We start from the raw sequence: 72,089 nt of genomic DNA, 5'->3' as shown, positions 1-72,089 counted from the left end.
TGACCATGAAAGGACATTAAAGACCTTGAAACTCGCAGTCTTGGGTTTAAACACATCTTGCTTTGCACCTCTCTCTGCCGGCAAACTATAGAGGGGCAGGAGCGATGATCCAGGACTACGACCAGGACTTTAGGACCCAGCACGGAAAGGCAGAAGCACGGAAAGAAAGGTGAGTTAAAAAGGGAACTGGTATTGTGCTAGCACTAGGGAAGGAGATCTCTGAGGGAGGTGGAAAGGTTGGGGGCAGAGAAGCCCACGAAAGGGGAAAGCTTAAGCCTTTCCCCTGCAAACTGTGGAAAGGAGGGGATGCCCTCCATAGAATCCACAAGAGCCCAGAGGCTGCACTCCTCGCAGCTGCAGCAGTAGCTCAGAGGCTTGAGAGGTTGGGTGGTTGGTAGGGACGTCAGGAGGCTGTGGGTTTGAATTCTGCTGAGACCAGATTTTCTCGCACATGCATTTACTGTTTGCTAAAACTAGTTGCTTTTTAGTATTTTAAAGTGCTGTACTTTGTGTAGTAAACTAGATAAACTGCCTGGGAAGTCAGAATTCTGAGGACGGATTGCAGGCTGAATTTCGGAGTTAAAAGCTTTCCTCTGGCAGAGTTTTCCTGTCTGTGAGTAAACATGGGTGGTGTTTTCTCAGATGAAAACGAGACAATTCCTCCCAACAGCCCGTTAGAGTTGATAATAAAACACTGGAAATGAGCTTCAGGGTGAAAAACTACTCTAGACACACAAGAGTTGATCAGACTGTCCACACAAGTTTGTCTGACTTTAAAATTAAGTCAAGGAAGCTGGCCTCGCTTTGGTAGCTTGGAAAATTATATCATTCCTGACCTGATGGTAGAACTGAGATCATTACGTAGGTTTGATGAACTAAGATATGCAGAACTTTTCACTATGTATTTGAAAAGGGAAGAAGCATATGTAGTAGAGAGAAGTGTAGCAGGTTGGGTTTGTAACCGGGCGGAAACACCTATTTCGTGTAGTGGTTTGGTCTAAAATACTCATTACTGTTTATCTGCTGTGAGATAAGAATTAGGAGAAATGCAAAGCAGGCACCAAACTTGAAAGAATATAAAGAAGTTTATTAACAGACCTAAAAGAGGGGGAAAAAAAATTATACCATACCTTCAGAACTCTCCTCCGCCCCCCACCTTCCTCCCTTCTCCCACTGACAATGTAAAAAGACAACCCATAAGATGTTCAGTCTGTTTACCACTTCCATAATAACCTTGTTCAGTCCATTTAGAAAGAGAAGTCTCTTCTTGCTCGTGCTATGAAAACAGTATCACAACGAGACAGCCGCCCACTTCCAAATATTGTTCAGTCCATTTAGGAAGAGGAGTCTCTCTGCTCGCATGTGAGTCCCTTCCCATGACTTGCAGCTTTTCCCGCAACTGCTTTTGAGGGTCCACTCTTGAAGTTTTTGGGGTACAATTTTAAGGTTGAGCCTTTCAGAAACAAAAACAGAGGCCCTTCTCCTTCCCTGGGAGCAAAGGGTCCTCCTCATCTTCATCTTTAGGACTATCTCTGGGAGCATCTCTAGGAACTGAGGTTTTCTCCTTTCCCATTTGGAGCCAAAGTCCTCATCGCTTCCATCTCTCCCTGTCCAAACTTCTCATGAAATTACAGCTGCGTCAGCATCTGCCTATCTCAGCGCAGGTGCTTTTGCTTACGAGTTGAACACTCCACCCCCCATATCTTCATGAAATTACAATGGGATACTCTGATATATCATAGCTTAACAACAGACTTTCAGCTTTAAGCATCTCCTCTTTCTCTTCCCTCAGGTTTTCAGCTCTTCACAGCAATAAAAGGGTTAATCTCACCTCAGCCTTGCAGCTGTGTGGCTTATCGGTGTTGGTCACCTGACCTCTGCCAGACAGCGGTGCCGTGCCGTGTTGTCACGATCCGCTAATGCAAGCAGGGGTCGTGATGGTTCGTTTATCGATCTCAGAGTGTAAAAGGACACAAGAGATTTCAGTTTTAATCAAAACAGTGCACCTTTATTAAGTGCCCACAACACAGTAATGCAATAGAAGAGAGTAAGAGAGAGAGAGAGAGAGAAAAACAAAGTAGAGAGGGGGAAAAAGAGGGGCAATAGCTACCAACGGATGAGACGAAGTCCTCGTGGTCTTCCGCCAATAGATTCGTCTTCTTTCCGTGGGGAGATCTCGGACTCGGTTATTTCAGAAGGTCCCTTTATAGTCCTTTTCAGAAGCGAGGGGCAACTGGCCAAGAGGTTGGGAAATCTACAGCTATTGTTATGGGGTCCATTGCTTTGGGAAACAGGTACAGGACAGACGTACAAGACAGGTGTACCGGAGAGGTGTACAGGACAGGTCGTTCCTTTCCGCTTCAGCGCAGTCCTTCCCGCCTGGGCAGCAAGAACGGCACAGTCCATTGTGACCTGCACTAATTTTCCTCAGGAATGCGTACCAGTTCCCAGTGGGCACACCTGCAGGCAACACTTGGCAGACATCCCACCTCAGCAGGGCTAGGACTCCTGTGTTCAGTCTCTGTCCTCGGCGATGATTGTGAGGCAGATGAGGGATCTTCGGACTGTCTCTTATACCACCCCGTGACTCACGATTGTCATCAAGCGAACTCCATTAGCACGATTTCGTAGTGTCGTTGCGAAGTCTTCAGGACTCGTCAATGTTGGTAGCATATCCCGGAAAAGGGTAGAGAACATAAGAAAGGAAGGAAAAGAAAAGAAAAGAAGGAAACAAAAGAAAGAAATAAATATTTTTTTAATCAGAATACACATGTAATTTTTAAATCAAAATACCTCTAATTTCTTATCACATCTTATTTTAATACTCGTGTAGTTCGTCTCATTTCAATAACCTTGGGGATGTCCACAGTCGATGGGACGTGGACATCTATTATAGATGTCAACTGTGTTAACCGTTTCATCATTCTCCAATTCATGATGTATAAGACTGCTGATAAAGCAAAACCAATCAAAACCAAAATCAAGAGAACAATGATGGGATGACACAATTTGTTCAGGACACCTGTAGCAGTAGGTGGCCACCCAAAAAGAGTATCCCACCACCTGTGTTCAGCATCTTTCTTTACCCTTTCTAGAACACGATGTATTTCTTTCACATTGTGATAAACAGTTACCAAGGTTTTCTGTCCGTTTTTCTTGATCTTTTCCAAAATTTCAATTAAATCTTGGTGAAGCAACAGTTGCTTTACCAAAGTAAGGTTCATCCCAATGGGGATAGGCAATAATCGGTGGATCAGTGTGTAATTGGACTGTAAAAGGTGATAAGAAGTAACTGAGGCTAAATATGAAAAATCACATCCTATGATTTTAGTAAAGTTACAAACACAAAAATTTGAATGATTTTTAGTATCTACTACTAAATTTTCTACAAATACTTTATCACAAGCAGTTCTTAAGCATGCACATCCATTACCTATATAGACAAGCACTGTTCCAGGAATCTCGTTAGGATGAATTTCAAAATGACAGATATTTTGTTCTGTATCTAAACAAATGTCTTGAGCTCTAATTGCATTACTTTCACAGATGAACCCTTGTTGTTCTCGGACAATACAAGTTTCTAAATTAACAGTTTGCCACTTCTCACTAATTTGACAGGCCCATTCTCTATGCTCGAAAGGCTAGAGAACAGCTCCATCATGGTTCAGCCCTAATGCAATGACAGGGAATATCAAATGCACTGAAGCATTACGTATGGTTAGTACAAAGGCCGTGGCTGTGTTTGTGATGGGATCGTAGGTAAAATTTACTAAGTTCCACCAGGATTGGAATTCTCTTTCAAAATCAGTGGCACTGTCCTAGATTATTTTCCGAATTTCAGTAGGAAAAGTACCTTCTTCACCTTCTCTTATAATTGAGGCAGCAACTGACTGCATCCATAATTGAGCCTGGATGCAGCTGAGAGCCAAAGAAATGTTGTTTTGTGTAGCATCGAGTGCGTCAATTATCAATTTGTGGTCATTACCTTTTCCCAGTTTGGTAATATGTTTGATAACAACCACTGATGGCCTCCCAAGGCTAATAGGGATGACTGCAGTGGTTGTTGTATTTTAGTCAAATCTGTAGTTGTGGCAGACAATTTATTCATTAGTACTTCTGAATCAATACTATTTAAGATTCCCAGTCCTGTTCCCATAACACCGGTTATGTCTCTTTGCGTTCGTTTCTTAGAAGGGTTCCGCTTTCGCAACCAGGTTGTCCACCCCTCGAAGGAAGTTTTCAGAAAAGGTGAACAAGATGGCTGAACTTCTGAGACATTGTTTTGCATCAGCAATTTGACTTGTTTAAGGGACCATGCCGGATTGAACAATATTTGTTGTTGGCCTGTTTTCCTGATTATATATGGTCCAATTTCAAAAATTCTTGGGCTTAGCATAACCAGTGGTTGGGTGGTAGGTATTACAACATCGACATCGAGTTCTCCCAAGTGTTTTGTATTGTTTTTACCACACATGACTTTATGGGAAAATTGTACAGCGGTTAAGTTTAGCCAACAATCTTGGTTTTGAATTTTGCAAAACAAAACACGGCCGTGAGGTCCAATGCTATAACTGTGTATAGGTTTAGTAAAAGATCCATCAATTAATCTACATCGTATTGAAACATCATCACCTTGGGTTACCATAAAGGGAGGAAAAACGTTATTCTTGTCATTAGCACAAGGGAGGTACTTATACCATGGTACATAATTACTGCGCTCAGTATGGGCTTTGCTACGGCATTTATTTTAAATTTATAAGTTAAACCTTTCAAACTTGGCTGATCTGCCTGGTTATTTCGCCAATTGCATGTTACATAGGCTGATTTAGTTGGAGTAAAGTTATACCAGCAGTCGGTTCATTTTTGCAAAGCTTCGTGATTTGCACATTGTTGGTACTGGGGTCTAAGGTGTAGTTACCGACATTCTTCTTACGGCAACACAGGATGAAGAGGGTTTGTTTGTCACATGCCCACTCCATTGTAGGGCAGAGTTCGGCGGTAACGTTGGGGTGCAAATCACTTTTCCCATCTGGTTTTAGAAGATTCCCGGCAATTGCAATGGTGGAAGCTTTCTCAGAGAAAGATCCTTCTACTTTTCTGCATCTTACCTCAATTATTTCACCACTTGTTCCATTTAGGGTTGTAGTCCAATCCTTCAAGTCCCATCCCCATTCATTTGAACGGTATACCTCAGAGTCGTGCAGTACTACAGTCGCTAGGTTTGGGCGACGATCTCTGGGATAGGATCCTAGGGTGCTAGTGTATCTAATGGTAGCTTCAGACCATGGCCACTCAGCTGGTTTTTGGCCCTGGTGTTGTGGTAGGATGCAGAAAAGTATCACCAGTTTTATCATGGTTTATGTGGTCTTTATGTCCCTCGGAGTTCTTCTGTGAAAAGTAAACACAACAGAGTCTGCCAGCAAAGGCAGAAAATTAGAATGATGGAATTATCCAGCATGTATGTATCCGATGCTCTCTCCCTAGGGCATCAGAGGCTACCCATGCATATTTATTCAGAGGACTTTTTAGCACTAGTGGTACTTCTCCCACAGTAGGAAGGTCTACCAAAACAGGTTGTCCAGGGTAGTGTGCAGGATTCTTAGGATCATTTGGTCCCTGTAGTGAAGGAATTGTGCTTGGAGCTGTTGGGCAAAAGGCAGTGATTTTAGGACACCCGTTTACCCCCCATCTATCATTTACACCTTTCACAGCTTCCCATAGCCGAACATCCCAATTTCCCTCCTGTGGTTTCAGAAGTCGTTTCAGGAGACCATTGGTCCTTTCTACAATGCCGTTAGCTTGAGGGTAGTAAGGGGTGTGAAAAGTCCATTTAATCCCTTCACCTTTTGCCCAATCCTGTACAACTTTGGCAGTAAAGTGAGACCCATTATCAGATTGAATTTCTTGTGGTTTTGGGAAAGTTCCAAACCAACCCTGCAATGCTTTAACAGTATTATCTCCTGTAGCTCTTTTAAAGGCATCGGCCTGGACTAACCCAGATATAATCTCCACTCCTACCAGCACAAAGTGTTTGCCTCCTGACTTTTTAAAGGGGCCAATATAATCTACCTGCCACGCATCCCATAAGCCTTTACCTTTTCTTAAATGCAGAGGGTCATCTTCCAAAGGGTGTCTTTCCAGCCGTCTGCGGCATTGTTCACAGGCTGATATGCATGTTTTACACATTTCTCTGGTAACAGACCAACCGTGAGCAAGGGCTTCTTTGTACAAATCTTTTGCACCTGTGTGTTGTCTTTTTACATGCAACCATTCTAATAAGTGCTCCCAGTCCTCTGTAATCTGATCTTTTTTCACAGGACTTAGTCTTGCTAATTCATCAGCTTTATTGTTCCACTCTCCTGCTGGATTTCCATCTGTCTGGTGAGAGGCTACCCACCCCACGGCAAAATTCCCTTGACTTGCAATATTTAGAATTTCTTGCCACTTTTCCTTTTGCCATACTGGGATTCTGTTAACTTCCCAGTTATTTTGCTGCCAAAAAGGAAGCCACTCAGTACATCCCTTAAACACAGCATAGGAATCAGTGTAGATACAGACAAGAGAAGTATTCTGTGCCTCACATTGGAAAGCACTCCAAACAGCGATCAGCTCGTCAACTTGGGTGCTGCCTTCCCCCTCTGTGATAATTCGTTCACCTGAGAAAGTGTGGAGGGCTACAGCCTTGTACTTCCACACCTTTCCTTCTCGCTTGGCAGAAGCATCTGTAAACCAAGAATTTGCTGACTGTTCGGGGGAAAAAGGAGGGGCTACTTTAATGACTGAGGCAGGTTTGTCTTGGCTGCTACCCAAGTTTTCAGTTTCTTGGATTGCCAGATTTTTTACAGCTCCTTCAGTTATGGAGAAGATGCTACAATAATGTTCAATCTGAGCATATCACTTCCTTACTGAGGCCCTCTGGGCCACCCCATCAGGTGGGGGGGTCCCAGTAGAGACTGTCTTAATAACTTTGAAAGGGCCTCTCAAAACAATTGGTTGTTGTCGTGCAATCTTCTCCACTTCTATGAGAGCTAAGCTAACCACAAACAATCCTTTCTCCCAGGTAGTGTATCTTTTTTCAGCATCTTTGAAGCCACGGGAGTAAAAACCAACAGGCCTCGTCGGACCCTCAGGGCCCCGCTGCCATATGTGTACTGACAACCCTGAGGAGGCAAATCCCCATTCCACCTGGAAAGGATCTGTAGGGTGAATAGGGCCCAGGGCTTGGTGAGCTGTTGCTACAAAAATCAACGATTGCAATGCTTCTTCTTGAGAAGCAGCCCATTCCCATTTTATCCCTTTTCTTAACAAGTTGTAAAGAGGTCTGGCAATTATGGAAAAATCTGGGATGTGTTTTCCCCAGAATACTAATAATCCTAAAGCATGTTGGAGATCTTTTTTGGATTCAGGCATTTTAATCTGATCTAAAGAGGTTAGAGGATCAGGTGGGATACATGTCATACCTCCTTTCCACCAAATTCCCAAAAATTTCACTTCATGTGAAGGATTTTGGATTTTTTCTGGGGGAATTTGCAAATCAAGGCTTTCTAAGTGGGAGATTATTTTCTGTTGGGTATCTCTCACTCCTTCTATTTCATCTCCTCTCACAAGGATATCATCAATGTATTGATAAACAGCCACATTGTCAGCTTTGGGTATTTTTTCTAACTCTTGGGCTAAAGCGTGATGAGCCAGGGTGGGAGAATGTTTGTACCCTTGGAGAAGCCTAGTGAATTGCTGTCCTTCCCATGTGAAAGCAGAACGGTCCATATCTTCAGGCTGTAAAGGTATCATAAAAAACATGTCTTTGACATCTATAGTTGCCATGATTGAATGAGCCTTTTCTTGAATCAATATTATTAATTCTGCTAGATTTGGGACTGCTGCTGTAAGAGTGTCTGTGTTGGCATTTAGACTACGAAAATCTATTGTCAGCCTCCACTTCCCATTAGGCTTTCGTACTGGCCACACCGGAGAATTGAAAGGAGAATGAGTATTAACTATTACTCCTTGTTCTCGCAGCTCCTGTGTCACTGGCTTCATGCCCTCTTTGGCACCCAGGGGGAGGGGGTATTGTTTCACATTAGTTACTTTGCTGAATGGTAGGGAGGGTGCGGCTTGGAGCAGTCTGACGTTAAAACGTGGTGTGCCAAAAGACCACAGAAGACCCTCTGAGTCCTCCCACTGCCTCCCAATGAGGGCATTCATCCCTAATAAATTGATTGGGATATCTCAAATCACCATATTAATAGAGAGTTGGTTTTCCTCTCCAGGCAAAGTGATCTTGACTAAGGCCACATTCATAGTTTCTGTCATTCCCAAGGCATTTAAAACACAATATCGGTTCTTTGTTGGAACAATTCCACACCTCCGGGCATCTTTCTTTGTCAGCTGAGAAATTTGTGCCCCAGTGACAATCAGAAAAGTTACAGGTGCCCGTTTAGGGCCTGTAATAGCTGTGATCATTATATCTCCTGTTTTATTTTTAGTGAGCATTCTCGGGTATACCCATGCTCCGTCTCTTCGCCCACTGACAAGAGATGGAGGGTCTAGTTTCCCTGGTTTTGAGGGAGAGGTTGTTTTGGCTCACTGCACAGACCTTGAGGGAGAGGTTGCTTTGACTCACTGACCAGATTCTGAGGGAGGGGGGGTGCACTCGGTTGAAGTGACGGATTCGGTAGAATGGGTTTTCGGCAGTGCCAGTTAGACACTACCTTACTCAATTTATCAAGGGATAAGCCATCCATCACATCTCTGGGGACCCCCTTTTTGATACCTAATAACCACCAATGCTGATGGTTAGAGATCTGTTTTACATTCTCTGGTTTTTCACTATGAGGAGCCCTAATGTACCTGACACCTTTTGTTTTGTCTGATTTTTCCTCTGGGATTTTTATAGGTCCATTTTTTCTACTGTAATTAATCAGATCTTCTGCAACCTCACTCCATGTCCAAACTTTGCGATCACCGGCAGGTGAATTTGATTGTGAGCCTGGCGGCTGAGAGGGGCTTGGATATGGAGTAAACCCAGGATCAGTAGATCCAGTTTGGTCGCTCGGGTTTCCAAGGAATCTATCCAGCCTTTCTACGGGACCTACAGCTGCTATGGTTTTTTCAAGGACAGTTGCTGTAGGTTTGAGTGATTCTGGAAGGCCTAGAATTAAAGGGGTCATCAGTTCAGGTTTCACAGGTAATTGCATGGGGGATTCATATCCAGGAGTTAATTTCCTTTCATGGATCATTTGCAAACAGGCGGCTTTGTGGATGCTTTCTAGAAGTTGATCGGGGGTACCAACTATAGCTAAAGGGCCTCCCCTTTCTAAAGGATTGAGTCCCCCGGCCCAGAAAGCTGCGCGCTGAGTCAGGGACCATGTGCCACGTTTGTCTCCTGTTGTCAAGAAAACTCCATGTCCCCAGTATCCACTGGCCTCCTGTTCAGTTAATAGAATTTGGTCTCCTCCAGTGAGGGACACTCGGAAAACATATTCCGTCTCAGATTCGTGGGGGAGCTGCCCATACTCCTTTTTTAACCTAGCCAATTCAACAGCAGTGTATGGTATTTGTTTAGTGGTGATATGCGGTTCAAAATCTTCATCATTGATATAATTATATTCTGTTTTAATCAGAGGTCTCATACGAGGGCAGCAGTTTTCCCCACAATTTTTCACTAGTATTAGTTCTTTCTGGGGGTATATTTGGTTAATGTGAGGAGTTTCCCTTTCCTCTGTCTCTTTTGGTGAGTCAGTATTCTTTGAATTCCTAAAATATTCCTCTTTTAAAGCAGCCTCTAGCAAATGATTTTTATTCTTCTCTTCATCTAATTGTTTCTGTAAAATCTCCACTAGGTTTTGAAGGGAATCTATGATTGCTTTCTCCTCAGTACATCGCTTTAAGCTATGATCTATAGCTGCCGCAAGGCATGCTCCTAAAATAGAGGAGATTATGGCTTTATTTTGGCCAAATTTAAATCTAGTCTCATGTTGTAAAGAACATACTCTCTCAGTCACACTCTCCAAATTAAACCAGTTATTTTGAGCCCATTCTTCCCCTCCTGGAGAGGGCTGGGCATTGTGTTTTGCTAGCAGAGCATAAAACGCAGCTTTAACTTTTGCACTAGGGTTTTCAGTCATTTTATGAAGGGATCAAAACCACCACAGGGAGGTAAAAGCTAATTACACACTGCGACACACACAGCTTCGCTGTGTCTCCCTTCGCTTCCCTGGGTGGGTGAAGAGACCAAATCTGCTTGGGAGGTACTCCTTCAGTTACTTATGGTTGTCTCTTCACTACACCAAGCAGTCCAAATTCACACACACACCAAAAAAACCACACAGTTCCCCCTTTTACACTAAGAGATCTTTTGCGAAAAATCTGAAGACAGAGCCCTCAACTGAGTATGGGGTGCTTTTCACCCCGGTGTGTGCAGTTTGCAGGAAATTCGAGTCACCCCCCTTGCTTTCTAGACACCGCTCACCCTTTTCGGGGTGTCGGGCTAGGTGCAGCTGGAGTGAAACGTCCTTCCCCTATTACAGACTACACACAACCTTGCAACCCCTTCTGTCTGTCAGATCCTGTCCGTGACGCCAGTTTACTGTCACGATCCGCTAATGCAAGCAGGGGTTGTGATGGTTCGTTTATCGATCTCAGAGTGTAAAAGGACACAAGAGATTTCAGTTTTAATCAAAACAGTGCACCTTTATTAAGTGCCCACAACACAGTAATGCAATAGAAGAGAGTAAGAGAGAGAGAGAGAGAGAAAAACAAAGTAGAGAGGGGGAAAAAGAGGGGCAATAGCTACCAACGGATGAGACGAAGTCCTCGTGGTCTTCCGCCAATAGATTCGTCTTCTTTCCGTGGGGAGATCTCGGACTCGGTTATTTCAGAAGGTCCCTTTATAGTCCTTTTCAGAAGCGAGGGGCAACTGGCCAAGAGGTTGGGAAATCTACAGCCGTTGTTATGGGGTCCATTGCTTTGGGAAACAGGTACAGGACAGACGTACAAGACAGGTGTACCGGAGAGGTGTACAGGACAGGTCATTCCTTTCCGCTTCAGCGCAGTCCTTCCCGCCTGGGCAGCAAGAACGGCACAGTCCATTGTGACCTGCACTAATTTTCCTCAGGAATGCGTACCAGTTCCCAGTGGGCACACCCGTAGGCAACACTTGGCAGACATCCCACCTCAGCAGGGCCAGGACTCCTGTGTTTAGCCTCTGTCCTCGGCAATGATTGTGAGGCAGATGAGGGATCTTCAGACCGTCTCTTACACGTGTTTTCTGAAATCTTGGCCGCAGTGGAGGGGGGGGAGGGTTTCGAGCCGCTCCAGCTGCCCACAGCCCTGCTGGGGGGGTCATCCTGGAGCCGTGGCCCAGCCCGGCCTGGCCCGAGCAGGGGCCGGGCCCACTGGCCCCCGCTTGGGCCCCGCAGCCACCTGTCCCAGCACCGGAAACGATAGAGAGCTTGGGGGGGGAGTTTGTCTATTCTTAAGTGTGGATCACAGAGGTGGTCACAACTTTAAGTGGCTCAAAGAATTGTCCATATTCAAACTGGCCATCCGATAGGTTCTATCAGGTCCCAGAGGAAGCTGTAAGCACCCCTTAGCAAGGACATCCCTTCCTGGACTATGCTTGCTAACCTATATGGAAATTACTTTAAGAAAGAGGAGGGAAAGAAAAAAGCTGCAGCAAGCTATCTCCCATATGAATACGAACAGAGAGATCGATATGACAGATGTAGATATGGTGGCACCAGCTTTGCGTGATGGGGGGGGGGGGATCTCCTCCCCTGTTCAGCCACCGGGGAAGCCTGCACAGGTGTGGGTGGGTATTACAGCTGGTGATGGGGTCCGTGGCTGCGACCCAGGAAGATATGACCGGTCCGGGGAGATGGTCCCGAAAGGAATCGCCTGCCCGAAGTCTGGTATCTTCCTCTCAGCTGCTGGCAGAGGAGCCCTTGCAGAAGCTATCAGCTCTTTAGTGATTATCAGCTCGTGATTTCAGCTCAGCTCTGCAGGGCTGCCTCTAAGGCCAAACCAGACCGGAGAGAGAGACGAGAAGACCCGTATGGCTGGTTCCGCACGAAGGTAGCTTTATTGGTGGTTCCCTCCGGCGAAGGGAAGGCCAGTGACGAGCTCTCTTCCACAGAGGCGAACTGGTCTTCTTTTATAGGGATACAGGGGATCAGCAAGGGGACCAATGGGTTACAGAGGGTCTGGGATAGACCAATGGGTTACAGAAAGATCTGCATAGGGTCTCCCAAAGGATTGTGGGTCTACTTTTCCTCACCATGACTCAAAAGTCCTTTCCTTTCCAGGGAGTCCTGCTGGGCGATTGCGAAATCTCTTATCTCAGCAGACATCCCTCCAGGGCAGTGGCTGGGCATATCCCACAACTCCCCCTTCTGTATTTATTAAAAGGGCATTCCCAGCAGCCTTTCTGCAGCAACGTAGGAGGCAAGAGAACATAAGTAACACAATAATAATTACAATGAATACCCACAAAGCTCCCTTAATCAAAGATGCAATCCATCCCGTTATTCCCCATCGTCCAAAAAGTCATTGTCTACTTTTAGGTCATCAAGGCTGTGGTGAGGACAGCATCAATGTAGATACATTTCATCTTTGGGCAGGGATGGGGCTTCTGAGAGGGAATACAAGCAAGATTTTGTTAGCTTTGTGGTGAGAGGGGAGGTTTTGGGGTTTAGGGAAGTTTGACAAGGGTTGAGGGAAGGGGATATTTTGGGGTAGCAAGGGGTGATAACATATAAACTAGGGATCAGTTTTTCCAGGCTGTGTCTGGCCTACGGCTTGACTGTTTGCTGTAGCTTCTTGTTCAGCTTTCTGTTTCGTCTGCTGCCGTGTGGTGGGACGATCTTTTTCCTGGTTGGTGGGCATCTGGCGACGTTTTCGTCTCCATGCCGAGCTGGTCTGGTTTTGTGGAGGTCCTGTATTTGTCTCAGGAGAGTTCTTGGTGTTTGTAGGAGCAGTGTTTGTAGGGCCTAAGTATGGTTTAATGCTTTTTCCTGGGAACCACTTCGGGCCAGATGGTAGCTGGACACAGGCATAGCCTCTCCCCCAGGTAATCAATTGGAAAGGCCCAGATACCTGGTGTGTTTCAGGGTCCTTCACCAGCACTGGTGGCTTCTCCGTGAGCTTAGCTTGGGTTGAATTTGAGAAGTGGCGGAGTACTGGTGGGTCAGGCTCTGACGAGGTACCATTTAGGAAGTTAATGACATAGAGAGCCTTACAGAGTCTTTCAACAGGAGACAAGATTTCCGTTTCTCTCCGTTGCTGGTTGAGGACTCTTTTGAGGGTTTGGTGGGTCCTTTCTACAATGGATTGTCCTGTGGGATTGCTAGGTATGCCTGTCTTGCGTTTTATTCCCCATTGGTTGAAGAAATCTTTTAACTTGTGAGAGGTGTAGGCAGGCCCATTATCTGTTTTGATTTCTTCAGGAACTCCCAGGGTGGCGAAGGCAAGGAGAAAATGCTTGATGACGTGGATGGCACTTTCTCCTGCATGGGCTGATGCAAACACTGCCCCAGAAAATGTGTCAACTGACACGTGCACGTATTTGGATCTCCCAAAGGATGGGAAGTGGGTTACATCAGTTTGCCACAATTGGCAGCTGTTCAGACCGCGGGGGTTGACTCCGGTACCCATAGATGGTATTTGGTAGTTCTGGCAGTTCGGGCACGTTGCAATGATAGCTTTTGCTTGATCTTTTGAAAGCTTGAACATTCTGACGAGTGCAGGAATGTTTTGGTGAAAAAATGCATGTGACAACTTTGCCTGGGCAAAGATGTCAGGGACATTTGCAGTCTCTGCTGGCATGGCCAGTGCATCTGCTCTCCTGTTCCCTTCAGCAATGGGGCCAGGGAGGTTAGTGTGTGACCTCATATGCATAATGTAGTAAGGCTGTTTTCTGTGCGAGATTAAATGGATTAATGTAGAAACCAATTGGTATAATTTTTGGTTGGAGACCTCCTTTAGAAAAGCATGTTCAGCCCTCATAGCTATACCAGTGACATAAGCCGAATCTGTGACCAGATTAAAAGGTTCATCTTTAAACTTCTCAAAGGCTCTGACAACAGCTGCTAATTCAGCAATCTGTGGAGATCCCTCTACTGTTTGGATATCAGATTCCCATTTCTGGGTATTGGGTTGTCTCCATGTCATGACAGACCGATGTGATGAACCATCAGTAAAGACGGTCAGAGCTTTAAGAGGTTTTCTACTTTGGATTAATTTTGGAATCAATTTAAAAGCTGCTTCACGATAGAAAAGTCTATGTTTTGGCATTTCAACGGAAATTTGGCCTGTGTAGCTATCTAGGGCTAACTGGAGGCTCTCATTGGTCCGAAGCAACAGCTTCAGATCTTCGGTGGTCAATGGCAAGTATATGCATGTGAACTCACACCCTGCAAGAGAGCGGAGACGAGTTCTGGCCTTTTTTATTAAATGTGCCATTACTTCTTGGAAGGTGGTTAATCTCTTTGTAGGTTGATGGCTTGTGAAGACCCATTCAAGTATCAGCAAAGGGTCTCTGAGTTTAGGGTCCCATTGGAAGATCAGTCCATGGAAACAGGGAGCTTTACCCAAAACTGCAAACTGAAGAGGCAGGCTGGGTTCAATACGATGGGCTTGGCGTGAAGACAGGGCTTCTTGAACTTTAGTGATGGTATCTCGGGCTTCAGGTGTGAGGACGCATGGAGAGTCCAAGTCTTTGCTGCCGCGGAGGAGGTTGAACAGGGGATCAAGGTCTTCATTTGTAACTCCCAGTAGGGGGCGTATCCAATTTATGGATCCACACAGGCTGTGTAAGTCCCTTAGGGTTTTAGGGTCCTTTTTGATGGAGAGTTGCTGGGGTACGATGGTTCTCTCATGGATCTGGAGGCCGAGGTAAGTCCATGGGCTGGAGTGCTGCACTTTGTCTTCACGAATCTCGAACCCTGCTTCTTCTATGGCTTCAATTGTCTTTTTAAGAGTTCTGTCCAAGTAAGTTTTTTCTGATGCACAGATTAGTATGTCATCCATATAGTGGTAAATGATTGCTTCTGGAAACAGGCTTCTGATGGGGGATAGAATGTGGGCGATATACCACTGGCAGATGGTCGGGCTGTTCTTCATGCCTTGTGGGAGGACGAGCCAATGGTACCTTCTGAGTGGGGCTTTATTGTTAAGAGAAGGGATGGAGAAAGCGAACCGTGGTGCATCCTGGGGATGGAGCGGGATGTTAAAGAAACAGTCTTTAATGTCTATGATGGCCAGCTGCCAGTCTCGGGGCAGCATCGATGGTGATGGCAGGCCAGGTTGGAGGGGGCCCATGTCTTCAATGACCTCATTGATCTTTCGTAGGTCATGGAGTAGTCTCCATTTGTTTGTGCCAGGCTTTTTCAGTACAAAGACAGGAGAATTCCAAGGACTTGTAGTCTCAGTGATATGACCTTTGGCAAGTTGCTCTTCCACCAGGGCTTCCAGTGCGCTGAGTTTTTCTTTATCAAGGGGCCACTGCCTTGTCCACTTTGGGTTGTCAGTCTTCCAGGTGAGTGGGGGAGTAGATGGCAGCGCGCGTTTCTCAGTGGCCCCAGTCAGAAATCCTGGCTGGGAATGGTAAGAGTGGCACCCCACTGGGATAGAAGGTCTCTGCCCCATAAGGTGATGGGGGCTCTTACCACGAATGGTCGGGTGGTCGCTATCTTGCCCTCAGGTCCTTCAATGACAACATTTCGTTTGCTTCTCATGGATACTGCAACTCCACCAATCCCGGAGATCATACCTGCCACTGGCTCCAGTTCCCAATTCCCTGGCCACTCGGAGCGGGCGATGATGGTCACGTCTGCTCCGGTGTCTAGCATCCCTGGGCGGTAGACCCTCTCTCCTTTACAGAACAAGCTGCACTCGATGGTCGGTTTGTTTGAGCCCACGATCTCTATCCACATTGCTGTAGGATTGAGGGGAAGCTGTTCTGGGCGGTTCTGTGGAAGTAAAAAGCTTGAGCAATCGGTGTTCCCTGTGGGAGAAAGAAAGGTGTGTCCGTGCAGCAAAGCTGGACAAGAATCTCTTGTCCAGGGTGCACTGTTTGTATCTCAGGTAATACAAAGAGTTGTTCTGGACCATGGATGGTATCGCTTAGGATAAGAATGTCCCATGGGCCGTCATGCGGTCCATACTTTCCTGTGGGGATACGATAAAAACGCTTGTCAACAAAGTTAAATGGCTGTGATGTTACCAGTTGGCGTCTCGTTCCGATCGGTAGCGCTCTGTGTGTTGGATCTTTCTCATGTGTTCTGGGATCGCCTGGGATGATGGTGCCGGGCGAGGTCCAGCTGTCTGCTCTCGGTGGTCCGATGTGGAGTTCACCGCTGCGGCAGGGTAGTATGGCCTTTGATTTGTTGTCTGAGCGCGGGGCCTTGACACCGCGCTCCGATAGAAGTTTTTTGGACGCTGCTGGTGCTGTTGCTGTCTCTGGTGCCTTTGGTAGGCGGCGCGATGGTCCTGGGTGGGTGACCTTTGTGGGCAGTCCTTTATAAAGTGTCCAAGTTCGCCACAATAGAAACAGCGGGCATTCTCCTTAGAGACTGCTGCAGCAAATGCACTGGAAACTCCCTCTGTGATGCCCTTTACAACTGCTTGGGTCATTGTGTTCTCTGTGGATGTGTGTCTAGTACAGGTCTCTATCATTTGTTCTATTGTGGGTTCTGTGTCCATGGGTAGGGCCCTCAAGATGTTTTTACATTGTTCATTAGCATTTACCATGGCAAGTTTGCTCAAGAGTTCTTTTCGTCCATCTGGACTTTCTATCTGTTTTTCTAAGCTAGCTTTCAAACGATCAACAAACTGAATGAAGCTTTCATTTGCTGAATGTTTGATGTTAGAGAAATATTGTGTAGGAACAGAATCATCAGGGGTGAGAAACAGCGATGTCTTAGCTGCAATAGCTATGTCTTGTAATGCTACTTCAGGTAAGGTTGTAGCTTGATCTAAGGGTTTTTGGAGGTCACCTTCTCCAGCCAGTTGTTCTATTGTCCAATTTGTCTGATTTGCATCTTTAGCATAAGTGTCAGCCAGTGTTTTTAAGTGTCTTTTCCAATGCCTTTCCCATAACATATATTCGGCAGGGGAAAGGATGCAGTTAATAATGTTTTTAATATCATGTGGTACTAATGTATAGGCAGAGAAAGTGGCTTCCAATAAGTTTCTAAAGAAATGTGATCCTCTCCCATGGTCTTTTGCTGCCTTGCTAAGCTCTTTGATTTCTCTGTATGGGAAAGGCTCCCATGCTTTTGTAGATAGGCCGCCCCTCCTCCCTTTCCCTATAATGACTGGAAAAGCTGAAATTTTCTGAGCCAACTCCCAATCCCCCTCCCGGTTTGCTTCTCTGCGTGTCTGTGCCCACCGGTCTTCAGATTCAGAGTCAGAGCTGCTGCTACTGTCATCTGAACAGAAAGGATAGGCCGTGGAAGGGCGGGGCTGGGATACAGGCGTAGTGCGGCGTTTTTGAAATGCTGGCTCTGCTTTACCCAGGGTGGAAATGGCGGGGGGTCGGGGGTGCTTTGAGGGGTAGGAAGGGGTCTTGTTATGGCAGCAAGTGGGTGGAGAGGTTGTACAGCAGGAGGTCGTTTGGGGGGGCGGATTACAGGTAGTGCCGGTTTCGCAATTCCATGTGGAGTCGGGGTAGGAGATAGGAGGATGGGGGGGGGCAGTAGGCTCTAGGACAGCAGCGGGGGGAATGGGGATTGCGCAAGAACCCGTAGTAGGGGGAGGGGGGGGTGCAGGGAGAGGGGGAACATCAGCAGGGATTGCGCAAGATGCAGCTGGGAGGGGGGAGAGCGGGTGTGCCAGCGCCTGCCAGGGTGCCAGGGCTATGTGCGGTGGGGGAAGGGGGGAGGGAGATTCCATTCTATGGGCGATAGCCTGAGGCGGTGCCGCGGATAGCTGCGTTCCGCCAGCGGCGAGAGGGGCAGACGCGGCAGGAAACTGGGACGCGGTGGGGTGGGGGGGGTCGGAGGCACCGCGGGCCGGTGCGAGAGGGGGAAGGGTGGTGTCGTGCGGGGAGGGTTGCGGGATACCAGGGGCACAGGGAGACGGGGCTGGGGGGGGTTCAGAGTCATCCACGCCGGGGAGGGGGGATGAGTCTGGGGTGGGTACCGCGTGCGCTGCCTGGGGGGTGACAGCGGAACCGAGGGGGCGAGCGGGGGGGGCCGGACACGGGGGGACCGCCGGGAACAGGGGATCGGGGAAGGGAAGTGGGGGGGCCGGCGCCCCAGCCGGGCCAGGGCCGGGGCAGCTGGCTGGGTCCGCGCTCTGGCTGGCCAGTGCCAGAGGCGGAGAGGGGGGGTGGGAGGGGGGAAGGGCAGAGAAGGGGTTTGGCTGAGGGGGGTTTTCGCATGACACATTGTAACCAGTAAATGAAATAAAGGAATGAATTTGGAAACTGACAGGTTTCCCGAGGCTTGAGAGGAATACAGTTTGTTCCCCACACTGTCCCAGAACGAATCAGAAAGAACAGAATCGATGGTAGCTTCAGGGAAATTTAGAGATAGCCAATTACTGAAAGATTTGAGATTTTTCTTAGAAAGAACACCTTTACGGAATTTAAAGTCAGATTTTAAGAGAAGAGTCAGAAGAAAGGGGTATAGGTCTCTCTCAGATTGGGAAAGGCTGGGTTTAGTTTGCCTTTGTCCCATCTTAGTTCCTCCCTCAGCAGAAAAAGAGAAAAAACCAAAAAAAAACTTAAAATGCGCGCAAGACGAGAGCACAGCCCCAAGTTTAAACTTACAAATCCCATTTCTGGTGGGGCTGGCTCCTGGAAAGGTCTGCTGGGGGGATGGTCTGGCAGTTCGATCCTCAGGGACTTTTGTCTTCGGTGGGAGATGAGGGACTCGAACTGTCCCCGTCCGAAAGGCCGGCTAAAACGTAGGTCTATCTTCAGAGGAGCAGCACATGAACGGCTGGTTCTGTCTTGGTGATCAAGACGCAGCTCAGGCCAGGTCCGGGTTGTCCAGGATCCAAGGCTGTTCGGGCGCCAGTTATTACAGCTGGTGATGGGGTCCGTGGCTGCGACCCAGGAAGATATGACCGGTCCGGGGAGATGGTCCCGAAAGGAATCGCCTGCCCGAAGTCTGGTATCTTCCTCTCAGCTGCTGGCAGAGGAGCCCTTGCAGAAGCTATCAGCTCTTTAGTGATTATCAGCTCGTGATTTCAGCTCAGCTCTGCAGGGCTGCCTCTAAGGCCAAACCAGACCGGAGAGAGAGACGAGAAGACCCGTATGGCTGGTTCCGCACGAAGGTAGCTTTATTGGTGGTTCCCTCCGGCGAAGGGAAGGCCAGTGACGAGCTCTCTTCCACAGAGGCGAACTGGTCTTCTTTTATAGGGATACAGGGGATCAGCAAGGGGACCAATGGGTTACAGAGGGTCTGGGATAGACCAATGGGTTACAGAAAGATCTGCATAGGGTCTCCCAAAGGATTGTGGGTCTACTTTTCCTCACCATGACTCAAAAGTCCTTTCCTTTCCAGGGAGTCCTGCTGGGCGATTGCGAAATCTCTTATCTCAGCAGACATCCCTCCAGGGCAGTGGCTGGGCATATCCCACAGGTGGGGGCATGGGGTGGAGGAGCGGCGTCACTGCCGCAGCCTCCGCCGCCGTCCAAGCAGGGGCAGGGGAGGGAGTGAGAGGCCAGCTCCAAGCCAGAGGAGCGGCGTGGGGTCTCCCCCCCTCCAGTCTCGTCAGGGGCGGAGGGCCGGCTCAGGGGTGGAGCGGAGGCGGGCTGGCTGCTGCCCCCTGACCTTTCCAGAGGCGGGCTTGCCACTGTCCCCTGACGGCCCCAGAGGCGGAGAGGGGGAGGGCTGGCCAGCACCCTCTGACTTTTCCAGAGGCGGGCGTGGGGGAGGGGAAGGGGCAGGCTGGCCACCTCTCCCCGAGCTCCCCGAACATGGAAATGAAGGCAGAAATTAACACGGGCGGTTCCAGCTCCGTTCCCCAGTACGGAGAAGTGCAAGCTTCCAAACTAGGGACAGGCGGAGCCGCTCGCTCTCCCCACCCTGCGGCGCGGCCAGTGTTAAAGCTGGGGGCAGGCGGGATGGCCCCGAACCAGGTGGCTCTTGCGGAGCTAGGGATGGAAGAAGCTGCTTGCAGCCCTGCGGAGGACGAGGGAAGATGCAGACAATCAATATGATTGGTGAGCAAGCTTCGTTTATTAGTGATTCTGCGGTTACATTTATATCTGGCTTTATTAACTAGTCATACTTGTCTTTAGTTGATTGGATAATTCTTAAAGGTTACATTTTCTTAGCTCTGCCCAGCTGTGGTTAGGGCTGTAACTCACATCCTTGTTTTGCTGACCGCAAGATCCTGTTATTGTCTAGCAGGCAGGCTCACGGTCATGCTGACCTTGCTCATTCTTGTGGCTTGCTGCTGAGCTTGCAGCAGCTCTCAGGGTTTCATGTCCTCGTTCTTGCAGCCATTCTTCCACAATTCCCCCTTTTTCTTTTTGCACAAGCAGGACGTTGTTTGTGATCTTTGTTACCTGGTGCATAATGCAAGAATAAGCTATTCGGATAATAAGCAGCATGGCAAAAATTATACTGAGCCAGCGAAGAGCTTCTGTTAAAATGGTTCGCATCCAAGGGGAAAGATTACCAAAAAGGCTAGCAAGCCATTGATCAAATGGATTGCTTTCTACAGTAAGCTTCTGAGTATGCTCTCACAGCCATTGCAGTTGCTTATGGATGGAAGTGCTGTGATCGGATAGATTAAAGCAGCACATTCCTTCAAATTCTTGGCAGCCATGGCCCTGCGCTAGTAATAAAAAGTCAATGGCTGCTCGGTCCTGCAGTAGTGCATGGCGAAGGCTATCTACATCTGCAGTGAGCTCACCCAGCACGTCTGAGGTGGCATTCGCCTGCTTGCCTGCCCAACACGAGCTTTTTGAGCTGGGTGAGGGCGTGTGCTGAGGCGACCCCTGGTGCTAGGAGTGAGGCAAAAAAGACAGCGGGGGGTTCCCATAATTCCACATTGTCTCTGCAATCAGGGCCTAACTGACGAATGCTCCGTCGTGATCGTTTGTGCGTGATGTTTAGGATTTGCTGGATGCTAGGGGCAAACATTGTTAGCTTCCCAAAATAACACGGCCCTCCCATCGGCTTAGAAGGCACTCCTGGCCATGCTCTATTTCCGCAAATAAGGAAGGTTCCCGAGGGTAACGCCCTAGGTTCTTGTGGAGGGTCATTAACTGGCCACACTGAGCCATTGCAGTAGGCTGTGCTGTTGGAGTACCATGAGGTGGTGGGGCTCAGCCATGTGCTATCACTGATCGGCTGTTGGGGCTTTAAATTGCTGTTATAGCCATAGTATCCAAACATAAGGCAATAGGGACCAGGCTGGGAACCTAAGAGATCTAGCTCTTGCAGTTCGAGCGTATATGTATTAAGGCCTAGGGTGATCTTTTGCGCTTGGGCGGCTAAAGGGTTCTGCTTAATTTGAAGGGTCTCACAGATGTCGAGCGTTGTGCTACCGCTCGTCACAACACAAAAGGCCGAGAGCGTGGCTTCTGGCTCTTGATATTTAGAGGTGTAGCTTTTGAGGCTACTGGCCTTTGTCAATGGGACCCCGATAAGGCAGGTACGGAAGGGATCGGAAGGCGTGGCTAGTGATAAGCAGAAGGACTCTTGGCCTGTCTGGTTAGCCCAGGTGACCCACATGTTCTCTCGGTGGTCTATGCGGTGTACGATCGCCCTGGCGGTCCACCCTAGGGACCACAGCAAAGCGACAGCAAAGGCGGTCCCAATCCCCATCTTCAACCTCCCACAGCTGGGGAATTTTGAGCCCCACCTTACACCAGTGCCCCAGTATGTGTGTAGTTGTTTGGGCAGTCAAACGGATTACTGCCTGCCTGAGGTTCCACGCCAGGACCCACCGCGCTCTTGTGTCTAAGTCCTCAATGAGGCTGACCGCTACTCCAGTGGGGTATCCTGTCCAATCGGCCAAGTCTCTGGCCCAGGACCTCTGCGTCCACCTGGAATAGCAGTCGTGGCACCACCGGGAGCGTAATCGCTCTTGGAAAATCCACACCTTGCGATGACAACCCCCACAACAGATTTTTATCCAGGCGCGGCACCCTACCTGCCCGCAGTGCAGGCAGGTATTACATTGAATGCCGTGCCACCCTTGTGTTCTAATTGAGTCTATGAGTTCTGACAGCTCTCGTTGCGTGGTCCAGCGGAGAGGCCGACCTAATAATTCTTCGAGTTGTCGCAGCGGGCCTCTAGTTGCTAGGTGGAGCCGAAGCAGATGTCTTTGCCTGATCTCATGGCGACTCTCTGCTAGAGCAGGTCGGGTCCAACAGCTCGGTACCCACAACGGACCTGACTGTGCCGTAGCCCATATGAAATGGCTAAAGGTGTCTATGGCGACGTGCACATACTGTAGTTTACCAAAAGCAGGGACATGGGTTACATCCATCTGCCAGAGGCTATTGGGATCTGTTCCGCGGGGGTTGACTCCGATTCCTAGGCCTAGTCCATGATGACCGCATGTAGGGCAGGCTCGTACAATACCCCTCGCGTCTTCCATTGTAATGCGGAACTGCCGATGCAAACCTTTGGCATTCTGGTGGAATGTCTCATGGGCTTGTCGTGCGAGCTGAAATTGATCGAGGGGCACAGCGATGGCGGTCACTAGTCAATCTGCGAGGGCATTGCCTTCTCCCAGGCCTTCGTTCCACTTGTGACTGCGGATGTGGAGTACTGCGTAGGCTTCTTCTCACTGCTGTACTGCTTGTCTTAGCTGGCACAGTAGGTTAAACAACCTTTTATCGGACACTTCTTTAATGCGAGCAGTTTCGATTCGCTGTGCCATGCCCGCAACGTACAGGGAGTCTGTAATGATGTTGACGCGGTCTTTCAGCCAATTGCTGAGTGTCCAAACGACAGCGGCCAGTTCCAGTGTCTGCAAGGAATCGTCTGGGTCTGCTGGCAGAACATGTTGGCACCACTGTTTGCCGTCGTGCCACACAGCAGCGGCTCTCATCGATCTTCTTCCTGCGTCGGTAAACACTGTTGTGGCGTCTCGCAAGGGTTGTAGCCAGAGCTTTGGCTTAGGCATCCAAGTGTGTAACTGCATCCACTGTAGCATAGGCACTTTAACTGGCCGGGTATCAACTGGAGTCCCTTCTGTGAGCAGGCTGGCACGGAGGGCATTGGAATGCTGTAGATACCAATCTAGTACGTCTTTCTTTATGGGGACATAAATGGTGTTGGGTTCTTGGCCCGTTACTTGAAGTACTCGGTCTTGCCCTTTTTGGATTAGCTCGGCCAGATTTTCAATTTGCTCTTGCAGTGTTGTCTTTGGCTGCAAGGTCGAAAAGAGCCATTCTAGGACTTGTGGCTCCCCCATTTTCTTTTCTTGTGTGAGAGTGGCGGTGAGCTGCTTGGGACCCGTAAGGATTGTAAGGTCTATAGGTGCTGTGAGGTCTCGACGTGCTACTGCTCGCTGTGTGACTAGGTCACTTATTTGTTAAATTTGTGCTTCTTGTTGAGGCATCAGGTGCACTGGAGCTGCTGGGTCAACACCTTTGAGTAGGGGGCGCAGGCAGTTAAGGTCGTCGTTGGACAGACCAACAACTGGTCGCAGCCACTGCAGATCTCTGAGCAGGCGTTGCACATCATGGAGCGTGCACACTTTTGTCTGCAGTGCAAGTTTTTGAGGTTGAATGTGCGATTCTGTGATTTCCCCGCCAAGGTATTTCCAAGCAGTAGTGTGCTGAATTTTCTCTGGCGCGACTACTAGGCCGTGATGCTTCAGTTGCTTGATCAGTTTTTGCTCTTGCACTGGGGTGAAGGGCTCTGGCTGAGCTAGCAGGATATCATCCATGTAATGATAAATGATTGTTTGTGTCCACCTTTGCTGAAGGGGTTGCAAAGCAGCGTCTACAAAGAGCTGGCACAGGGTGGGAGAGTTACGCGTGCCTTGCGGCAGCACAACCCACTCAAAGCGTTGTGCGGGGCTTTGTTTATTAATTGATGGTAAGGTAAAGGCAAATCTCGGCATGTCTGCGGGGTGCAGGCAGATGGTGAAAAAGCAGTCCTTTAGGTCTATGATCAGCAGGGGCCAACCCTCGGGTAGCATTGCTGGGTTGGGCAGCCCTGGCTGTAGTGCTCCCATTGCTTGCATCTGGGCGTTCATGGCCCTCAGGTCATGTAGTAGTCGGTACTTGCCAGATTTCTTCTTGATTATGAATATGGGCGTATTCCAGGGACTGGTAGACAGCCAGACATGACCTTGGCTTAGCTGCTCTTGCACCAGGGAGTGTGCTTGGACAAGACTTTTCTCTTTTAGCGGCCACTGCTCAATCCATATGGAATCGTCACTGAGCCACGTGAGTGGAATGGGGAAAGTCCATGCAATGGCCGCTATTGAAAAGCCGTTTCTGTAGTGAGTACTGCTCCGATTTGGCTGAGTACATCACGTCCGATCAAGGCGGACACGCCCTTTGGCAATGGCATAACGGTGACTGCAAGGGTTAGCTGGCGGCCATCAAGCGCTATTTGGACGAGGGCACTCCATTGTACTGCTGATGCTCCCCCTACCCCTTCTACTGCTCCGGCTGCGTTTTGAAGGGGCCAATGTGGTGGCCATTCTTGATGGGAGATGATGGTGATGTCAGCTCCAGAGTCTAGGAGGGCTCACAGGTGAATTCTTTCTGGGCCATGGCTGAGCGTAATGCGGACTACTGGTAGAGAGTTCATAGGTACTGTCAAGACCGCCAGGCCTCCTGTTGATCCGAACCCTCGGTTGCCTCTGGGCTCTAGGGTGCGGCTATTCGCATCTTGGATGAGGTGCGGCAGGGGAACTAGTTGAGCTATTTTGCTGCCGGCAGGTATAATCAATGGGGGCAACTGCTCTTGAACCATGATTTTAATTTCCCCTGTGTAGTCGGCGTCAATGAGTCCGGGAATAACGAGGCCCTTCAGGGCTGCTGAGGAGCGGCCTATTAGTAGTGCTCCATGGGTTTGTCCATTGTGCTTTAGAGGGCCACACACCCCCGTGGGTGCACATATGACTTCTTTGTTTGCAAGGACAACGTCTACTGTGGTTGCCAAGTCCAAGCCAAGACTTCCTGAGGTGCTGGGACGGAGGCGACCGGCTGGCTGGAGTGGTTGGGGTGGGGTGCTGATGCTATTGCGGGAGCCGCTGTTGGTGTCATCGCGCCGCGGCTCCGAGCGCTCGGCCTCCCGTTTCCCTGTCTGCGTCGGCATGCTGAGGTGCTGTGGTTGTCCATCTGGCATCTCTGACACCAAACTCCCGAGGCGGTGCACTCTCGGTGAATGTGTCCCTGCTGTCCGCAGCGGAAGCATCGAGGACGTGTGGGGCCCCTCGGTGCTGCCACTGGCTTGGCCTGCAGGGGGGCTAGGGCGGCCAGTACTTGCCCCTGGTTTTCTTTGATACTGCGCCCTACCTCTCTTACTGCCTCTATGAGCGTGGCACGCTCTCCTACGGGGACCCTGCTCATTCTTTCTAGCATTTCTTCTACTGTGGCGTCCCCGGCAGAGTTACTAAAATCGCCCGGGTGCTGGAGTTTGCGTTTTCCATGGCACATTGCCTTAACAAGGCGCCTTTCATCCATTCTTGCACCTCAGACCTGTTAATGGCGTCTCTAACTTGATCAATGAATGATGCAAAGGTCTCATCTCTACCTTGCTTTATTCCCATGTACGAGGGGGTTGGCAGGGCAGTCCTGACCCGACTTAGGGCAGCTCTAGCTAGTCACATGGCTTCTCGCAGTAATTCTGGTCCTAGCCGAGCTTGTTCTTCTATGGAGGCATACATCCTTATTCCTGTGTACTGGTCTGCTGTGAATCCGGCTAGAGGATCGCCGGGGGGTCTGGGCAGATGGGCCGCAGCGTTGCATAGATCATTCCAATGAGACTGCAATAGCATTAATTGGGATTGGGTTAGAATCATTTTCATAATGGTCTTAATATCTTCTTGCAGTAAAATGCCAGTTCCCCAAATATAATTTAGCATCTGTTTTGCTGGGTCTCCGTGGATGCCAGACTCAGCGACAGTGCTGTGGAGCTGGGATAGTAATTTCCAATCCAGAGGGCTGTATGTGGCGGTGACATTTCCCTGATTATCTTGGCCACATACCACAGGGAATGCCCAGTCATCCTCAAGCTCCTTTAAAATGGTGCTGTCGCCGGCTTGTAATGCTTCCCTCTTTATATGGTCCCAGTCTACCCCCTTTACTGTGTGTTTTTGCGGCTCATTGGGGTGTGGTTGTCTCAGGGGATCTGTTTTTGAATATGCTCCTTCTGCCAGCAGGGCAGAGGGCTCTGCTGTTTGGGTTGATGACGTGCTCTCTGCTGCTGCATTGCTAGCTCGAGCAGCGACTGAGATTGATCGAGTGGCTGGGGGTATGGGGACATTATCACTCCCTAGGACTAACTGCCCTGGTTTTATTTCTGGCTCTCCTGTGCTCGAACGTGGGGCTGTTCCCCTGTCGTTCAAGTAGGAATTGGCTACCGCGGCTAGGTTTTGCTCAATATGATGCTGCTTTAGACCATTAATGACCGCTCGCCACAGCTTCATAAGCTTTTTTGCGGCTTTGTTGTCATCTATCACCTGCTCCCACAGCTGGTCTCCATACCGCCTCCACTCTGCCACATCAAACACAGTATTAGGGTCCTTGAAAAGCCCCTGCGTGTTTCCGTACGCGAGTAACCCTGGCAGGTCCTTTTTTAAATCGAGGTCCTGAACTCCACGCTTTTCTAAAAAGCAAGTGAATAAATCAAGAGCTACCTGTCTTTCCATCTTTCAGCCTGTTAGTACGGGTGCCCGTTGCAGCCTTTCCCCTGCAGGCAACTCACCAAGCGGCAGACACTCCGTTATCGGGTCGGTCCAGGCACGGGAACAGGAAGCGCCAGTGCTGCGACTCCATTTGCCCCCCGGTCGCTGCTTACTGGTGCTTTCTCGCTCGTCCTCTTGATGTGCCATCCTTGTATCATGTCGGGGTCACCATTTGCGGAGGACGAGGGAAGATGCAGACAACCAATATGATTGGTGAGCAAGCTTCGTTTATTAGTGATTCTGCGGTTACATTTATATCTGGCTTTATTAACTAGTCATACTTGTCTTTAGTTGATTGGATAATTCTTAAAGGTTACATTTTCTTAGCTCTGCCCAGCTGTGGTTAGGGCTGTAACTCACATCCTTGTTTCACTGACCGCAAGATCCTGTTATTGTCTAGCAGGCAGGCTCACAGTCATGCTGACCTTGCTCATTCTTGTGGCTTGCTGCTGAGCTTGCAGCAGCTCTCAGGGTGCTGCTGAGCTTGCGGCAGCTCTCAGGGTTTCATGCCCTCTTTCTTGCAGCCATTCTTCCACACAGCCCCTGCCTCCCTACCCCTCCACCACTGTACAAAGCAAGACAGTCCCTGATCAACATTCGCCTGGAACAATTTCTAATACCAATGAATTAGTTTCAATTAAAAGCAAATGGGATTGTAGGTACAAAAATGCTGTTAGTGAGGATCTTCTTGTTATTTTTCTAAGTCCGTGAGAGACTTTTCTCTCTCACAGAAGAGGTAGCAGAGTATGTAAACAACCAAGCCACCTGCAACCTTGGAAAGTCTTGTTTATGGTATAGTAGAAAATATTTTGATAATGGATGTTTTAGGATTTTGGCCAATCACCCCCAAGGGGTGGCTGGTCCTTTGTCCAATTAGACTATGAAGAAAAAAGTCTATAAAAGAGTTTGTAAAATAATTAAATCAATCAATCTTGCTGCACAATTCCTGCCTGCTGGATCTTCTCCTCCTCCTCCTCCCTATGGCTGCGGGACACGGTGATATACCGTAGGAACCAGGCCTGCGGTAATATGGGATGATTCTGATACAGATGGTTCCCAAAGGGTGGGTGGTAGAAAAAGGGGGAGGATAGCCCCAGAAGCCATGAAAGCAGTCAGTCCCGTCGCTAAACACACAAGGTCCAAAACAGATACAGGGAGGGAGGAAGAAACTGCATTAGAAGCACCTCTGAGACAGGCTGTGGGAAATCAGGGAGTGATTTATATAAAGACACTGTTTTCCCTTGGAGAATTACAGCAGTGGAAAAACTCAATTGGGAAGTACAGGGACAACCCAGAGAAAGTAGCTATGCGTGTAAAAATGGACATAAAATCCCAAAACCCAGATTGGGATGATCTAAATGTTATACTAGATGAGTTATTGGATAACACAGAGAAAGAAATGGTCAACAAAGCTGCTATATCTGCTATAGAAACTCAAATTGCAACTGGGAGTCTCCAAGGGTCAGTTAATGATATCTATCCCCTAGCAAAACCTGGCTGGGATCCCAATGTCCCAGAACAGATGGAAAAGCTGAAGCGATACCAGAAATGGGTGGTTGTTGGGTTAAAATGTGCTGTTCCTAAAGCAGTGAATTGGGCTAGGTTATATGAGATCAAACAGAATCCAACTGAGACCCCCACAGAGTTTCTAAATAGGCTCAAGGAGGCTACACGAAAATACACTTCCTTAGACCCTGACTCACTGGAGCAGCAGTTCCACTTGGCCTACCTGTTTATAGGCCAATCTGCTAATGACATAAAGAAAAAGCTGCAAAAGATAGATGGGCCACTGGACCTAATTAAATTCTTGAATGTAGCCTGGAAGGTATACCAGAACAGAGATTCAGCAGACAAAGATAAACATCATAAACCCCACCACAAGAAGAAATATGATAAGGGAAAGTCATCTGACACATCTGTTCCGGTTTGGTCAAATTTAGAGATATATCCTCTGAGAGAAGGCACAACCACCCCTCCCCCCACTAGGTTCAGGAAAAAAAATATTTTCCTCGAAGGAAAAGTGAAAGAGATAAAAAGTATTTATTTAACAAACACACTGGAAAAGGATAATAATGCTAAATAATAAATTCTTTTGCTGTGAAGAAAAAACCCAGGAAAGTGTTAGAGTCCTCCCTTTGGTCTCCTCGGAGCTGAGGCTTGGCCCAGGGCCAGGCCCTCTGTGCTCGGTGGAAAGTCCTCCCAATGTGTTCTGATATTGAAGTGATCCACGGAAAAAGGGAAAAATCCAAAATTCCAGGGAAGGAAAAGAAGTTAAACTCTCAGTCTCTCTCCAGAGAAGAAGAAGAAGAAACTGAATAAAAACTGGCTGAAAGCTGGCTGGGAAAAAAAAAAAAAAAGTTGAAAAAAGTTGCTATCTCTGTGTGACCGTGAACAAGCTGCAAACTGCTTTGAAAAATTTTTGTTTAGGGTTTTTCCTTCCCCCTCTCAGGCTCAGTTTAAAGGGATAGAAAGGCACAAGAATTAATTTCTGGGCATAGAGCAGCGATATGGGATAGACATCATAAAGTCACCCCAAGACAACATCAGAAAGGGGTCCCCCTTTCCCCCTAGCTGAGAAGCAGTGCGCAATTTGCAAGAAGAGGGGGCACTGGAAAAATGAGTGTCCATCACGAGCAGAAAAGAAGCCCCCAGTTCCGGAACTAACTGTAAATACAGACTGACGGGGACCGAAGGCAACTACCCCAGCAGAGCCTTCGGTTGTAGCTAAGCTGGGGAATGATGATGTTAAATTTCTGGTTGATACAGGGGCAACATATTCTGTGTTAAATACTTTAAAAGGTAAACTGAGTCAAGACACTGTGGATGTGGTCGGAGCTACAGGGGTAAATGAAACAAGGCCTTTTTTCCAACCTTTAAAATTTAAATTGGGAAAACACTGGGTCACTCACCAGTTCCTGTATATGCCAAATTCCCCAATGCCATTATTGGGCAGAGATTTATTGGAAAAATTGGAAGCAGAAATTAAGTTTTCCAAAGAGGGAGGAGTGAAAGTTATAATCCCCGAATCTAAAATTATCGAAGCAGCTGCTATACTTGTACAGGAATGCCATGGAAAAATTCCCAAAGAAGTTGAAGAGGCTGTCATTCAAATAGTGTGGGCCAATGATTCTCCTGGGAGATCCAAAAGAGCTGAACCTGTGAGTATCACACTCAAAGCAGGGGCTACACCAGTAAGACAAAGACAGTATCCTCTGAAATTAGAAGCTCGCAAGGGATTAGTACCTGTGATTGAAAAGTTTCTCAAATTTGGGTAGTTAATAGAATGTGAATCCAGGTAACAACACACCAATCTTGCCAGTAAAGAAAGCTGATGATAAAAGCTACAGGTTGGTACGGGATTTGAGGGAGATTAACAAGATAACAGAGGACATACACCCAGTGGTAGCAAATCCCTACACACTCTTGACAGCACTAACAAATGAATTAGGTTGGTTCACTGGTTTAGATCTCAAGGATGTCTTTTTCTGCATTCCTGTGCATAAGAATAGCCAAGAACTCTTTGCTTTTGAGTGAGAGAATCCTGAAACAGGGAGAAAGACCCAGCTCACCTGGACAGTTTTACCACAAGGATTCAAAAACAGCCTGACCGTATTCGGAAACCAGCTGGCAAAGGAGCTTGAGGACTGGAGGAAACAAGAACCAGGAGGAGCCATTCTCCAATATGTTGATGACATCTTGATAGCAGCCAAGGCAAGAGATGACTGCATCGAGCTCACTGTAAGTCTGTTGAACTTTTTAGGCCAAAGTGGGTATCGGGTCTCAAAAGAGAAGGCACAGGTTGCCAGGGAAACAGTAGTATACCTGGGCCTGGAAATTTTCTGTGGACATCGACAACTCAGCAGAGAGCAGAAGGAAGCCATCTGTCGACTTCCAGAGCCCCATACCATAAGGGAGGTGCAGGCCTTCCTGGGAATGGTAGGTTGGCGTCGCCGATGGATATCAAACTACGGGCTATGGGTAAGACCTTTGAATGAGGTCCTTAAAGCAGCCGAGAAGGGGACAGTCATGTGGACAGAGAATGACAGGGCTGCATTTAAACAGCTGAAACATTCCTTGATGTCAGCACCAGCTCTGGGGCTGCTGGACTTGACTAAACCTTTTGAATTCTTTACACATGAGCGACTGAATGTTGCTCTGGGGGTACTGGCACAGCAGCTGGGACACCAGCAAAGAGCTGTGGCCTATTTTTCAAAACAACTAGACAATGTAGCCCAGGGTTGGCCAGGATGCTTGAAAGCTTTGGCAGCAATGGTCCTTCTAATACAGGAGGCCCATAAATTCACCCTTGGGCAACACATTGTCGTGTATGTACCCCATGCAGTGATAAATGTACTGGAGCAAAAGGGGGGACACTGGCTATCCCCTAGCAGAATGCTCAAATACCAATCTGTGTTATTAGAACAGGATGATGTTACTCTAAAAACAACTTCTGTGGTAAACCCTGCGATGTTTTTATCATCCACGTTACCTGACGGTGTGCCTGAGCATGATTGTTTGCAGACAATAGAGGAAACTTATTCCAGCAGACCAGACCTGAAAGATGTTCCTTTGAAGGATCCAGACTGGGAATTGTATACTGATGGGAGCAGCTTCATGAGAAATGGTAAGAGGATGACCAGTTACGCCTTAACCACCTCAGATAAAATCATTGAGGCAAAAGCCTTGCCTCCAGATGTATCATTACAGAAAGCTGAACTCATTGCACTAACAAGAGCTCTAGAACTGTGCGAGGGGAAGAAGGTGAACATATGGACTGATTCCAAATATGCCTTCAGTGTCGTTCATGCCCACAGAGCTATTTGGAAGGAACATGGCCCGCTGACTGCTCAAGGTAATGAGGTTAAGCATGCTAAACAGATTCTTCCACTCTTACAGAGTATTTGGAAGCCTACAGAAATGGCTATCATGCATTGCAAGGGTCATCAAAAAGGGAAAACAGCCCCTGAACTGGGAAATCTTTTTGCTGACTGTTCCGGTTTGGCCAAATTTAGAAATATACCTCTGAGAGAAGGTACAAACCCCTTCCCCCCCCCCAGGTTCGGGAAAAAATAAATTTTCCTCGAAGGAAAGTGAAGGAGATAAAACTATTTATTTACCAAACACACGGGAAAAGGAAAATAAGGCTAAATAATAAAATGTTTCGCTGCGGAGGAAAAACCTGGGAAAGTGTTAGAGTCCTCCCTTTGGTCTCCTCAGAGCTGGGGCGTGGGCCAGGGCCAGGCCCTCTGTGCCCGATGGAAAGTCCTCCCGATGTGCTCTGAGGTTGAAAGCAGTCCAGTAGAAAAGGCAGAAAATCCAGAATTCCAGAGAAGGAAAAGCAAAATCCAACTCTCAGTCTCTCTCCGGAGAACAACAAACTGAAAAACAACTGGCCAAAAGCTGACTGGAAAGCAGCAAGCTGGGTGCTTCCTTGCTCCCCTGCCGCAGCTGGGGGGGGAAAAGTCACTATCTCTACTTGACCTTGAACAAGCCGCAAACTGCTTTGAAAAAGTTTTGCTCAGTTTTTCCTTCCCCCTCTCAGGCTCAGTTTAGAGGCACAGAAAAGCACAAAAATTAATTTCTGGGCATAAGCAGCAATATGGGATACACATCATAAGGTCACCCCAAGACACTGACGAAACAGCAAGGGGAGATGCAGAAAAAGGCATTTTTGCAGTGGTACCACAGAAAGAGATAGATTTGTCATCATTTACCCCAAAATACAACCAGAGGGATCACAAATTAATTAAGTTCCTTAAGGCTGAGATCAAAGAAGGTGTGTGGGCTGTTACCCTGGTAGGACAAGTTGTAGTTCCACCCCTGATCCTCTGTGAAATAGCCCAACGAGAGCATGAAAGTACACACTGGGGAACAGAAAATCTTTTAAAACATTTGAGGAAAGTAGTGATAGGGAGAGGGATGACTGATATTGTACAATCTGTAACAAGCAAGTGTGAAACCTGCTGTAAAAACAACCCTGACACAAGCAAGAGAGTTGTGTTAGGAGTGACAAAAACAGGAGATCTCCCGGGAGATTATTGGCAAATAGATTTTGCTGAGATGCCACGCCAAGAGGGATGCAGGTATATACTGGTACTGGTTGACACCTTCAGTGGATGGCCTGAGGCTTTCCCCTGTCGCACCAACACAGCAAAAGAAGTTGTAAAAGCTTTGCTTAATCATATAATACCAAGATTTAGGGTTTCTTCGGGAATGTCATCAGATAGGGGGCCACATTTTGTTGCAACAGTGGTTGGGGAAGTTAGCAGGATTCTGGGACTTACCTGGGACCTGCACACACCATACAGGCCCCAGGCAAGTGGTAAAGTTGAACGCATGAATGGGACCCTCAAAACCCAGATTTGCAAGATTTGTCAAGAGACATCTATGACATGGGTTCAAGCCCTGCCTATAGCCTTGCTGAGAGTCCACATCCAGCCAAGGCAAAGGGACAACATCAGTCCCTATGAAATATATGGCAGGCCATACCAGGTTCCATATATCCTGGGAGAAATTCATACGAGAAGTAAAAATGATTTGCAGAAGTATTTAATGGCTTCGAGTTCCACTTTGCAGAAGCTCCAGAGATTTGTCGTGTTATCCAAACCAATAAGATTGGACACACCTGCTCATCCGTTCCAGCCTGGAGACTGGGTCTATATCAAGTGGTGGGACAGAGACCCCTTGCAAGCCAAGTGGAGGGGACCATTCCAAATTTTGCTGACCACTTTTACTGCGGTCAAGGTTACTGGCAAGGGACTGTGGATTCACTCCTCCAGGGTGAAGAAAGCTTGTGCTCCCAAAACCACCAAGAAGACAGAGACTGATACAAATCAGAAGGATGCAGTTTAAACTGTTTTTTACATCTTTGCTGTTTGCCCAACTGGTAACCATGGTTCAGGGTTCACCCCATGATTTGCATAAGACTGTGGTCCAAAATGTGTCCAAGGTTCTTATGTGGACCAAAGTGGAAGAATTAAGAAAGATTTGGATGAAATTTGGAAGGGAACTCAAATTCTCCATGAAGTAGCTTTGGTAGAGAATGCAGGCAACATAATAATTCCCTAGAGACAGCGACCGTGAAACAATCAAGATTTTGACGATCCCCAAAAATTCATGAGTAAAGAAACTCTCTAGATCTCTCTTCTTGCTTTTGTTTGGCTGTTCTCTCTGGACTATGGAGGAATCGTGGGAAATGGGGCTGTCTAAGCCACAGAAGGAAATGTATCTGGAAGTTAAAGAAATCCTGGCACAGCAAAACATGGAACTTGCTCCGGGATATCTAGAACATTTTTTTGACTGGCTTTTCAAAAATTTCTCTTATGTTTCTCGAGACTTACTTTTTGACATTAGTCCTCCTGAAACTGGTCTCTGCAATTTTTAGTCCGAGATCTTGGATGAGATAATGGCTCAATCAAAACATGTACTAGTGATAGAACCTCTCTGTGCATTTCCTGTAATTAATGAAGCTCTTGAGAAGCATATGCATGGTCCCATTACCTCTATGGCAGAAGATGACCATCATCACATGGCTGAGACTGCGCGGCGGCCATCCCAGGGGCGCGTGACTGCAACCAAAGGGTCTCCCCTGCCCGTGCCGGCAGAGGTGCCTGCGCTGGATGCTCCCAGACCCCTCGGGAGCCCGTGCCTTATCGCAGACCCCATCCCTGCCTCGGGGTCCCCTGCTGCGCGACTGCGAGTGGAGGAGCGACGCCGCAGGCGCCGTGGGTCACGTGCAGCAGAGAGGAGACCCCTGCGAGCAGCCAGGAACCAGGAACCAGCACGTGGGACTGCTCTTGCCCCTTCCCCGGCTGTTTGTGGAGATGGGGGTCCAGCGTGGAAATCTGCTCCGAGCATGCGGCTTGGAGAGCTTTGTAGAGCGAGAAGCAGCAGTTTCCATAGCAACACAAGAAACCGCGCAGTGCAGCACCGAGCTGAAACGGGGCCGCTCACAAAGCAGCGTGGAGTTGGCGGAGCGGAACTGCTCGCAGGGCGTGGGGCTGGCGGCAATGGCAACGCGAGGGCACGCAGAGCCCAGACACGCGCCAAAGCAGCGCCGCTCAGAGGGCATGGAGCAGCAGCAATGCAGGGGCCCGACCGAGACGTTGGAGTCAGCAAAGCAGCGGCCGCGCAGGACCAGCAGCCACGACACAGACACAAGCACGTAATAGGAGAAGTTCTAGCAATGAAAATCACAGGAATTGTGAAATGGTACAATGTCAAAAACAACTATGGCTTTATAACATGAGATGACACAGGGGAAGATGCATTCATCCATAGAACTGTCATTAAGAAGAATAACCCTGAAAATTCCTCCAGTGTGTAGGAGATGGAGAAGTTGTACAATTTGACATTGTACAAGGAAGAAAAGGCCCTCAGGCGGCCCACGTGACAGGGCCTGGGGATATTCCAGTCAAAGGCAGCCATTATGCACAAAATTGTAAACAATATCCATACCAGCAACCTCCCTACTCGCAGCCTACTTTCCCCTTTTACTCTATACCCAACATGAACCCTTTCCTAAGTTTACCCCATCCCCAATTTATTCCTAATCTGTTTTTCACTCCATGGCTTCCCTATACAATTCCCTTTCCCCACAATTCCTCTCTGATGCCAAGGGGGGGATGAAAAGGAGGAGGGAAGAAATTAACTGTCATTGTTTGGAGTCCCAACAGGTACAGATGAAGGAAACGCTCTCCTGCCTCAGTCTCCCCAGAAAGCATGCTCAGAGAGTCCTGTCTCCCTTCTGACAGCCCTAAGATGTTCCAGGAAAAAAAAAAATCTGTTTGGACATTTAGAGATTCAAGAGGGTAGCTTGTTTTCTTTTGAAATTCCAATGTTAAGTTTTAAATCTCTTTTAGTTAAAACAAAAGGGTGAGATGTTGGGGTTCCTCCCCCCTGCCATGGGGTCCTGAGAGGGGACCCTGGGGTAGAGGTATGACCTACGGGGTCTCCCTGCTCCCTGGTCACATGTACCCTAATCCAGTTCCCCATTGGTTGTTTTGTGTTCCCCGGCCCGGGAATGACCCTGGTGGTCCCGTGATTGCTGAGTTCTTCGGCAGTCCCCCGGCCATGTGGCTGGAGAATAAAGATCTCCGAAACATCTATAAGGAATCGGTCCCTATTTCTTTCCACGGGCCTCACTGTCTATACATGTTGCAGAAATCCCTGCTGCAACATAGCTTCTAGAAATAACACCTTAAATTTGATCATATTTTTGATACCCTCACCTCATGGTTACCAAACTGGGCCTGGGTAAAGGAAATATTCATAATATCTGTAATTGTAGTTATTATCTGTGAAATTGCCTGTGGAGCAGCCGGTTGTATAAACTGGTTCTGCAGGTAATGTAGAGTAGAGACTAGACAAGGTAGAGTTTTGTTAGTCTCTAAAAGGGGGAGAAATGATGCCATGATGATTTTTTGCCTTTTCTTTTAAACCCCTTTTATACCTTTTTTGCAACTTCTGTATTCTTAGTGCTTTTTGCCTACATTCTTGGACTTGTTTGTCAAGCTGAGAGACTAAACATTTTAGAAGCTTCGTAGCTAGGGATCAGTGTGCCCCAGACCCCAAGGTCCTCTCCAGAACACATTCTGTAAACTAAGATAGAACCAGCCAGGGGACGGTTCCTTGGGGAGGGGGGCTCACTCGAGCCTCTCATTGGGGAATTTTTGATAGATATGCTAATTAGTAAGACCTATAATGTTATACCAGTGTCTTGGGGTGACTTTATGATGTGTATCCCCTATCGCCGCTCTATGCCCAGAAATTATTTTTGTGCCTTTCTGTGCCTTTAAACTGAGCCTGAGAGGGGGAAGAAAAAAAATTGAGCAAAACTTTTCAAAGCAGTTTGTTCAAGGACACAAAGATGCACAGACTCCTCTCTGCGTTCTGTGGCAGAGCGAGAGTGGAGAAGCACCCTGCTTGGTTTTTTCAGCCAGCTTTTTTGGTTTTCTTCCCCTCCGGAGAGTTGAACTTTGTTCTCCTGGGAGTTCGATTTTTCCCTTCTTTTTTCTGGACTGTTTCACCATCAGAACACATCGGAAGGATTTTTTTCATCAAGGCCCCGAAGGTGGGCCCACCCCATCCCAGCTCTGAGGAGGAGGGGAGAGGCTACCTATGGAAGGACTCTGAAATTTTCCCAGGTTTTCTCTCCACAGCGAGAGGTTTTATTATTTAGCATTATTATCCTTTTCCTGTGTGTTTGTTAAATAAACAGTTTTTATCTCTTTCACTTTCCTTTGAGGAAAAATTCTTTTTTCCTGAATCTGGTGGTTGTAATCTGCTTTCTATCAGAGGATATTTTCCTCCAAATTTTTCCAAACCAGCACAACCAGATCTTTTGTGGGGCATGCATTGCAGTGTGCATTAAGGGGCATTCAACCTGGACATAGTGCACCTAAGGATCCTTAAAATATATACCAAGGTAAAATCCCTTTTTCCCTTCTAACCATGTTTGACTCTTGATTTTAAGACCAGGAAAAGGCATCAGAGGGGTCAAAGAACTCCGAAGCAGCAGAGGCGTGTTGGTTGGGTCGACTCCGAAGTTTAACAGCACCCCCTAACTTAGAGTGAAAAAGGAAAAGCCTCTCCCATCAGGCTTTGTGGTCCTATGCAGATTGGGTCTGTCTAGTTGGCTCATTGCCCACTCTGCCTTTCCCTTCTCCCCGCTGGCCCCCATTCCCTAGTCCCGCCTTTGTACTGCCCCCGTGCCATCAGATCATTGGTCCCTGGTGCTCTACCCCAGCCCCGTATAAAACCCTGGACACTGCATTGTTCCCTCGTCTTTTGTCCCTGGTCACCTTCATGGCACAGCAATAAACCTTCATCTGTGGAACGCTATACGAGGACCCCTCCTGATTCTTTTGTCTCTGGTAATGCGTGAGCTATCCAGCTTGAGTGTGTGTGTGTCTCTGTGCCTCCAGCTGCACAGGTGAGGAAGTTAGCCTGCTAGTTACTGCACTTTTTATACAGGACAAATTTGGCAAAATCCCCATTTGTAGTGGGTTGAACCTGAGTCGATGGACAGTCTTTTAGACTAATGATGCTTCTCAAAATTTACATATTTAAACCGCGCGGAAAGGCGGGAATTGCCTTTCATTCCAGCTTGCCTGCCGGAAGGCGGGGGGGGCCTCCAAGCCTCCAGGCCCCGCTGGGCTGGGGCCCCTGCCCCCCCCTTTCCCAACGCCACGGCATGGACCCTGCGTCGCTGCGGGGAGAACTGTCTCAGAGCTGCAGGCAGCTAAAACCAGCCATGGACTGCTGTTGGAACCCTGGATTCTGAGAGTTTCAGCCTTTCAGTGCTGAGAGGCAGTGATCCTCCGCACACTGTATTCGATCCAAAACCCTGGGAAAAGTTTCCTGAATTGTGTGATAACACTGAGGTTGTTGCTCTGTAATTAAAAGTTATGTCACTGGGTGAAATATGTAGAAATGTAGAAAATCAGGTTTAGAACATATAGGTAATAATAGGTTACAACATGGAGGATTTTGGGTGTGGATTTTTGTCATCTTCCTTCTCCTTCTTCACAAATCTGGATGTTCTGTCATTGGGTTAAAAGTTCCGCACTGCAGAACTTGAAAAGTTAATAATTGGGTTGTAAGTAAAAACATATCTTATAATTGGTTAGTTTAGACTTTAAAAAGCTTGGAAAAGTAAAACTCACGGCCATTTTCCACTCTTCCAACAGAGGCACTCTCTGTGCAGCTGTATTACTGATAAGATATAATAAACAACTAAGTCTGAACAAGAATTCTGGTGTCTCCTGCGTTGTAATCCAAATGCTGAGTAAAAAGAACTCGAGATGTAAGAAGAAAAATTAATATCTGGTGCCCGTGTGTGAGGACTCAGAGTTTGAACCTCCCTGAAGAAAACAAGAGAAAAGAAGAGAAAGCAGCTTCGAGGTGGAAAAGGAAAAAGAAGAAATATATTCCCCTGGGAAAGAAGAAACAGGTGCTCAGGACCCTTGGACTGGTGAAAGAAAACCAGAACTGCAGCTGCTGGCCAGCCACGGAACAGAGGGGGCCTGAGGAAAAGCTTCAGGTATGATTTTTGTTCTTCAGGGTCAATGCTAGTGAATCAGGGGGATGGGAAGCAGGAGAATTAGTTTGTCAGGAACAATACATCCAGCTTGGTCAGCATACCAGGGCAGGAAGAAAAGAGACCTCTGATAAAACCAGGGAGAGTCTCAGACAGATATCCTGCGAACTAGCTCAAACCAGTCTCAAAGGCCAGGGGTACAAAAGACCATGCGCAGGGGAGAAAGGTGAAAAGTTCAGGACGAGGAAGACTTCCTGACTTCATCAAAAAGACCCTCAGAAGACCCCTACCAAAAACACCAAACAACACTGCGCAAGCGCAACGCGGATGCAAATGACTTTTAGGTTCATTATAATACGAAGCGAGGCTGGGCGGGGCTAGGTGATGAATATGTATAGGCGTGTTGCGAAACTTAATGAATATGGAACTTGTAACCCGATAAATACCGAGCTGAATGCAGCTGTCGGCACGCATGATTTTGGAGGAGCGATCCCCCGTGCATCCCAGCGCTGGAATAAAACATATCTACTTTACTACTTACTTAGTAGTGGAGTTCTTTCCGCTCTTCAGATAGAATCCTAGATTTTAAAAATGGGAAGCGTTATGTCAAAATCGCAGAGAGAGACATCTAATAAGAGAGAATCAATGGTAAAGGAACACCCTATTGCAGTTCCAAAAGAACAATTTAAAGACCTTGTAATCTGGATTAACCAGGAATTTCCAAATTCTGATCCAAATTTGCTTTTTACACCGTTCCTCTGGGACTCTATACATCTCAGATTATATAATAAGGCCTCTAAGGGAAATGGTCCGGCTGCGAAACTCTTACCCACATGCAGGATTGTTTATGAAGTTATGGCAAATAAAAACGAGACAGCACAAAACAGTGAAATGCCGGCAGCCTCTCACAACGGCACGACCGGATCGGTCCCCGCGGAAAAGGGGGAGGGAGCCCCACCTGTTTCTCAGGTTATTCAGGCGGCAGGAGCTCAGATTCAAATGAAACAGCAGGAATCTATAATAAATTCTGAGGCAGCCAAGATGTGTGCCAGCGCGGCACCCGCGGTAAACCCGAAACAGCCAATCTCTAAGGGAGCACAGAGAGGTGGTCTCACCGCTTCTCCCCGAGAAGAAATAAACTCCGCAGACCCCAGGAGCTCAGGCGGGGGGGGGGGGATTCCGGGAGAGAGGGGAGTGCGGTCCCGTCCCTGCCCGGTCCGCAAACAGCGGAGCAAACCAACTCAGGGCAGCGGGAGGTGGCAGAACAGCGGTAGCCACCCCAGATGAGCGAAACAAAAGCGGGGCGCGATTTCGGAATGGCAGATTCAAACACAGACCCGGAAAAAGTAAATTGTAGCTCCTTAGTACCTATAAGTGTGGCGCGGGGTCCCCTTCAGCCCCCAGCTTTTGTGCAGGGTCCTGCGGGGTCCCCCACCACAGTAGCAAGCCCCGCAACAGCCTGGCTGAATTCCAGCATGGCTCAGACTAACCTGTTTCCTTTGGACTTGTTCCGAGACTTCCTATTGCACATTCGTGACTACGCACGAGACTTTGTGCTCTAACAAAATGGCGGCGCGCTGCTCCTGCCTGCTGTACAAGATGGCGGCACCCCGTGTAACATGCAGTACAACAAAATGGCGCCCGAGTCACTTCCGTCAACAATGCCTACATACTTCCACCACCACCATGTGATCAAAAAGCTGCTTATCCTCGAACGACAGCGCCGCCTGCGGCCGTTTCTGTTATTACACCCTGTGTCGAATTTTCACGCGTGTTCACTCGTCGGAGGAAATAACTTTCAGGGATGGGACTATGCAATTACAGGGATTTATTGTTTTAAAATAACAGGACGCATCAGTTGAGGCGTGAGATTTTACAATACCTCCGAATAATGGTGACTAGTCACAAGATTTAGAGTTACATCGTAATTTATAACTTTCTAATCCAATAGACACTTAAAACGATACTTTGTTTTGGATTTATGACCTATCACCTGTGGCACTTCTCACTGCAATGCAGCTGTGGTTTGACCAATAACTTCTCATGTCATGTACACACAGATGTCTCTATTATACCATCTACATTCTTAACTTAAACTATATAAAATCACACTATTATATTTAAAACCCTCCACCAGAACACCCAGTGTACATTTTTGCCTATAACTATAGGAACACAGGCTTGTAATCCTTTTACTTAAGATCTATAAACCTCTGTCAATTAAGCCAGACCTAGTCTCTTCCATGGTTGTAAATCAAAGCCTCCTTTAATTGCAGGAGTTTCTACTCTTCTGTCTCCCACAACCCTCAAATACATATAACAGACAAATATCAGAACAATCAAATCTCTGCACAAGGGAAGAAAATGTGAATGCAGCTTCGAAGCCAGAGGAAAAAGCATCTTTACAAAGCACAAATGTACAAAATGCAAGCAATATATAGAATGCAAATAGAGAATTAACCATAATTCCTCCTGAGTTAGCAATGTTTTCAAACAATAATCCAGGTGATCCTTCAGAAGATATGCCTAGCTTTACCAGCTGGGCAGAGATTAGAAGAAATGCCCTGAAGGAAGGAGATTTTAATATGGCAACAGGGAAAGTGATTGCAATTCCAATAAGATATGGTAGAAGAAATGCAAATCCTGTTGGGGAAGACGAAACAGGAAGGCCTTATAAATATGATTGCCTGACAAAAGATTTTGGGAATATGAAAACTATAAGCGACATCGAAATGAAAGCCACCTTTGAGATACCAAGTCTTAGTTACTGAACAACTGGAAAACAATGGTATGGCCGACTGAATGTAATCCCCTCTTGATTGAACAATACCCTCTGCTTGCAGGCAGGTCCAAGGGTCAGAGCAGACCCTACTAGCTCAGCAGAAGGGGTCCAAAGAGTAGTTTTTAGAAGTTAAGATGTAACACTCTATGGTAATATAAGAACTCTTATAGGCTGTATGTAAATGCTATAGGATTTGTATCTTGTATTAGATTGGTTAGTGACAATTAGAATATTCAGTACAGAAGATGATTTATTGTATTGTAACCAGGACTTCAGACACTTCTTTCACTACACTTCTTACTATACACTCTTACTGTAGACTCTTACTATTCTCTCTTTGCTTACCCGCGTACTCTCTTGCTCTCTTGGGCCTGCTCAGAGCTGCCAGCTGCAGCTCTAAGCAGTGCCTCTGTACCCACGCCCTTCGCAATAAACCGCATGTTCCAAGGCCTGACTACAGAGATCTCTCGTCTCCGTCTCCAACCGTCCCCGACCGTCCGAACCCGCACCGAGCGTCCCGAGTGACCCCCCTGCTCCTACAGTCTGGCGCCCATCGTGATTGCCGAACCCCCCAGAACCTACAGTCTGGCGCCCATCGTGATTGCCGAACCCCCCAAGAACCTTCAGCCTGGCGCACAACGTGATTGAAGGCTCGGTTCAGCTTTCTCCATCTGTGGGAGACTTCTCCATGGACGGTAACTAAAAGACCAGTTATAGCCACCTAGAACGTGTCGTGAGCACGGCATACCGTTGCTGAGCATCGTAAAAGCCGGAGCTCTATAATTCTGCCGAGGCAGCCCTCGAGCACGGGGATTACCTGGAGCTCTTGGAGGGAATTGCCTGGCAGTCCTCGAGCACAGGCGGCCACTGCTGCGCAGCGGCTACCTGGAGCTCTGTGAGGAAGTTTGCCGTGGCACCCCTCGAGCACGGACACGCTGCTAAGCAGTGCCGACCGGAGCTCTAAGGAGGGACCCTGCCGCGCGTCCCGAGCACAGGCGAGTAGTGCTCAGCACCGCCCGCACTGGAGCTCTTAGTGTGACCCACCCGTGAGGTCCTGAGCACGGAAAGCCGTTGCCACGCGACGCCTAAAACCGGAGCTCTGAGAGAGGACCCAAAAGCAGCGTCCTGAGCGCCGAGTGGAGTGCCTGGCCAGCCCCCCACGACGGACCCCTGAGCAAGGACACTGCTCCTACGACATCTAAGTGAGTATCATACTGGTCTGATAATGGGACAAATGCACTCTGCCCATGACAGAGATCTCTATAAGCAACTTAAGCATTTACTAAGCTCTAGTTCAAGACAATTACCTAAACAGGAGCTAAAAAACCTCTTAGAATGGACTCTGATTAATTTCCCAAATGCTGACCGTTCAGCCGTCTTTACAAGAGACTTCTGGGACACAGTTGGGGTTAAGCTCTTTAATAATATTTCCTACCGGGATATGGCTGCCGCGCAGCTGCTCCCAGCTTGCAGAGCGCTGGTGGAGCTGTTTGCTGCGAAGGCGCCGCCCGCAGCAGTCACCCCGGCGAGCCCGGCTCCTGCTGCGAGCCCGGCTCCTGCTGCGAGCCCGGCTCCTGCTGCGAGCCCGGCTCCTGCTGCGAGCCCGGCTCCTGCTGCGAGCCCGGCTCCTGCTGCGAGCCCGCCCCTTGCCGCCGCGAGCCTGCAATGGGGCACGGCCCCCGCCTCTCCGCCGGTCCTCGCGGCTCCAGTACCCGCGGTCCGGCTGACTCGCGCCGCCCCGCCCCCCGCGCTCGCGGTCCCGGCACCCGTTGCCCCGGCCCCAGCCACCCCACCGGACCCTACGGCCCCTCCCACCATCCCCGCCCCCGCCATCCCGCTCGTCCCCGCTGTCCCGGCTCCCGCCCTCGGTTCCAGCGTCTTCGCGGCCCCGCCCCTCGCTTCTATCACCCCGTCCGCCAGCGTCTCCGCGACCCCGCCCCTTGCCCCTGCCCCCACGTGCCCCCCCGTTGCTGCCGTCATTGTTACCCCACCCCCCACTGCTGGCATATTCGTGGCCCCGCCCCCCGGCGATACCCCGGCGGGGGCAGCGGCCACCCCCCTGCTAGCTACGGGTGCTACCGCTCCCCCAGCCGCGCCGGTTATGGCCATGGCTGCCATTATAGCCGGCCCCCCGCAAAGCCAAGCGGCGACCCTTCTTCCAGCCCCCCAGGTCCCCCTTGCCGCCACCGACACGGTGCCGGTGGTAGCTGATAGCCCATCCGCGTCCGTCGCTGCTGCGTCTTCACAGTCTCCTGCCGCTCCCGAACCACCAGTACCGACAGCGCCTGTCACGACCGCGCTGGGGCCCCCGGTGCCCCCGGTACACGTTGCCGCGGGAACCCTGCTCCCTCACCCTACCGTTCAAGCGCACACAGCACGCCCCGAGCTGTCCCCCAGCCCCGCGGCAGCACAGACGTCTATGTCTACTCCCGTCCCTGCCGGCGTCCCTGCGCAATCCCCCGATCCCGGCACACCATCGCTCGCGCTGGAACGCGGAGCGCCCCAGCCCTGCGAGCCACTTGCTGCTGGTGCCGCAGCGTCTGCACGGATGACTGCAGCCCCCTCCGTGCCTGCCGCTGCTCCAGCCCCGTCTCCCGGCACCTCCGCTCCGGCAGCGTCGTTCCTGCCCGCCGCACCACCACCCACCCCAGCCCAGCCTACAAGCTCCCAGCGGCAGCACGCCGTGATCCAGCCGCCGGCCCTCCTGCCTCCCGCCGCCCCGAGACCATCTCCTGCCGACAGAGCAGCTCTGCCGCCGCCGCCCGCCTCCGTGGCCCCAGACCGCACCCTGCTGTATCCACCGCAGCCTCCCGCTTCTCAGCTGCCAAATAGTGCAGTCCCACCGCCACCGGCATCCATGATCGTCCCATCGCCCCCTCCCTCGACCGCGGCCGCAGCCCCAGCCCCTGGTTCTGCAGTCCTGCCATCTCCCGCTCTCCCCGAACCGCCCGCCACACGGACTGCCGCCATCACAGCCTGCCACGTTGACCTGATGATGCAACCCACGCATGCGCAATTGCTGCAACCCCCGGACCAGCGATATCACTCCGCTCACACTCCTCCAGTCGCAGCACCGCTCCCGGGACCAGCCGCACATCACCCCGCGGCTCCGCCGCCTGCCCCCCTGCCTCCGCCGCCGCATCCCGGAGCCAACCCAAGCAGCACCGAATCACGCCCGCACTCCCTCGAACACCCAGCCGCGCTATCGCCCTCTGCGCTCCTGACACCAAATGTGACTACTTTGTATCACCAATCCATCGCACTGCCACAGCCAGGCACACAAGCCGTGCAACGAGGAGGGGGAGGGTGGAATATGACACCTGCTTTTATAAATACAGGACAGACTGAGAACTATTTTGCCCCTGCAAATGCCAACACCTTAATCCCAATACAAAACAATTCCAAAAAAGAATTAAGTCTGTTCCCAAACAGGTTCACTGTCCCCCCAGTGTTTGGGACAGACTCCTCAACCCAAAAAGAGACACTAAACCCTGAAAATTCGCCTGCGTTAATCCCAAAAGTAGAAAACTCCCAAAAATGTTTTAATAATTTTCAATTAACAGATTGGCATGAAATAAGACTCCAAATCTATAAAGATGGAAGTCTTAGTCTATTAGCTAAGCCTGTGATAGCTAGCCAACAGCCTAACAGTCCTAAAACGTGGGCTCCCATCCCCACTCTCGAAATTAAAGAACTAAAAAAGGCTGTAAGATACAGTGGCATTTGCTCACCGTATCTTAAACAACTGCTAAAAAGTACCCTAAAAGGAACACATCAAACTTTAAAACGCATTTTAAATCAACAGAAAGGGGGAAAAGCCCAGGCTACACCTCAAAGAAGGTTGAATAAAGCCTTGTATGTTTTTAATTTCTTGAACAGCTCTGCAGAAGAGCCTGATCCCCCCATTTTCAGATATTTCTTGAACAATAAAAAAGCAAAACTGAAAAAACACCCCCCAGTTATAATTAAGATTCTAGAATCAGGAAAAATAGAAAGACCATACAATCTCATAATGTGGGGAAAGGGATTTGCATGTCTCTCCACAGGTGAAGGAACCAAGTGGATTCCAGCAAAGAAGGTGAAGCTGTACCACGCATCAAAGCCTGTTGTCGGTTCCACTTCAGCCAGTGACCCCACGAGTAGAAGCCGAGAAGCCGTCACCCAAATGTGAACTAGGCAGAACCACTGAGAGAAGATCGTCTGCCAGAAACGGCTCAAGAAAAAAATGGAGTTCTAGTATTATTTGTGTAGATGCATGTTATTTTTTACCTTTTGTTTTTGTTTTTGCAGTGAAGCTTTACCTGTAAATCAACCAAAGACAAATGTTTGGGTTGCTTTAGCCAAATCTGCAGGCTCCGATACCATCTGTCTGTCTGACACAAGCCCTGACAAACCTTTCTCAACTTATAGAGTGCCTTTCCCAGAAGGTTTTAGTACAGTTACAAAACCTAAGGGACCTAGCTAACCAAATTACAACAGATAACCCGTCTTGGCTAGACAGCTTGTTTGATGGTTGGAGCTTTGCACCTTGGCTAAGGGAACTCTGTAAAATAGGCTTGATTATTCTAGTAGTAATAATTATAGTTCTAGTAGCAGTACCTTGTATACTTCAGTGTGTGCAAAAAATGACGAGTAGGACTGTGTCTAATATCTTAGTTGTTCATCGGAACGGGGGAGATGTTGGGGAAGACGAAACAGGAAGGCCTTATAAATATGATTGCCTGACAAAAGATTTTGGGAATATGAAAACTATAAGCGACATCGAAATGAAAGCCACCTTTGAGATACCAAGTCTTAGTTACTGAACAACTGGAAAACAATGGTATGGCCGACTGAATGTAATCCCCTCTTGATTGAACAATACCCTCTGCTTGCAGGCAGGTCCAAGGGTCAGAGCAGACCCTACTAGCTCAGCAGAAGGGGTCCAAAGAGTAGTTTTTAGAAGTTAAGATGTAACACTCTATGGTAATATAAGAACTCTTATAGGCTGTATGTAAATGCTATAGGATTTGTATCTTGTATTAGATTGGTTAGTGACAATTAGAATATTCAGTACAGAAGATGATTTATTGTATTGTAACCAGGACTTCAGACACTTCTTTCACTACACTTCTTACTATACACTCTTACTGTAGACTCTTACTATTCTCTCTTTGCTTACCCGCGTACTCTCTTGCTCTCTTGGGCCTGCTCAGAGCTGCCAGCTGCAGCTCTAAGCAGTGCCTCTGTACCCACGCCCTTCGCAATAAACCGCATGTTCCAAGGCCTGACTACAGAGATCTCTCGTCTCCGTCACCACCCGTCTCCCCCGACCATCCGACCGTCCCGACCGAACCCCCTTGCTCCTACAAAATCCCAAATGGATTCCACTGACACACGACATCATCAAAGACTTGAGACAAGCAATTAAAGACAGTGGCTTAAGCTCTCCATATTTCAAACAGCTACTGAAAGGCATCTTCAATAACTATGATTTGGTGCCTTATGATTGCAGGTACACAGCATCTATGGTCCTGACAGATTCACAATACATACTATGGGAAGTTAAATGGAGAAGAGCTCTAGCCAAGCTGATAGGAGGCGTGAATGCAGCTCTTACATTTGTAGAAATAGTAGGTGATGCACCCCATGACAAACCAGAAGATCGAGCAGATTTGCCTCGAGAAGTCATTGCAGACATCAAAGAAGCAGCTCAGAAAGCAATTCTACAAGTTCAACCTGCTGGAGTTCCAGAAGGCGTGTATACAGAAGTAAAACAAGGAGCATCTGAACCATTCACTTCTTTCATAGACCGCCTTACACAAGCAGTGGAGAGACAATGCAGTGATGAACTGGCACATCCTCATCTGCTTCAAAGTCTCGCTTTTGCTAATGCAAATGAAGAGTGCAAGCGTTTAATCAGTGCCTTACCAGATCCTCAACCAACCTTGTCTCAAATGATAGAGGTCTGCAGCAAGATAGGCACTCCTCAACATGTAGCACTAATACAAGCGAATGCCCTAGGGGAGCAATTTAAGAAAGCCCTCGAAGCAGCAGACAAAAGGCTTGCGAAAACCCTTGCTGCTTTCCATGTAACACCTCGTCAAGAAGATTCTGCAGAAGTAATGGCAGCAGAACTCTCAAGAAGGCCATGTTTCAGGTGTGGAAAATTTGGACACATCAAAAGATTTTTGCCCAGAGTCTGCAGAGAATGCAAGAGCACCGAATCACTGCCCAAGATGCAGTGATTAGAACCTGCATCAACAATCTGCAAGATCTACAGCATCTCTCAGGAAAAATTAATTGAAACAGGCCAGTTTTGGAGATCACCAGTGATGAATTTGCTCCAGTTTTTGACTTGCTAAGAGGAGACTGTGACATCACGTCTCCCAGGACTCTTACTCCTGAGGCCCAAAAGGCTCTTGACAGAGTGGCAAACAGATAGCACCAAATACTCATTTTTTGGAAAATATAAAAATATCCATATGCCAGTGGATACATTTTCCAATGCAGTTTTTGCTTCCTTGCACACAGGAGAAACAGTGACACATGCACGTCAGCATTTTCTTCAAGCATTTGCATCATTAGGTGTACCTCAAGAAATAAAACCAGACAATGGTCCAGCTTACATAGCAAAAGAGCTACATAAATTCTTAATGAATTGGGGTGTACATCACTCCTTTGGTATTCCTCATTCTCCTACAGGGCAAGCAATCATTGAAAGAACACACCAAACTTTAAAATTCTTTCTGGATAAACAAAAAAAAGGGGGGAGGCAGAGGCTACGCCCCAAATGTGCTTGAATAAAGCACTATATGTTTTAATTTTTCTAAACAGTTCTTTTGCAGAACCAAATCCACCAATAATCAGACAGTTTTCCAACACCACACAAGCAAAGTTAAAAGAAAACCCTTTAGTTCTGATCAGAAATCCAGAGACAGGGAAAATTGAAGGTCCATTCCCACTAATAACCTGGGGCAAAGGGTACGCTTGTGTCTCTACAGGTGCTGGTCCAAAGTGGATTCCTTCAAAGAACGTGAAGCCCTACATACCATAGGAATACCCAGATGCCCTTGGAAGCAGAGAAGCAAGCACGCAGACGTGAACTGCAGAAAGACGGCAGCTGATGATAAACATCTTTTATCCCACATGCAGAAGCTGTGAACTTTGGGTTTAGTGCCAGTAAAATAGCGTGGGAATTGTTGGTATCATAAAGCCTTGTTGACAAGTGCGTGGTGTGGATCGTGTTACGATTTAGAATTATATACAAAGTGTAAGGCCACTGAAATTTTAATTAATTAAGCCATGAGAGAGGACATAGTCCTCGTCTCCACGGTAATTGGAGAGAACTTTAGAGAGAATCCAAAGAAGTCCAAATTTGCAAAATTGAATGCAAAAGAAATAACTTTTGTGCCTTACTCCTTACGATTGGCTTGTCTCAAACCGAGACTGAGAAAAGAAACCAAAGAAAAACATGAAACTATGTTGGGGTTCCTCCCCCCTGCCATGGGGTCCTGGGAGAGGGGACCCTGGGGTAGAGGCATGGCCTAGGCATGGGGTCTCCCTGCTCCCTGGTCACATGTACCCTAATCCTGTTCCCCACTGGTTATTTTGTGTTCCCCTGCCCGGGGGAGGACCCTGGTTGTCCCGTGATTGATCAGTTCTTCAGCAGTCCCCCGGCCATGTGGCTGGAGAACAAAGATCTCTGAAACTTCTATCAAGAATTGGTCCCTATTTCTTTCCACGGGCCTCGCTGTCTAATGCTTGTTGCGGATACCCCACCGAAACAGAACTACATCAGGTATCATACTTGTGCCTTATTATTTCATTATTTGCCTTAAGTAGTGCAATCCTGCCCATGAGTCAACCAAAAACCAATGTTTGGGTAACCTTAGCCAATGCCTCAGGTTTGGATACCATTTGTTTGACTTATTCAAGTCCAGAAAAGCCATTTTCAACTTGCTTGGTTGGTTTACCGGTAGACAATTGGCCAATACCAAAAAATGTTTCTTCAGATCTTTCACAATTCCTCATGAATCCCACAGAGGAATGGGGTGTGTGGACTAAATTTCTCCCTGGGACACCCTATGAACCTCAAGAATTGGAAATCCTTGGCTCAGTAAGAATGGATTTTTGCATAATATTTGATTCTCTTGAGTCAAAACAGAATAAAAACAAAATCACAGATGTCACTCCAAATCACGCATTGTACGAGAATGCGACATCTTGGTGCAATTTCACCTCAGTTTTACATGCAGCACCCAACCGTGTTCCTTTACAATTACAACAAGGAGATTTTTTTATTTGTGGAGATAGAGTTTGGCCGGTCATTCCATCAAAACCTAAAGGTGGACCATGTAGCATTGGGAAACTTACTTTACTAACACCTAAAATAAAAATTATAGAAGAACATAAGCATAGAGAAAAAAGATTTGTTGATCAATATACATCTGATTGCGATGATAAATTCAAAGCTTTTTGGAAGAAGGTTTGCTGCAGCTCTCTTTGTACCTCAAGCTGCTGCAGGATCAGCCTTGAAACAATTAGATCAATTAGGCTGTTGGCTGAGTAAGAACTCTCATGCCATTTCTCTCGCATTGAGCAATTTGTTAACAGATGTTCAAAGTGTAAGACATGCAACCTTGCAAAACAGAGCAGCGATAGATGATCTTTTGTTAGTGCATGGACATGGATGCAAAGACTTTAATGGAATGTGTTGCATGAACCTTTCCGACCATTCGGTATCAATACACAAGAGCATTCAACAATTAGAAGAAGGTATCACCAAACTCAACATTGAAAGAGGATCATGGTTGGATGATCTGTCTGATTGGTTGAGCCTCGCTCCATTATGGAGAGAGTTCTTGAAATTGGGTGTGTATGTTTTAATTATTATTATAGTCATCGTGGTACTTATACCTTGTCTACTTCAGTGTATCCGACAATGGTTTAACAAAGCAGTTAAAGCAGTGTTTATGGTTCAAACAGGAGGGGGAGATGTTGGAACCCTGGTGTCTTGGGGTGACCTTATGATGTGTATCCCATATCACTGCCTATGCCCAGAAATTAATTTTTTGGCCTTTCTATGCCTCTAAACTGAGCCTGAGAGGGGGAAGGAAAAAAAATGAGCAAAACTTTCTCAAAGCAGTTTGCAGCTTGTTCAAGGTCACATAAAGATAGCAGGGGTTTTTTTCCCCAGCTGGGGCAGGGGAGCGAGGAAGCACCCGGCTTGCGGGTTTTTTTTTCCAGTCAGCTTTCGGCCAGTTTTTCCAGTTTCTTGTTCTCCGGAGAGAGACTGAGAGTTGAATTTTTCCTTCTCTGGAATTTCGGATTTTTTCTCCCTTTTCTACTGGACTGCTTGATTGCTGTAACATCAGAGCACATCGGGAGGACTTTCCACCGGGCACAGAGGGCCTGGCCCTGGGCCAAGCCCCAGCTCCAAGGAGACCAAAGGGAGGACTCGAACACTTTCCCAGGTTTTTTCCTCCACAGTGAAAGATTTTACCATTTAACATTATTTTCCTTTCCTGGGTGTTTGTTAAATAAATAGTTTTATCTTCTTCACTTTCCTTCGAGGAAAATTTATTTTTTCCCGAACCTGGTGGGGGGAGGGGTGGTTGTGCCTTCTCTCAGAGGATATATTTCTAAATTTGGCCAAACCGGAACAAATTTAGGGGCGCCCAACTGTGTGGCTCGAAGGAAAGTGAAAAAACCTGTAGTAATTACATTTTGATTTGAATTTACTTATTCTGTGTTGGGGTAAAGTAGTCACCATGCTGGTTGAGTTCATAATGTCTTTCTGGCTCGATGTACTCATGTCTTTCTGGTCCTTAGGCTTCATTGAGGTACTAGTGCTTGTTTGGTCCCTAGGGTTGTTTGCCTCTCCACAACTTGCTCCAATCTTGTGTTTGATATGTAAATTTTACAGAGAAGGGAGACGAATCAGGATTTCTATTTTGCTGTGCTCGGTGATAATGATTTATAAGAAGTTGACAGAGGTACAGGCAGCTGTTTGAGGTGTGTATGATAAGTGGTTTCTCTGTCCTAACCCCTGTCCTAGCTTCGTGTCATACATGAAATCCCTATTTGTGCTTGGTCTTTGCATATTAAGTGCTTTAATTAATTAATTTTGAGTTAAATATTTTTAAATTGAATCTTAAAATTAACCCATCAGCCCAGGTACAAAAATCCAGTTCCATTATCAGTGTTTTCAATTGTTTAAAATAGTTTATTAAGAGAGTTGCACCCTTCCCAATTAAAAATTCCCCAGTTAAAAATCACCAACTTATGCTCCCTTTTCAAACTTTAAACCACTTGTACAGCATAAGAGTTACCTTTCCTGTGTTTACTGTATACTTTTACAAGTGTTTTGAGATGTGTTGGATGTATTTTAATACTTGTTTGTAGGTGGTTTTCACTTCCATTCTGATTCCAAGGCCAAAAAAAAAAACCCACCCAGTCTAATAGCCAGCAGCTATTTTTAGCCACAAAGCCATTACTCTGCAGGCAAGCTCCATGGCAACCTGAATACCTGAATTTTAATGAAGGCATTGTAGCTCCCTTATCTCAACTAATACCACCCCCCTGACAACGATGAGCCATTGGTGGACGGAGATGATCCATCAAAGGGAAAGCACCAATCGCTTTGGACCGAAGGGGTGGGCTGTGGGCGGGCTGTGGGCGGAGCAAAGACACTATAAAAAGGATGAAGCAGAGAGGCAGGGTCTCTTTTCCCCTCTTGCTCTTTCCAGGCTAGCTGTGGGAGACGTCGGTGCTGGGCATTCAAAGCCTTACCCCTTTTTAAGGGGCTTTTAGTAATTTTTTTAAAGTCTGCCCAGCACTGCAAGTTCTTTTTCTCTCACTGAGGTCTAGTGCTGTCTCATCCAGAAGATCTCAAATCCCTGCGCTCCTGGGGCATACCATCTACTGAGCCATAGGATCCCAAATTTTTATATTTTTTTAATTTCTGTAATTTTTCAATTTTTCTGTTTTCAATAAATTAATCTTTTTAAGAGTTGTCTCACTTCTCACAACTCTTTTGGGTTCTCATCCGGGATCCTTCTTTTTGCCCTAAAATCCAGGGATTTTGGTTAATTTTATAATTTTTGAATTTTTGCGATTTTTTGGGGTTTTTTTCCCTTGGATTTACTGGGCTGCCACGAGGATTACTGCAGTGGAGAAAGGACACCTCCGGTGGAGAAGGACTTGGAGGTAAGGCTTGAACCCGTCTGTTCCGGTTTGGCCAAATTTAGAAATATATCCTCTGAGAGAAGGTACAACCACCCCTCCCCCCACCAGGTTCGGGAAAAAATAAATTTTCCTCGAAGGAAAGTGAAGAAGATAAAACTATTTATTTAACAAACACCCAGGAAAGGAAAATAATGTTAAATGGTAAAATCTTTCACTGTGGAGGAAAAAACCTGGGAAAGCGTTAGAGTCCTCCCTTTGGTCTCCTCGGAGCTGGGGCTTGGGCCAGGGCCAGGCCCTCTGTGCCCGGTGGAAAGTCCTCCCGATGTGCTCTGAGGTTGAAAACAGTCCAGTAGGAAAGGGAGAAAATCCGGAATTCCAGAGAAGGAAAAAGCAAAGTCCAACTCTCAGTCTCTCTCCGGAGAACGAGAAACTCAAAAAAAAAACTGGCCAAAAGCTGAGTGCAAAACAGCAAGCTGGGTCCTTCCTCACTCCCCTGCCGCAGCTGGGGGGGAAAAAAAAACCTGCTATCTTTATATGACCTTGAACGTGCTGCAAACTGCTTTGAGAAAGTTTTGCTCAGTTTTTTTTTTCCTTTTCCCCCTCTCAGGCTCAGTTTAGAGGCATAGAAAGGCACAAAAATTAATTTCTGGGCATAGGCAGCGATATGGGATACACATCATAACGTCACCCCAAGACACCGTCTTAAAGGGAACTTTGTTAGGGACTTACCCTTTTTAAGGGCTACTAGTTTTTGGGGAAACCTCCAGGTGGAATTCCTTTTGTGAGTGTGAGTGTGGGGTTGGCCGTCCCCAGTGTGTGTGTGAGTGTGCTTGAAAGGATTCATTTTTAAGGGCACCACGAGGGATCACCCTTTAGAGACACAGAGGGTAAGATCGAGTGTGGTGGTCAGCCTTTTTGGGGGAGGTTTCCACGTTTTAGGGGTGCGCGCAGCCCCAATTCAGTTTTATCAGTGTCTCAGTCTCCTCGGGTCTAGAACCGAGGAGAAACCTCATTTTAAACCCCTTCTTTTCTTTCTTTTCGGCGGGAGCGGCCGCCATTTTGTAGTTTTGAATTTCAGCGGGAACGGCCGCCATTTTGAAAATTCAATTTTCAGCAGCAGCGGCTGACATTTTGTGTCCTTTTAATTTGAACTACACCCTTTTGTTGTTCTAAGTGAATGTGTGAACTTGTTTTAGTTGGACTCTTGTGGTCAGTGCTATCTAGCACCTTTATACTCTCTGTTAGTTCAAATTGTTTGAGTTATTGGATTATAGCTGTAATTTGCTTTATCTGCTTTAATCATAAGATACCACTTTAGTATTTTGGATTACTATTTGTGTTATTAATTATAATCTTTTTCTTTAATTCTATTATAAATATTTTAAATTTACCTCTCCTTTGCTAATAAAGACAACTCTTGTCTCTTAAATAGTATATATATATAAAGCTATCTAAATTTCAATCATACTTTAAACAATTTAAATACATATTAATTATTCTTATTATAATTAAAATTAATTTTTTGTGCACCATATTTGTTTTTCTCACCAGCCTACCATATTTAATTTTCCCACAGATTCACCATCATTAATTCCCTTATACATCTACTATCTCTACTTATCTTTCTCTACATTAGTTGTATTGTATTTTATGCTTATAAATCTATTACCATTGTAATTTTATATTGTGATAGTGTATTGATTTTAGGTTATTTTGTAATATTATCTTATTATACAATATTTTGGTTGTTTTACACAACATAATACTTTGGTTTATTTAATTAAAAAAAAAAATCCTCTTCTGCACAAGCTACTTGTTTGCTTCCCAGTAACAAAATGGGGCAAGCAAATAGCAAAAGAAAAGACCCAATGAAGAAATATAAAATCTTCCCAGAGAGTCCATTAGGACAAATGCTCTTGAAGTGGGAAGAAAATCTTTTAACTAAAGAAAAAGACCAATGCCAAATGATTAGATACTGTGTTTTTAAGTGGCCAGAACATAAAATTAACAAAGATGGGCTCAAATGGCCCAAGCATGGGTCTTCTGAAGAGTGGCTTTGTGAAGCTTTGCATTCTTATGTACATTACAAAGCTCCAAAACATTCTGATGAATTAGACTATGCTAAAATTTGGTTAAATTATTGGCAAAAACAAAATGAAGAACAAGACAAAAAAAGAGAATTGGAAGCGGAAACAAAATCTAATTCAATTAGACTTAATAAAAATTCAAACCAAATTTTTTCCATTGCAGAAGAACCAAAACAAAAAGAAAAACAAAAAACTACATTAAATCAACCAAAGTGGGACCCCCTAGACTACCTTCCTCCAGTAAATCCTCCAGAAAGGAGGGTCCTTCCTTCATCGAGTCACCCAACCGAAAGGGACTCAGAAAGTGAGAATGAAAGTGAAAAAGAAATTTCTGTTCCTTCCTGCTCTCACAAAAAGAAAACCGGACAAAGGATTTCTTCTAGTCAGGATGGCCCAGCATCTTGCACTAGAAAGAAATCATTTAAAACACCTGACTGTCCCACCTGCCTTGGCACTCCCCATGAGTCTAGAATTTTACCTCAGAGAGGTACCCATGGGAAATGCTCAAGGAGGAATTGGTTATGTAGTCGTGCCTCTGGCTTCATCAGAGGTACGAGAATTTAAAAAAGAAATGAAAAGTCTAATGACTGACCCCATTGGACTAGCTGATCAATTTGATCAATTCCTCGGCCCTAATATTTATAATTGGGGAGAAATACAATCCATCCTAGATTCTTTATTCCCCATTGAGGAGCAAAAACTGATTAGAGACGCAGGAGTGACAGTCTGGGACAGAGAAAATAATTCTAATCAGGGCCCAATTGGAGAACAAAAACTACCACTGACAGACCCAGAATGGAATCCAAATTCTGAAGAGGGCAGGAGGAACATGAAAGATTACAGAAATCTTATTGTAAAAGGTATCAGAGAAGCTGTTCCCCGAGTTAATGATATGAAAAGGGCATTTTGTCGGGAACAGGAAAAGGATGAGTCCCCAACAGCTTGGATGGCTCGGTTAAGGAACAACATCCAACTTTATTCTGTAGTTGACTTAGACAGTGAAGGTGGTAAGACTATGCTAAAAGTACATTTTGTGCTTCACTCCTGGCCTGACATCAGGAGAAAATTGGAAAAATTAGAAAAATGGCCAGAGAGGCAACTGGATGAATTACTAGAGGAAGCCCAAAAGGTCTTTGTTAGGAGGGATGAAGAGAGGATGAAGGCCAAAAGCCGAATAATGAATAACAGCACTAATACTCCAATCCACAACCCTCCTACACAAAGAACTTTCCAAGGGGGCATCCCACAACAGCAAACCCAAATTTGCCCTCAGCAACAGCCACAAGTTTGCACTTGCAATACACAACCAGCCCTATAATCTACCTCAATTGTTCAAGGACCTAAGAGATTAATTTGCACATACTGTAATAAACAAGGCCATGGGAACTGGTACTGTTTTAAAAGACAGAGAGACCAAGGAGTCCTCCAAATGGAGGGACAAATTTTGAACAATTGAAGGGGTCAGGGGCTCTATTCTCTGGGGCAAAAACATCTTAAAGAGCCCTTGATAAAATTAGAAGTTGGACCCCAGAGACAGCAAGTGGAGTTTTTAGTGGACACAGGTGCTGAAAGAACCTGTGTCACTAAAATACCTCCAGGATGTTTTATTTCTCAAGAAACATTAGACATATGTGGTGCTAATGGTGAAAGTTTCCCTGTTCCTGTAATTAAAAATATAACCTTTTCCATACAAGGGCGCACCCATACAGGGGACATTCTATATCTACCTCAAGCTGGGATCAATCTTTTAGGACGTGACTTCCAAATACCTCTGAGAGTTGGGGTGGTACCACAAGGTGGAAAAATGACCACTAAATTGTTTGTTTTATATTTAGTAGATGAGCAACACATTGACCCGGTAGTGTGGGCCAGACCTGGCAACCGGGGAAAAATGGACATCACACCTCTAACAATTGAGTTGCTCCCAAACAGCCAGCCAGTACGCGTACCACAATATCCCCTCTCCAAGGACAAAAGAAAGGGCCTGAAGCCTGTTATCATGGACTTATTACGAGATGGAATTCTCGAGACCTGCAAGTCTACCTACAACACTCCAATTTTGGCTGTCCAGAAACCAGATAAGTCATTCCGGCTGGTACAAGATCTGCGTGAGGTGAATAAGAGAGTCCAAACCAGGTATCCATTGGTGCAGGACCCCTATACACTCCTGAGTCGGGTACCCCCAACACATGCCTGGTTCTCTGTTATTGACCTTAAGGATGCTTTCTGGTCATGTCCTCTAGATTCTCATTGCAGAGACATCTTTGCATTTACCTGGGAGGATCCAGACACTGGACGGAAGCAGCAGCTGGGCTGGACTCACCTGCCTCAAGGTTACACCGAGGCACCCACACTCTTCGGCCAAGCGCTAGAAGATTTGTTAAGTTCCTTTACTCCACCTGAAGGGATTCAGGTAACTCAGTATGTAGATGACCTGCTCCTCTCTGGTGAACAGGAATCTATGGTAAGAACTGCTACAATTCAGTTACTGAATTTTCGAGGGAGGAAGGGGCTGAGGGTGTCAAAACCTAAATTACAATTCGTGCTACAGGAGGTGAAGTATTTGGGACACCTAATTGGCCATGACACAAAAAAACTCAGTGCCGAAAGAGTAGAAGGAATCCTAAATTTACCACCTCCAACTTCAAAATGAGAAATTCGGCAATTATTAGGCCTATTTGGATACTGCAGACTGTGGATCAATCAGTATACACAATCTGCCAATTTTTTATAGGAAAAATTAATGGAAGAAGAACCTTTTAATTGGAATAATTCAGACACACAAAAATTACAAAATTTGCAAGAGAAATTAACAAAAGCACCCATTTTAAGCCTCCCTTTGCTAGAAAAACCCTTCGATCTATTTGTTAATGTGGAGAAGGGAATTGCCTATGGCGTCTTGACCCAAGAGTGGGGTGGAGTCAGGAAGCCAGTTGCTTTCCTTTCCAAATTACTGGATCCAGTGTCCAGAGGATGGCCAGTCTGCATCCAGTCCATTGCCACAGCAGCCGTTCTGGTTTCGGAGAGCCAAAAACTCATTTTTGGTGGAGACCTGACAGTGCATACACCACACTCAATAAAAACCATTTTGGCTCACAGGGCTGCAGAGTGGTTAACTGACCCAAGAATAGTCAAATATGAAGCCATTCTCATGCATTCGGACCACCTGAGGTTAGTTGTATGTGCACACCAAAATCCAGCCCAATTTCTTTATGGGACCCCATCAGACAAAGAAATTGAACACAATTGCATTGAGATAATTGACATCCAAGCAAAAGTTAGAGAGGACCTGGTGGACTGTCCCCTCAATGAAGGGGAAATCCTCTTCATTGATGGGTCATCTCGGGTGGTAGATGGAAAACGGTGCTCTGGCTATTCAGTGGTCGATGGACACCAAATGTGCGTGCTAGAAAAGGGCAAATTACCATCAACCTGGTCAGCTCAAGTCTGTGAGCTCTATGCCCTAGAAAAAGCACTCCACCGACTAGCCGGAAGCATCGGGACCATTTACACTGATTCGAGATACGCTTATGACGTAGTCCACACTTTTGGAAAAATCTGGTCCAAAAGGGGGTTCCTAAAAACCAAAGGGAAAGGTATCCTACATAAGGAATTGATTCTAAAAATTCTAAAAGCACTGCAACTGCCTCAGGTGATCTCAGTGGTGCATATTCCAGGCCATCAATCAGGAACCACAAAAGAAGCCAGAGGAAACAGCCTAGCAGACTTGGCAGCAAAAGAAGCAGCAGTGGAAGAAGAGGTAAAAGTGATGGAAGTGAACCAACTTCCAACCAACACCACCACAACTGACACTATTCCACAAACTAACATTTTACCCACGCCCATTTTTACTGATCAAGAAAAACAAAAATTAGTTTTAATTGGAGCTAATGAGGATTCTCAAGGCCGCTGGTATTTACCAGATAAATGCCAAATTTAAAAAAAAAATTTAACCCGAGAAATTTTACAAAATATCCACCAAACCAATCATTGGGGTTCAAAGGCTCTGGCGGATCACTATCTCAGAACTTTTGGATGCATTGGTGTTTATGAAATAGCCAACCAAATAACACGGGACTGTGTAATCTGTCAAAAAGTTAACAAAAAGGTAATGAAAAAGACCACTGGCGGAGGAATTGAATTAGCAATCAGGCCTTTCCAAAACATTCAAATTGACTTTACAGAAATGCCTCCTGTCCAGAGGTGGAAATACCTATTGGTAATTGTTGATCACCTTACTCACTGAATGGAAGCTGTTCGAACTGTCAGTGCTACAGCCCAGACAGTGAGTAAGGTGATCCTCGAGCAAATTATCCCCCGTTACGGGATAGTCCACCGAATAGATTCAGATCGAGGTACCCATTTTACCTCCCAAATTGTACCACAATTGGCTCAGCAATTAGGAACAAATTGGAGATTACATACCCCATGGCATCCGCAGAGCTCTGGGAGAGTGGAACGGATGAACCAGACAATCAAGAACACCCTCACAAAATTAATGCTGGAAACAAAATGGACCTGGGTAAAATGCCTTCCACTCGCTCTTCTTAGAATTAGAACGCAGCCAAGATCTGATTTGGGTTGTTCACCATATGAGATGTTGTATGGATTGCCTTACCTTGCTACACCACAAGAGCTGAATGCAAAAGAGTGTGGAAACACCAATGTACAACAATATGTACAGTTAATTGCCAAAAATCTGGGGTTGCTAAGGGAAAGAGGTCTTCTTCCACAAACACCCCCACTTGATTTTAATTTACATCACATCAATCCAGGTGACTGGGTGTTAATAAAATCCTGGAAAGAAAAGTCATTAACCCCATCTTGGAAAGGTCCATTTCAGGTCCAGCTAACCACCTAAACAGCTGTCCGAACATTTGAAAAGGGCTGCACGCACGTCAAGAGAGTGAAGGGTCCAGTAGCACCACCAACTGAAGAAAAGAAACCTCCAGACAAACCATCAAACTAAACACCCTGTTTGAAAACTCCACTCAGCATCCCTCAGTCCAAGTTAATAAAACCCTGTACTCCCAGTTTATCCCAGTTACCCCGTTAATAAGTGCAGTTTATCCCCAGTTATACCTTGGTAATAAGTGCTAGCTAAAAGTTGTTAAATTAAGTTGAAAATGTTTAGCTGTTAATTCTGTTCCTTGTTATTCCCTTTTACAGACTCTGCCTTCACACAACCATATTGTCACATCAACTGTATAGTAAGGCTCCATTTGAAGCCAGCATTCTCTTTCAATAACATTCCAATCAGACTCCAAATTTACGGGCGTGATAACTCTAATCTCTGACAAGGCCAACCCCAAAATAACCATGAGTTTCCAGAAGCCTGAAATCACTGAAGAAGAACCATCTGAAGGTGAGAAGCCTAAAGAAAGGACTAAAGAAGCAAAGATGACAAGCCCCACCAGCAGAGGCAACCCAAATACTAACAACTGCTCCCGGGTCTGCCTAAAGGGGAAAGTGAGCAACATCCTGCTACTAAATGTCATCTGTCTCTGGGTCCTCTGGCCTCCCTTCACACAAGCAGCCGACAGCCGCTGTAACAAATGTTACAAGACGGTGTATCAGGCAGAAGGAAGCTCATTCCAAATTTGACACTTTTTCCAAGCACATACTTATGTTAATCCATCTTGTTACAACATAACAGAGCTAGGTATCTGCTCAGAAAAAGGTCACAAGTATTGGATTGGCAAAAACATTGGCACCCAAACACATAAGCAGAAGGGAGAGTGCCCCTCCCAAGACAATTGGCTCTGTTTCAATTTTAGATACATAACCAGCACAGAAGATTTGTTAAAAAGAAAGACCTATGACACCGACCTGATCCAAGAGGTAGTCATAGAAGAAAAAGAAAAACAAAAAGAAAACAATCCTTTGATGTCAAGGAAAAACTTATTTATTGACCTGGCAGAAAGGATTGGAAAACAGCTAAATTTAACAAATTGCTGGGTGTGTGGAGGAACTTTAGAATCGGAAAGTTGGCCTTGGCGGGGAGTCAGTCTTGGACCCCCCGATTTACTCCGACTGAGTAATCTTTCCCCCACAACCCGACATGACAATGAAACCTGGCTGCTAAGCAATTCTGTTATTGGAGAAGAATGCATCTGGAGGAAAGGAAGAAAATTTTTAGAAGAAGTTGGTGAGACAATATGCAAAAGGTACCTGGTAACTGATGGGCAAAAACACTGGTGGATACCCCAAGAACCAGATGTATTCTGGTCTGCAGAAAAGATTAAAAACAAAAATTGCATTTTGAATCTCGTTAAAAAACTCTGGCAGTGTTGGGATCAAGGAAATCCATACTCTGTCCTGCCACAAATTTCCAAGTACTGGATCACGGCAGCAAGTATACAACCTCACTTCTGGGAAGCACCACAAGACCTCTATTGGATCTGTGGTAACCGAGCTTACTCCAACTTACCACCTCGCTGGAAAGGGAGCTGCACTCTTGGAGCCATTCAACCAAACTTCTTCCTACTTGCTGAAAACGCTGGAGCCCACCTTGGAATCTCCCTTTACGACGAACTTTCCCGTACTAAGAGACATGTAATAGGAGGGACCCAGAGATGGGGAGAAGAAGAGTGGCCAACCGAGAGGATCCTAGAGACTTATGGACCTGCTACATGGGCACAAGATTGGAGCTGGGGGTACCGAACTCCCATCTACATGCTAAACCAGATCATCAGACTGCAAGCACTAATTGAGGTAATCACCAATGAGACCTCTCTTGCTCTTGAACTGCTTAATGCACAGCAAGGGCAAACTCGAACAGCCGTGTACCAAAATCGGCTGGCATTGGACTATTTACTAGCAGAAGAAGGTGGTGTATGCGGCAAGTTTAACACCTGAGACTGCTGCATCCACATTGATGATCACGGTGAAGCCATCACCAAGATTACCCAAAACATCAGGAAACTAGCCCATGTTCCAGTGCAGAAATGGCAGCCCTTGATCACTTCTGAATGGTGGGAAAATATTTTCCAAGGACAATGGTGGAAGAAAGTTTTAATTATTGTTGGACTTTCCCTTACAGGACTTATTTTTCTCCCTTGTTTAATCACCACTGTCGTCCAAAGCATGCCACTGATCCAAGACCTCCAAGGACAACAGCAGCATCCACCATCCACTCGAAAGATTATGTATATCAATAATAATAAGAAAACCAAAAAGGAAAGAAAAATTGCCCAGCAAGTGTGGGACAGTTTTAAAGAGCTTGAATCTATCCCTGAAGAGCTACCCACCTTCACTTAAATGCAAAGACCAAAGATGCGAGCATAAGAGAAAAAGGGGGGACTTGTCATACATGAAATCCTTACTTGTGCTTGGTCTTTGCATATTAAGTGCTTTAATTAATTAATTTTGAGTTAAATATTTTTAAATTGAATCTTAAAATTAACCCATCAGCCCAGGTACAAAAATCCAGTTCCATTATCAGTGTTTTCAATTGTTTAAAATAGTTTATTAAGAGAGTTGCACCCTTCCCAATTAAAAATTCCCCAGTTAAAAATCACCAACTTATGCTCCCTTTTCAAACTTCAAACCACTTGTACACTGTACATTTCCGCGCTTCACGTGTCAGAGGAAAATAACTTTAAGGGATGGGACTATGCAACTACACAAATTTATTGTTTAAAATAACAAACGCATCAGTCGAGGCATGAGATTTTACAACACCTCCGAGTAATGGCGACTAGTCACAAGATTTAGAGTTACATCGCAATTTATAACTTTCTAATCCAATAGATACTTAAAACGACACTTTGTTTTGGATTTATGACCTAACACCTGTGGCACTTCTCACTGCAATGCAGCTATGTCTTGACCAATAACTTCTCATGTCACGTACACACAGATGTCTCTCTTATACCATCTACATTCTTAACTTAAACTATATAAAATCACACTATTATATTTTAAAACCCTTCACCAAAACACCCACTGTGCATTTTTACTTATAATGATAGGAACACAAGTTCGTAATCCTTTTGCTTAAAGTCCACAAATCTCTGTCAATTAAACCAGACCTAGTCCCTTCCAGGGTTGTAAATCAAAGCCTCCTTTAATTGCAGGAGTTTCTACTCCTCTGTCTCCCACATCTCCCCCTCCTTTCTGCACCAAAAAAACTCCTTTGATGGATTTATCAATCATTCGCTGTACACATTGAAACAGACATGGCACCATTATGAGAACTATTACTATAACTGCCAAAATGTATAGGCCTGTTGTAAGACATTTCTTTACCCATTATGCTAAACCCCATCCACTAAATAAATTATCCAGCCAAGTTCCATCATCGATTTTTATTTTCAACACACCCTCTTTAAGTCGTTGTATGCTCTTATAAATAGACTCTGAGTGGTCAGACAGATTCATACAGCATATCCCTTCAAAGTCTTTGCATCCATGTCCATGGGCTAGTAAAAAAAATCAATGGCTGCTCTATTTTGCAAAGTTGCATGCCTCACATTTATGACATCTGCTAAAAGGCCACTTAATGCAAGGGATGTGACATTAGATTGTTTACTCAGCCAACATCCCAACCGATCCAACTGCTTTAACGCAACTACTGAGGCAACTGGTGGCATAAGAAGAGATGTTACAAGCCTTTTTCCATAGCCCCATGGGGTAAAATCATCTTTGCAATCTGGTCCATATTGATGCAGAGTAGATCTTTTTTGTCTGTGTCTCATGTTGGCAATTGTCTTCATATTAGGAGTAAATAATGTAAGCTCTCCCAAAGTACACGGACCACCCTTAATGTTTGAAGGGATAGCTGGCCATGCTCTGTCTCCACATACAAAAAACATTCCTCTTGGTAATTGCAGAGGAATAGAGCTAGGTGCAGATGAAACTACAAAAGTACTATTACACCAAAAGGAGTGGTTGATATGGAGAAACATCTCTCATCAGTGATTGATTAATGTTTGTAGAATGGAACTCAACACAGAATTTCACTTTTACAGAACCAAGGATTTCCAATTCTTCAGGTTCATCAGAGGTTTTAGGAAGATAGGGAGTCCACCATTCCCATGTATTTACTGGAGTATAGTGTTCCCAAACTTCTGATCCTGCAAAGGTACCTCGTAAGGCCCTGTCAATTTTCTCTGGGATTGGCCAATTCTCTATTGGAACATTGACTAGACAAGTTGAAAATGGATTTTCTGGAGTTGTGGTAGACAGACATAGAGTATCCAACCCCGAAGCATTAGCTAAAGTCACCCAAACATTGGTCTTAGGTTGATCAACCGGCAAAGCTGTCCCACCAAAAACAAACAAGACAAACAAAGCAAAAAACAAACTTGACATTTGATTAAATTTCATGTTTCTTGAAAGTTCTCTTGGCAAAAGACTCCTTCTCAAATTTCAATCTCTAAACTAATTTGTAAGAATATTTTTGTATTTCCCAACTTCACTTTCACTTCATTTAATGATGAGGCACAAAAATATTTTATATCTTCTTTAAATAAAAAAATGAGGATTATTTGCCAAAAGATCTTTACAACACATTTGCTTATGCACTCTTACATCAATCTAAAACCTAAAATTTACAGCTTTAACAATAAAACAAAAGATTGCAGGTATGGGCTGTAGTCTCTGCGAAGTTCACGTCCGCGTACTCTCTTTTCTACTTGTAAAGTTGTCAACTTCTTTCTGCGCATGATATGGTTTCACATTCTTCGCAGGAAGCCACTCAGGTCCCGTACCTGTAGAAACACAAGCAAACCCTTTGCCTCAGGTTATTAATGGGAATGGACCTTCTATTTGTCCTCTTTCTGGATTTATAATCAGAACCAAAGGATTTTCTCTCAATTTTGCATGTGTGCTATTAGAGAAATGCCTAAATATTGGAGGATCAGGCTCTGCAGAAGAACTATTCAAAAAGTTATAAACATACAAAGCTTTACTTAATCGCATCTGTGATTTTACTTGTGCTAGATCTCCCTTTTGCTGATCTAAAATACGCTTCAAGGAATGATGTGTCCTTTCTACAATTGCCTGACTCGTGGGCGAATAAGGAATGCCAAAAGTATTGCGAACACCCCAATTCATCAAAAATGTGGCTACCTTCTGGGCTGTGTAAGCAGGACCATTATCTGTTTTTATTTCTTGAGGTACCCCCAAGGAAGCGAAAGCTTGCAAAAAATGCTGACACACATGATTTGCTGTCTCTCCTGTGTGTACAGAAGCAAAAACTGCATTGGAAAATGTATCCACTGACAGATGGATATTTTTATATTTTCCAAAAGACGGATACCTAGTGATATCCGTTTGCCACAATTGCAAACTCTGTAGCCCTCGAGGGTTTACTGCTCCCATGGAAACAGGAGGCTGCACCAGTTTGCAATCTGGGCAGGTATTTACAATTGCTCTAGCCTGATCTCTGGAAAGACGAAACATTCTCATAAGAGCTTGTGCATTCTGATGAAAAAAGGCATGACCAAACCACTACACTAAATTGGTGTTTCTGCCCGGTTACAAACCGAACCCGCGACAAAATGGTGGAGAATGTGGGCAATTGATGAGAGCTGTGAGATAAAGATTGATTAGGAGGAATACTGGGCAAAGCAAGTATTACGTCATAAGTTAAGTAGCATGATAGTGAGAAACTTATATTGTAATTGTATTGAACTATCTAGGGGTGGAATATAGTAGAAGTTGAATGTAATTTTGACAATAATTCCTAAATGTGTCTTCACAGAGGTGAGGGGTGGAGAATGTCATAGGTTAGCAAGCATAGTCCCGGAAGGGATGTCCTTGCTAAGGGGTGCTTACAGTTTCCTCTGGGAACTGATAGAACCTATCAGCTGGCCAGTTTGAATATGGACAATTCTCTAAGCCACTTAAAGTTGTGAACACCTCTGTGATCCACATTTAAGAATAGGCAAACCCCCCCCCCAAGCTCTCTCTCGTTTCCGGCACTGGGACAGGTGGCTGCGGGCCCCGTGTGGGGGCCAGCGGGCCCGGCCAGGCCCTGCTTGGGCCAGGCCGGGCCGGGCCACAGCCATCCTGAAGCCATGGACCTGTTCCAGCCATGGAACCCCCCCCCACTGCCTTGCCGTGGGCAGCCGGAGCGGCTCGGCTCTCCCCCCTCTCCACTGCGATAAGAAAAATTCAACATTCCAGCTGCAAAGCTGCAAGGCCGAGGTGAGATTAACCCTTTTTATTGCTGTGAAGAGCTGAAAACCTGAGGGAAGAGAGAGAGAGGAGATGCTTAAAGCTGAAATTCTGTTGTGAAGCTATGATATATCAGAGTATCCTGTTGTAATTTCATGAAGATATGGGGGGTGGAGTGTTCAACTCGTAAGCAAAAGCACCTGTGCTGAGATAGGCAGATGCTGACGCAGCTGTAATTTCATGAGAAGTTTGGACAGGGAGAGATGAACCAGATGAGGACTTTTGCTCCAAACGGGAAAGGAGAAAACCTCAGTCCCTAGAGATGAACCTGATGAGGACTTTTGCTCCAAACGGGAAAGGAGAAAACCTCAGTCCCTAGAGAGGCTCCCAGAGATAGTCCTAACGATGAAGATGATGAAGACCCTTTGCTCCCAGGGAAGGAGAAGGGCCTCTGTTTTTGTTTCTGAACGGCTCAACCTTAAAATTGTACCCCAAAAAACTTCAAGAGTGGACCCTCGAAAGCAGTTGCGGGAAAAGCTGAAAGTCGGGGGAAAGGACTCACACGCAGGCAGAGAGACTCCTCTTCCTAAATGGACTGAACAATATTTGGAAGTGGGCGGCTGTCTTGTTGTGATACTGTTTTCATAGCATGAGCAAGAAGAGAGTTCTCTTTCTAAATGGACTGAACAAGGTTATTATGGAAGTGGTAACAGACTGAACATCTTAAGAGTTGTCTTTTTACATTGTCAGTGGGAGAAGGGAGGAAAGTGGGGGGAGGAGGAGAGTTCTGAAGGTGGTATAATTTTTTTTTTCTTCCCTCTTTTAGAGTTGTTAATAAACTTCTTTATATTCTTTCAAGTTTGGTGCCTGCTTTGCATTTCTCCTAATTCTTATCTCACAGCAGATAAACAGTAATGAGTATTTTGGACCAAACCACTACACTAAATTGGTGTTTCTGCCCAGTTACAAACCGAACCCGCGACACTCAACTTTGCTTGTTCAAAAATATTTGGCAAGGTGTTCACTATGGCAACTGTTAACTTATCAGCCCTGGAGTTGCCCTCCGCCAGGAATCCTGGGAGTGAAGAATGAGCCCTAATATGGGAGACAAAATATTGATTAGCTCTATCTTGCAAGAGTGTATAAAGACATTTAAGATAACGATACAGAGCATTATTGCTAACATCCTTCAAAACTGATCCTTCTATTCTCTTAACTATATTAGCAACATAAGCAGAATCTGTAATCAAATTAAAGGGCTCTTGGAAAAGCTGAAATGCTCTAACTACTGCTGCAAGTTCTACTACCTGGGTCGAACCCTCTACTATTTGAATATTCTGTTTCCATGTTTTAGTTTCTGGGTCTTGCCACGTTACCACTAATCGATGTGTCTTTCCTGATCCATCACTAAAAATTGTCACAGCATCCAAAGGCACTTCACTTAACAGTGGTCTTTCTCTAAAGCTTAATTTTGCCTGAAATAGTTTATGACTAGGGAAATGAATAGAACAAGTGCCTGGATAATTCAATAATGCTATCTGAAGTTCTTCTGAATTTAGTAATGCCCAATCAAAATATTGCTTCTTCAGAGGCAAATAAATTATAGCAAACTCTTTGCCTGCCATAGTTAACAACCTTGACCTGCCTCTGATTATAATCTGAGCTAGCATTTCCATCGTTGTGAAGATTGTTTTTGGAGATCTATAAGGCAAAAAGACCCATTCTATTATCAATAAGGGATCTTTGGCAGAAGCATCCCATTGAAATATAAGACCATACAATTGCATTTTCCCCCCAGTGCTGCAAGGAAGAATGGTTGTGAATCTACACAACGATGTGCTTGTCTTTTCTGTAAAGCCTCTGTTACTCTGTCAAGTGCCTTTAGAGCTTCAGGTGTGAGGGTTCTTGGGGATGTAATGTCACAATATCCCTTTAACAAATCAAAAACTGGAGCAAGTTCATCATTAGTAATCCCTAACGTAACTCTAATCAAATTTATCTCTCCCAAAAGCTGCTGCAAATCTTGTAAAGTATGAACTTTAATTCGAAGCAGTATTTTCTGTGGCCTTATTGACTGTTCAGTCATTTTCCATCCCAAATATTTCCACAGTGGAGTTTCCTGTATTTTTGACGTAGAAATCTCAAGTCCAGCCCTTTTAATCTCTGTTACAACACTGTCACGAGCTTCCTCCATCTCGGGTTTGCTCCTCTTCTCTCATATCTCACTGGCAATGCTAACAACGATTTACGAGCTGGGACAAGATCATCCTCTTTAGATACCTCCCGATGTATAACATTCCAATTTGTTAAAACAGGCTTTTCTCTTAGATTTATTTCTCTCTGCTTATCGGCAGAGGAAAGCCTATTCATATCTTGAAGGCTTAAGTTAGATTCATCCACTGATGGTAAACACTCATCCTGAGTTTGCACATCTGCTGTGCTACCGGCAACCCTCCGAGCTGTCGTGGAGGCATCCATCTTTGCTTTCATCACTTCTGAAGATGTCATTTCCTGAGATGTAATTTCCGGGGCCTCCCGCCCTCCAGCACCATACGTCACTTCCGAAGGCTCCCCCCTCTTTTCTTCACCACCCCCCCTTTTGGGTGCAATATTACAAGCAGCCGGAGGGGGCGACTGTGAGGGTGCCCGTGGCGCAGTTAAAATTTCAGAGCCGCCATTAATCACTGAGCTGTTCAACAATTCTATCACCACCCAGCAAGCAAGGATTAACATAGCCGCCGCCTTATCGCGTTTTGAAGCGAGATCATAAAGTCTAGTTGCAATATCATCCCAAACTGATTTAGTAAGAAGAAGGTCAAAATCAATGTCAGGGATATTACGGAAAACCCAAAGCAATAAATCTTTCACTTCTTTGCTGGGAAGAGGCTCAGAATGTAACTTCAGCAAGGCATCTAACTTGTAAACATCCCTTTGTTCTTTTGAAATATTCTCACCCATCTCTTAACCACCCCAGCCCCTGCCTTCACTCAATGTTGAAGACAGTTCTACCGGCGTGCTTTGGAGAAATCGGCCCACAACCCTCTGTTTAAGCTTCCTTTCAGCTTCAGCTCCCGCCGGATCACCCTTCATTTCAGGGTTCGGCTAACTCACGTTGACCGGGGGAATCCTCTTCATCTTACTCCGACCTCTGCGCTGTGAATTCACCGCACACCGGGCACCACTTGTCCGTTTCCGCGCTTCACGTGTCAGAGGAAAATAACTTTAAGAGATGGGACTATGCAACGACACAAATTTATTGTTTAAAATAACAAACGCATCAGTCGAGGCATGAGATTTTACAACACCTCCGAGTAATGGCGACTAGTCACAAGATTTAGGGTTACATCGCAATTTATAACTTTCTAATCCAATAGATACTTAAAACGACACTTTGTTTTAGATTAATGACCTAACACCTGTGGCACTTCTCACTGCAATGCAGCTATGTCTTGACCAATAACTTCTCATGTCACGTACACACAGATGTCTCTCTTATACCATCTACATTCTTAACTTAAACTATATAAAATCACACTATTATATTTTAAAACCCTTCACCAAAACACCCAGTGTACAATTTTACTTATAATGATAGGAACACAAGTTTGTAATCCTTTTGCTTAAAGTCCACAAATCTCTGTCAATTAAGCCATACCTAGTCTCTTCCAGGGTTGTAAATCAAAGCCTCCTTTAATTGCAGGAGTTTCTACTCCTCTGTCTCCCACAGTACACCATAAGAGTTATCTTTCCTGTGTTTACTGTATACTTTTACAAGTGTTTTGAGATGTGTTGGATGTATTTTAATACTTGTTTGTAGGTGGTTTTCACTTCCATTCTGATTCCAAGGCCAAAAAAAAAACCCCACCCAGTCTAATAGCCAGCAGCTATTTTTAGCCACAAAGCCATTACTCTGCAGGCAAGCTCCATGGCAACCTGAATACCTGAATTTTAATGAAGGCATTGTAGCTCCCTTATCTCAACTAATACCACCCCCCTGACAACGATGAGCCATTGGTGGACGGAGATGATCCATCAAAGGGAAAGCACCAATCGCTTTGGACCGAAGGGGCGGGCTGTGGGCGGACTGGGGGCGGAGCAAAGACACTATAAAAAGGATGAAGCAGAGAGGCGGGGTCTCTTTTCCCCTCTTGCTCTTTCCAGGCTAGCTGTGGGAGACGTCGGTGCTGGGCATTCAAAGCCTTGCCCCTTTTTAAGGGGCTTTTAGTAAGTTTTTTAAAGTCCGCCCAACACTGCAAGTTCTTTTTCTCTCCCTGAAGTCTAGTGCTGTCTCAGCCAGAAGATCTCAAATCCCTGCGCTCCTGGGGCATACCATCTACTGAGCCATAGGATCCCAAATTTTTATATTTTTTTAATTTCTGTAATTTTTCAATTTTTCTGTTTTCAATAAATTAATCTTTTTAAGAGTTGTCTCATTTCTCACACTTCGGTAGCCTGTTTTGGAAATTTATTAGTAATTGCACACAGATTGTTAGAGGAGGAGGAGACAGGGTTTCCCTTCCCTTTAAATTTGATAGGTTATCTTTTGAGAATTTTCAGTATCCCCTGGATGTTAAAGAGACCACCCTCCTGGTATTTAATCTGGTAATCTTCCTCTATATGATTCACAGCTTCTCAAGAATAAGAGCTCAGATTTCCAGGGTGACTGCTGAGACACCTGACCCAGAGGTGGAAAATCCTGAGTGGTGTGGGGAATGGGAGGACATGGGCCAAACCCTAAAAAAATTCTCTGACCCGATAGTTTGGGATTTCCCATCTGAATAAATTCAGAAACCAGCTGAGGTGGGAAAATATCTGAAAGAGAAATACAATGACAATTCTAATGAGAACAAGCTCCTTGCAATATGTTGGGCCTTGGCATATGCCTATCGTACACTGCAGCAGGTAAGGGTAGAGAGGCAGGAAGATAAATCAGCAAAGCCTGCAGATACCCCAGTCACTCAGGCTGCAGATAAACCAGACAGCAAGCCCAAACCAGATGGAGAGTCTAAGCCACTGACAGTGGCTCCTGTCACGAGGAAAAAGCACACAACCAAAACTGATCGCCCAGTGAAAGATGATGATGATGCAGGGGAAGGGACCTCAAAAGATGCAGGGGAAGAAACCTCAAAACCACCAACGGACTCAGGCACAGAAACCATTACTGAGTCCATGTCCATAAAGGACCTTCACAGCCTAAGAAAGGATTACACCCGACGGTCTGATGAATCCATAATAAGTTGGATGGTCCGTATTTGGGATGCGGCAGGTGATGATGTGATGCTGGACGGTGCTGAAGCGAGGCATTTGGGATCCCTGTCACATGATCCAGTGATCGACCAAGAGATGATAAGGGACGCTGACTCTGCCAGTGTCTGGAGACGAGTTTTGACAGGCGTGATTGAAAGATATATGTGTGGAGATGATCTCTACATGCAGCAAACCCCGTGGAAGACCATAGAACAAGGGATCCAACGCCTGAGAGAACTAGGAGTGGTAGAGGTTGTCTTCACAAATGACCCAGGATTGAGGAGTCCAGACCGGGCCAGAGTTATTCCATACATGTGGCAAAAACTCATACAGCTTGGGTCACAAGAATACGCTTCTGCTTTAGCAATAATGAAACCGGAGTACGGTGCGAATGAGACTGTGAAGGATATGGCAGTGAAGCTCCGAGCGTATGCAGACTGTGTGCATGGCCCAACACATGCAGCTGTGGAAACACGTGTGCAGAAATTGGAAGATAAGATAGAGAAGAATCACCAGGAGATTAAAGAGTGCCTTCTCCGTGGACGTTCCCCAGAGACAAGGTACATCCCACAAAGTGAGCTGTGGGATTTCCTGTGTGACAGTGGGGAAAACATGAGGAAGTGGGGTGGACAACCCACTTCTGCTCTGGCAGCACGAGTGCGTGAATTGAAAGAGCGCAAGTCTCAGAAGGGAAGTTCTACCAAAAAGGAAGTAGCTCCAGTTGCATGTAGCAAAACTGCCCGAAATGATGGAAAAGATGATGGCATGTCCAATTCCCATGAAGGAACCTCTAAGATGC

At 46.3% G+C, this 72,089-nt stretch overlaps 1 long non-coding RNA gene across 1 annotated transcript; it reads right to left on the bottom strand.

The window, feature by feature from the left end:
- Positions 1 to 20,251: 20,251 nt before the first annotated feature.
- Positions 20,252 to 40,465, bottom strand: LOC309584646. The gene is made up of 4 exons (XR_014227252.1): positions 40,372 to 40,465; positions 39,423 to 39,459; positions 26,862 to 26,989; positions 20,252 to 25,920 (listed from the first exon to the last, which is right to left on the bottom strand). It is a non-coding gene; the product is annotated as an uncharacterized lncRNA (long non-coding RNA).
- Between the last annotated feature and the right edge of the window lie 31,624 nt (positions 40,466 to 72,089).

This window comes from Coloeus monedula (genome assembly GCF_965178545.1).
Source record: "Coloeus monedula genome assembly, chromosome: W".
NCBI lineage: Eukaryota > Metazoa > Chordata > Aves > Passeriformes > Corvidae > Coloeus > Coloeus monedula.
The sequence above is the reverse complement of the archived record's forward strand: the minus strand, read 5'-3'. Positions and strand labels throughout refer to the sequence as shown.